The sequence below is a fragment of the Prionailurus bengalensis genome, chromosome C2 (genome assembly GCF_016509475.1).
Source record: "Prionailurus bengalensis isolate Pbe53 chromosome C2, Fcat_Pben_1.1_paternal_pri, whole genome shotgun sequence".
Lineage (NCBI taxonomy): Eukaryota > Metazoa > Chordata > Mammalia > Carnivora > Felidae > Prionailurus > Prionailurus bengalensis.
The window spans coordinates 2,284,012-2,337,658 of record NC_057350.1 but is presented as its reverse complement, the minus strand read 5'-3'; the positions used below and the strand labels follow the sequence as shown (position 1 = coordinate 2,337,658).

At 61.9% G+C, this 53,647-nt stretch overlaps 2 protein-coding genes across 3 annotated transcripts; both read left to right on the top strand.

Annotated features, from left to right (window-relative positions):
• The first annotated feature begins 434 nt into the window (after positions 1 to 434).
• On the top strand, positions 435 to 16,519 carry PWP2 (PWP2 small subunit processome component). 2 transcript variants are annotated; one of them, XM_043593471.1, is made up of 21 exons: positions 435 to 562; positions 2,039 to 2,151; positions 3,186 to 3,280; positions 3,500 to 3,599; positions 4,451 to 4,594; positions 5,454 to 5,589; positions 5,848 to 6,065; positions 6,334 to 6,477; positions 6,656 to 6,726; positions 7,148 to 7,284; positions 7,735 to 7,883; positions 8,036 to 8,183; positions 8,407 to 8,557; positions 9,365 to 9,545; positions 10,515 to 10,662; positions 11,087 to 11,195; positions 12,925 to 12,990; positions 13,735 to 13,953; positions 14,080 to 14,230; positions 14,428 to 14,502; positions 15,948 to 16,519. In XM_043593471.1, exons 1-21 carry the CDS (start codon positions 545 to 547, stop codon positions 16,120 to 16,122), a joined length of 2,748 nt encoding a protein of 915 aa, XP_043449406.1. In that variant the 5' UTR covers positions 435 to 544; the 3' UTR covers positions 16,123 to 16,519. The 2 variants fall into 2 exon arrangements, with proteins under 2 accessions (XP_043449406.1, XP_043449405.1); XM_043593470.1 differs by lacking the exon at positions 435 to 562 and adding an exon at positions 590 to 1,249.
• A 2,482-nt stretch (positions 16,520 to 19,001) lies between these two features.
• GATD3 (glutamine amidotransferase class 1 domain containing 3) lies at positions 19,002 to 29,380 on the top strand. Its single transcript, XM_043593469.1, has 7 exons — positions 19,002 to 19,214; positions 19,644 to 19,696; positions 21,382 to 21,495; positions 22,416 to 22,535; positions 25,225 to 25,317; positions 27,184 to 27,340; positions 28,560 to 29,380. The coding sequence occupies exons 1-7, from the start codon at positions 19,086 to 19,088 to the stop codon at positions 28,686 to 28,688; spliced, it is 795 nt and encodes a 264-aa protein (XP_043449404.1). The 5' UTR covers positions 19,002 to 19,085; the 3' UTR covers positions 28,689 to 29,380.
• The last annotated feature ends 24,267 nt before the right edge of the window (positions 29,381 to 53,647 follow it).

Here is a 53,647-nt window from a genome sequence, read left to right as displayed (position 1 = left end):
AGGCGGGACCTGCGGGATAGGACTCTGTCTGGGGGTAGGGGCGTGGTTCGAGAGCTCCGGCTCCGCCTTGTGGAGGAGAGGGGGCGGGCCTGCGGGCTGAGGCTCCGCCTCAGGAAGGAAGCGGGGCGGGCCTGCGGGCGGGGACTCCGCCACGGGAAAGGGGCATGGGCGGGGCTCAGCCTCTGGACGGAGCGGGGGCGGGGCCTGCGGGATAGGACTCCGCCTGGGGTGGGGACGTGGCTCGCGGGCTCCGCCTCGGGGAGGAGCGGGGGCGGGCCTGAGAGCTAGGTCTCCGCCTCGGGGAGGAGTCGGAGGCTGAGACTCCACCTCGGGGAGGAGTGGGGGCGGGACCCGCGGGCCGGGACACTGCCTCAGGGAGAAGGGGGCGTGGCCTGTGGGCAGGGCTAAGTCTCGGGCTGCACCGTCCCTCCGGGTCGCCTGGGGGCGCCGTGGTGCGGCGCCGCGGCCACTCCCGGAAGCGCTCTCTTGGGGTTGGCAGTCCTGGAGGCAGAGGCTGCCCGACAGCACACGTGCGGCAGCCGCGATGAAGTTCGCCTACCGGGTGAGCGAGGCCGCGGGGCTGGGTCCGGGGTGGGGGGCGGTGGGGCCGCACCGTCTCTCAGCCTGTAACCTGCGCGGCCGGCCCCAGGGCCATGGGCGGACATCCCGGACCCGGACGGAGAGGCGGGCCCCGGCCCCCAAGCGGCAGGTGTGGGTGGGAGAGAACGGAGCCCTAGCGGGATGAGCATTGACAGGCCAGCCCTGGACTGAAGGCCTGATTCCCGGCTGCACGCGGGCAGAGGAGCCGCGGAGCCGAGCCCCGGAACGTCGCCTTCATCTTCCTTCGCTGTCAGGGTCACGTGGCTGCCCGATGGTGGGGACACTGGAGGTTTACCCCGTCCACACCTTGTGGGTCCCAATTCTTGAGGGTAGTTCTGCCCCCGGCCTCCTGCCTGGTCGCGTGCCTCTCTCCCTGGTTCGTGCCAGGTCCTTAGCGCCTTGGCCTGGCTCTGGCCACAGCGCAGGCCTTCTTCAGCGCTACCCCGCACTTGCTGGCGCTTGCCCATCAGTGCTCTCTTCCCCTGCCACCCAAACCAGGAGGGGCTGGGTGGCGGCTCTCTTCCCGCCCATAGCCAGCTCCTCTCTGGCGGCTGCACTTCACCCGCTGTCTCCATTCCTTGGGGCCACCTTCCTGGTCGGGACAGCATCACCGAACCGCCTCCCTGCTCTCCCTGTTGTTCCCGCTGTGGTGAGCATGGCCTTAAAAAAAAAAAAGGGTGGGGGGGATTTGAATCACAGCTGGCCTCTGCTTAAAATGTTCTCGGCTGGCCAGGCTTCTCCCTCTGAGCTCCCTGAGGTTATGAGGGTCATCACTTCCAGACGCTGGCCCTGCTGGCTCCTTCTCTCTAGGTTCTGGTTCTGACGGCCCCTCCAGGGGTCCTTCCCTGACCAGTCTCGGAACTACCTCTCTCTTCCAATCGCTACACACGCTCTGTAGTTCCTTCTTCAGTGCCCCGCCCCCTGGACATAGACTATGAGGGCATCAGGGCACAGACCCCAGCGTCCAGCCTCATGTCCAGGGAACACATGAGTTTGGCGACGAATGAATGAATCAGCTAATAAATTGGAGCCCAGCAGGTTACTTTGTTCAAGAAACCTTGAGCCCCAGATGCCCTTGGAGTGCCCTTTTCTCCTCCTGAAACGTGGGTCCTGTTCTCTTCTGCACTTGGCAAACGCCTCTGTCCTTGTACGCGTCCCACATACTCCCAGTGCCCCTCTCCCACCTCAGCAGGAGCTTAGGGCCCCTGGGGGTTGGGCTCACTTTGCTTTCTTCCGTCTCGCTCAAGGCTGGGCTGCACAGGTGGCCAGCAAGTGTCCCAGGGGATGCGTGGAGGGACCCCAGGAATGACCAGGGACCTGGGGGGGAGCAGGGAGTCTGTGCTGTCTCCGTGACCAGAGAGAGGCCTCCTTTAGCCCTTTCCCGAAATTGAGACTTTTGTACTTTTGTTGTGTTAAGATGGCTTTATTTTCTTTCCAGTTTTCGAATTTGCTGGGGACAGTCTATCGGTGTGGAAACTTAAATTTTACATGCGATGGAAATTCAGTTATTAGTCCTGTGGGAAACAGAGTGACGGTGTTTGACCTTAAGAAGTAAGTGCGTTACCAAGATGTTAACGACGGTGACCGCTATGGCGTGTGGGCAAAAGCTGACCGCGCCTTCCTCTCACTAGTGCCCCCGTTAAATGCCGCAGCCCGAAAGCCTGTTCCAGGGTGTACAGAGTGTCAGCGGGTCAGGAGTGCGCCTGGTCCCTCAGCGGAAGCCCAGTATCTAGGTTGTTGGCCTCACCTCCAGGGCAGAGCTTCCGCTGCTGGGCTGCGTTGTCGCCGGCTCACTGCGGCTCAGTTCTGCCTGCTGGGTGTGCTGTCCTCCCGGACGAGCATGTGGCTCTGTCCTTCTCAAGGGGAAGGACTCCTGGGCGGTTGTCACTGCTTCCCACAGTCGCGTGGCCGGGGTGAGACCCTCCTGTCGCCTGGGTTTCTGTCCTGCTCTGCGGGCCTCAGCCTGTCTGTACGGTGGGACGATGGTCCACGTCTTTGCCGAGGGGGACTTCTGAAGCTCCTGAGAGCAGTGCTTGTGGGGGAACTCAGGGCCAAGTGCAGGCCTGACTGTCACGGCTGCCGGGGCGTTTAAATGACATCTGCTGGGGCTTGCTGGAGCAAGGAGCACGCGCTCGTTGGAGGAAAACTAGAAAGTAGGACAGCAGGGAACCAAGTTAGACTCTAAGCAGCGGTTACCCGTCTTTAACGGTTTTTTTTTGCGTTTTTGCACACTCTCCCAGCTCTGTAAGAACAGTTCTGCCTACGTGTGCCGACCTTGTGGTTAATCCTTTCTGTTAACGTGTAGCTTGTTTCCAGTTTTCCGACTTTGTAACGTCTGTAAAATTCTCCCCAGATGTGGTTCTACAAACAAAATTGGCAAACCGAAGCCCAGTTTTAAGGTTTTTAATCTGCTTTACCAGATACTCTCCGAGGACCTGTTTTTCTTTCTGCTCTCCCAACCGGGAGCTCTGGCCCCAGAGCCAGGAAGGGACAGGAAGGGTGGGGAGGGGAAGGGTCTCAGGCCACCCCTGCCCCCCTCGTCTGACAACTGAGACCAAGGACACGGCTCTGGTTTTGTCTCCTAGCAACAAATCCAGCACTTTGCCCTTGGCCACTCGGTACAACGTTAAGTGTGTCGGGCTGTCCCCAGACGGCCGCCTGGCCATCATCGTCGATGAAGGTAAGTGCCCTTGGCCGGGAAACAGCGGCTCAGGTGGTTGGGGCACACGAGGCCGTCACCCTGTCCCGCTGGGGGTGTAGGCAGGCCTCCGCGGTCCTGCCTGCGGCCCGGGCGGGCTTTGGGATGAGGGTTTGGGGGCGGGGGGGGGGGGGGGGACGCAGATGCGCCTGGGTGTCCCGTCTGGGGCGACCGCACATCCGCCACTTTCCCTTCCTGCAGGGGGGGATGCGCTGCTGGTCAGCCTGGTCTGCAGGTCCGTGCTCCATCACTTCCACTTTAAGGGCTCCGTGCACAGCGTGTCCTTCTCCCCTGACGGCAGGTGAGGGCTTGGCGCGGCCTCCGTGACCTGCGCGGCGGGGCTCGGGGGGGGGCTCTTTCGACGGGAGGTGGTAGCGCGGGAGCCTGTGCTCAGGCCTCATCTTCATGTGTGTCTGGGCTCCCGCAGGACTGCACGGCCACAGGCCCCGCTCCCCCTCCTTGAGGGCTGGGGTTCCCACCCTGAGCGGGAGATTCCGAAGGTCCTTGTCCAGGACCACCTCCAGAACAGCCACTGTCCTCAGGAGGACATTGTGGCCTCCAGACAGCAGAGCCACAGAGGGGCCCCTGTCCCTGAGTGTCACTGACCCCCAGCCTCGACGTGCACAGTGAGAATGTTGTGTGCAGACAGGGCCCTGGCTGGACCCAGCCTTGCTCTGGGTTCAAGGGCCACAGGAGAGAGGGCCGGTTCCCAGCATGCTCACACCCAGGCTGACCCGGATGTGCCCTGGAGGGGGCAGCCCTGGATTTCGGCCGCGAGCCCCCGTTCCACGTCCACACTCAGAAACTGCTTAGAACGGCCTCCAAGGCAGTGGCCACTCCCCAGCGCCCGGCGTGCAGAGCCCTGTTGTCCTTCCGGCTCCCGGGGCGTCTGTCCCAGGCTGGCGGGCGGCCAGAGGTGTGGCAGCATTCAGGGTGCCTGCAGGGTCGGTCTGTCTCTCTGACTGTCCACCTGTCCTTCTTTGGCCTCAGTCCCTGTGGGAGGAGAGGGGACCTGGGGGCCATGGAGAGGCAGGCCCCTATGTTTTGCCTCTCGTAGGAAATCGCCTCGTAGCACGTGCACTGTCCTCAGAGGCTGAGCTGGTCTCGGGACTCCATGGGTCTTATGGATCAATGGCCCCTTTTCTGTGGCAGGAAGTTCGTTGTCACAAAAGGCAACATCGCTCAGATGTACCACGCTCCTGGGAGGAAGCGGGAATTCAACGCGTTCGTCCTGGACAAAACCTACTTTGGGCCATACGATGAGACCACGTGCATCGACTGGACGGACGACTCCCGGTGAGGCCTGCGGGCGGGGCCTGAGGGGGACGCCTAGTAGCTGGCCTCTTGTTGGGGGGGGGGGCGGGGGGGAGCCTGGTGACTCTTGTCGAAGACCAGAGTTTCGGTCTGGAGTGGCCTCCGTCCAGCCTCACGAGGTGCTGGAGGCAGGATGGGCTCCTGGTTCTGAGTGGGGCCCGCGCTGCCTGGGGCATCCGCCCCTGGACACCGGAGCGCGGGATGGCAGCCTTGCTGGGGATGCTGTATCCGGTGTGACACGGCCCAGTCGGTGCCACCAGATGGGCGGAGCAGCTGTGTCCACGGCAGAGCCGGGAGCTGCTCCCAACATGGGGGCCGGCCCCGTCCCCTCACGGCCGCATCCCTAACCGCCCTGAAAGGCACCTCAGCCGCTTGCTCGCTCCCAGCTGCCCTGTACTCTGTGCACGGGGACAGTGGAGGCTGGGGGTCAGTGCCGCTTTGCACACCGGCCACCGCCGGGTGAGAGGTGGGGCTCAGTCGCGGGCGGTTCCCAGTGCGTCTGCGGGAGATGGCCTCGTGCTCCTAGTGCGTGGCTCCTCTATGGGCGGGCAGGGGCGGCGCCCTGTAGCCATGCCTTCCCGCCTCTTCCGCGAGGCGATGTCTATTCCCGCGTCTGCCTGTGTTCATGCCCTAAGCAGGGCCCCCCACGCGGCACCCCGTGGGCATGGTGGTCCATTCTCAGGGCTCCCTTGGGCTGCCCTGTGGGGAGGGCAGTGACCCGTCCACCAAGACACGCAGATCGGTGCAGTGCAGGCCCGGCTGCTCTCCCTGGGTCTCTCCCCCGCGCTTGTGTGGAGCTCCACCACAAACCCCGAGGACGAGCTGAGTCTCTTTTGTCCAGGTGCTTTGCGGTCGGGAGCAAAGACATGTCCACGTGGGTTTTCGGAGCTGAGCGCTGGGACAACCTCCTCTACTATGCGCTGGGAGGACACAAGGACGCGATCGTGGCTTGCTTCTTTGAATCCGGCAGCCTAGATGTATGTTTCACTTGCCCGATGGCGTCCCAGATCTCAGCTACGCGCCAGCTGCCCCCCCCCCGCCCCCGTAGACACAGGTGCCCCCCGGGTTACCTGGGGGTGTTCAGGAGCCAGCGGCACCTGTTGGCTGCCCGTTGGCCATCGTCTCTGCCAGTGCTCAGGGGCAGGCTGCAGACGGATGTAGCTACGTGGGATTTTGTCCACCACGTGGCTGGCGCGGGCTGACCCGTGCCCACTCCCACACGCTTCCTTTTCCAGCTGTACACGATCAGCCAGGACGGGGCCCTGTGTGTGTGGCAGTGTGACACCTCCCCCGAAGGCCTGAGGCCGAAAGCCCCCACGGGCTGGAAGGCAGATCTGCTGCAGGGGGAAGAGGAGGAGGAGGAGGAGCGGGAGGAGGAGACCACAGTCCGGGGGAAAACCGCACCGGCCCCGGAGGAGCAGCAGGGAAAAGTGAAATACTCTCGGCTGGCCAAGTAGGTGTCCTCACAGAGGCTGGCGGGGGCCTCGCGCCCTCCAAGGCTGAGATGTGACAAGGAGGCACAGAGGGCCTGGGAACCAGCCGGGAGGCCTCCTGGTGTCCCAGGTGCAGGGTCAGGGAGGGGAGAGCCTCGGGCAGACACGGGCTGCAGCAGGGCCCGTGTCCTGCATGGAGCCGGGGCGCCTGGCCTGGGGCACAGGCATGAGATGGGCCTGGCGCCCCGGCTCTCCATCCACGGCTCTTCTGACCCCCCGTCCATTTAGGTACTTTTTCAATAAGGAGGGAGATTTCAACAACCTGACTGCTGCGGCCTTTCACAAAAAGACCCACCTCTTGGTCACCGGCTTTGCTTCTGGAATCTTCCACCTTCACGAGCTCCCCGAGTTCAACCTCATCCACTCCCTGAGGTGAGGGCCGGGGGGAATGGCGGGTTGCACGCGTGCTCGCCGGCCCCACCGGACGACGGCGGGGAGTAGTGCGGGGCCGTGCGAGGTGAGGCTGTGGGACGGCCAGGCGGGCGGGGAGCAGAGTGGGCTCGTGGAGCCGCCTGCCCGCCCTTTTCAGATGCCCCGCCTTCCTGCCCAGTGTCTCCGATCAGAGGGTCGCTTCCATCGCTGTCAACGGCTCCGGAGACTGGATCGCCTTTGGCTGCGCAGGTTCGTCTTTGTGCGGGGTCCGGCCAGAACAAGAACGGAGCTCCTGTCCCAGGACGACCGCCTGTGGCCCCCTCGCCTCCGGGGCCCGGTGCCAGCGAGCACGGCTGGTCGGCCAGCGGCCCTCGTCAGGAGCAGCGGTGCAAGTCCACGAGCGATGCCTCGCTTGCTGAGCCCCTGTCTCCATCAGCCGGGCCCATGGCCGTGGGCCTCGGGTGGGCTGCGTTAGGTGACGGGGCTGCCGCGAGGCAGTGACACGGGGTGGCAGCGTCCCTGCCGGGTTCCCTCACTCAGGTGGAGGGTGACAGAGGCACTGGCCTCGGTGGGTCGGGCGGTCTGGTGCCGGCACAAGGCAGGACCCGATGGGGCGTGGGGCACAGTATGGTGGGCAGGTCCCCAGCCCCTCCCCACGTGTGCTCCGTAGGCCTGGGCCAGCTGCTGGTGTGGGAGTGGCAGAGTGAGTCCTACGTGCTCAAGCAGCAGGGCCATTTCAACAGCATGGTGTCTCTGGCCTACTCCCCCGACGGGCAGTACATCGTCACCGGCGGGGATGACGGCAAGGTGGGGCTGGTCAGGTGACCAGGGCCGTGGCCTGGGGTGGGAAGGACGTGGGGCCTTGTCTGCTGGCTGGGGCACTGGGGGCTGGCCCAGCCGGGGAGACCCAGACTCCAGCTCCGGGGTTCAGCCCGGAACTCACGGGCTCACCCCGCTCCATCTGGGCTCGCGGGGAGGGGTTCACAAATGACCCGGGGCCGGCTGGCTGTTTCTCTGTCTCTGACTCGGATTCCCGCACACGTGTGCCCACTTGTCCGTGGTGGCAGCCGTGGCATGTGGGTGCGGGTACGCCCCAGGGCGACACAGGCCCCACAGACCTCTACCCTCCCTCACGTGGAGGCGGCAGAGAGGCAAGGGGCAGATGGCGTCTCTAGGCTCGGTGGGCACACGGTGGAGTGTGCACATGTGTGCGTGTGCGTGGTCCTGAGCTGGTGCCGGCCTCCCTCCGCGCTGCAGGTCAAGGTGTGGAACACCCTCAGTGGCTTCTGCTTCGTCACTTTCACGGAGCACTCGAGTGGGGTCACCGGCGTGACCTTCACTGCCACTGGCTATGTCATCGTGACCTCTTCCATGGATGGGACCGTGCGTGCCTTTGACCTCCACAGGTGACCTTTCTAACAGTCTTTCTCTGGGGCGGGCCGTGATCGCGAGGCAAGGGTCGCGGGCGTACACACGAGGGTTCAGGGAGGGCCCAGGAACCTGAGCGGGGGTGTCCGGGACTCTGAGCGTTGCCAGCTGGACTCGTGTCTCGGGGCAGGTACCGGAACTTCCGCACCTTCACGTCTCCACGGCCCACCCAGTTCTCCTGCGTGGCCGTGGACTGCAGCGGGGAGGTCGTTTCGGCCGGGGCGCAGGACTCCTTCGAGGTCTTCATCTGGTCCATGCAGACGGGCAGGCTCCTGGACGTAAGAGCCGCACGGCTGGGGGCCGGGGTCGGGGGCGCAGCCACACGCAGGAGGGGCGCCTCTGCAGACCCGCGGGGAGCAAGCAGCTCCGGCTTCCGGCCGGGGCTCCTCCCGTCCTGCGGGGATACAGCCAGCCCGTCCTGCGTCCTCGGGGCAGCGGGACCTCGTGCGTAGCACCCTCGGGGCGGGTGGCCTCTTCATACCTTCTCTTCGGTCGCCACAGGTTCTGTCCGGCCACGAGGGCCCCATCAGCAGTCTGTGCTTTAGCCCCGTGAAGTCCGTCCTGGCCAGCGCCTCCTGGGACAGGACGGTGCGCCTGTGGGACATGGCTGACAGCTGGAGGACCACGGAGACGCTGGGCCTGACCTCGGATGGTGGGTGCACGGGCCAGGGGAGGGGGGCTGGCGGGCGGGAGTTCTGACACAGGGAGGAAGGTTGCGTTAGACGGGGCGCTGCCCGTCCATCTTGGTTGTGGGTTCAGATGTAACTCCAGGATCCCCCGCCGCCCCGGGCATGGTGTCCCTCGGTGTCGGGGGCCTCGCGCGCTCGCTTGCTCAGCCGCTGGCCCCGAGAAGCAGCCAGCGCTGTCAGGCGGAGCCTCGGGGAGGACTCTGGGGTGATGGTAGGCTGGGAGGCCCCGCCACCCGGGCTCCGGCCGTCTGCGCATGCGGGCGAAGCTTTCCTGCCCCGCACACGTGACGTTCGCGTCGTGGGCCCCTGGGACTCGCGGCCTGTGCGGTGTCTCTGCTTCCCGACACCCCGCTCGGCTCTGGTTTGTGCTCTTCGCGGCCGGCCGGCGGCCTGTGTCTGCAGGGCCTCCAGGTCGTCAGTGTCCAGTCTGTCCCGCGGTTCTGTCAATCACCTGTGTCCTGCTCTCCGTGTGCGGCACCCCCGCCGGGCCTGGCCCCTCACCCCCCGGCCCCTCCCAGCAGGCTGGCCTCCTGCCTGTCTCGTGACCCCACCTGGACCCTCTCGCCCCCTGAGGCAGTTGGAGCCCTGCCCTTCGCTAGCACGGCCCCCTGGGGCCTCCCTCGCAGGGTGGGGCTTGTCTGGGGGAGCTTCGTGTGCCTCCACTGGTGCCCGCCTGGCTCTCCTGCATTGACACCGGCTGAGGACGGAGGGTGTGGCCTCCTGCCGGCGCTGGGCTCCTTCTCTGGCCCTGATCACGCGTCTCTTTTCAGCCCTGGCTGTGACCTTCCGTCCCGACGGGGCAGAGTTGGCCGTCGCCACACTGAACTCACAGATCACCTTCTGGGACCCCGAGAACGCCGTGCAGACGGGCTCCATTGAGGGCAGGCACGACCTCAAGACGGGCAGGAAGGAGCTGGACAAGGTCACCGCCAAGCACTCGGCCAAGGGGAAGTGAGTTCCTCAGTGAGCGGGCGCAGAGCCCGGGTTGGGATTGCGGTTGGCGGGTGTCCGTGTCTTTCCCCCCCTCGGCCTTGTGGACCGTCGGGGACTGGTGTTTGCACACCTGCCTCTGCTCCTTTTGGGTGTGGCTCTTGGGGTGGGGTCACCAGGTAACCCAGGTTCACTTTTTCGAGGAACTGCTGGAGTGTTTTGCAAAGTGACGGCACCATCTGATATCCCCGCCGGCAGCGGGAAGGGTCCCGGTTTCCCCACGTCCCCGTCCCCGTCGCCGTCCCTGCCCATTACTGCCAGTTTTTCTAAATCACAGCCGTGTGGGACGGGGCGTGAGGTGATGTCTCGATGTGGCGCTGACTTGTCTTTTTCTTAAGGACTGATGCTGTCAAACACGTTTTCGCGGGCCGAGCGGCCGTCTGGACGTCGTGTCTGGAGAAGCGTCTGTCCAGGGCATTTGCTTGTTTTAATTGTGTGTTTCTCGAGCTGTGTATGTATTCGAGACAGGAGCTCCTCGACAGACCTGTCCCTTGGAAATCTCTTTTCTGCTCTGTGGGTTCTCTTCGCTTTCTCTGGTGTGTTTTCAAGCGTGAACGTGTTTATTTTCTCTTCTGTCGGTCGTGCCCTTTGGTATGTGGGACAGTCGTCTCCCGTGGCCAGGCCCGTAGGCACCTGGTTTCCGGGGATGCAGGGCCGAGGAGGCCCCCCTGCCCGTGGTTGCCTTGCGGGTGACAGGCACGGTGGCCTCCTTTTCCTTCTGACTTCAGCAAGGAAACATCGTGACTGGAGCCATGCGGTCCTTTCGTGAAAGGGCCATGTCCGTTGGGAGGTCCCTTCTTGGGGGGCCTGCTGCCTCGGAGCCTTGTGAGCCCCAGGCCAGAGCCCCGTGGACGATGCCCGCTGGGCTTTGAGGGAGCGCCACACGCTAGGGGTCCCTGGGGTGAGCGTGTGTGTGTCCCCTCTGCTCAGGGCCTTCACTGCTCTGTGCTACTCTGCGGACGGCCAGAGCGTCCTCGCGGGAGGGATGTCCAAGTTCGTGTGCATCTATCACGTCAAGGAGCAGATCCTCAGGAAGAAGTTCGAGATCTCCCGCAACCTCTCCCTGGACGCCATGGAGGTGAGCGGGTGCCCGGGCCTGGGCTGCCCTCCCCACGTCCTGGCGCCACGGGGACCGGGAGGAGGCTCCAGGCGTGTATGCGCCTGCCTGGGTCCCCGCCCCCTCCCGAGGGATTCTGGGCGCGGGCGTCCCCGTTTCCCTGAGGACGGCAGGCTGAGGGGGCAGACGCCCCACGTGTGCCGGCCTCGTGGAGGCTGACGGGAGCCCTCGGTGCAGCGCGTTAGGGAATCTGACCGCCGTGGTGGTGGCAGCGGGGCCCCTGCGCGTCCGCAGCAGCTCTGAGGGCGGGTTCTGCTGCGCAGCGGGTAGGGACGCGTGTCCCACGTGCATCCCACACGGGGCCGGGTCTCCGTCAGTATTTGTGGCATGTGAGGAAGGCAGGGGACAGGGGACAAGTGAGACATCTGGAGCTTTGCCCTTCTAGGAATTTCTGAACCGGAGGAAGATGACAGAGTTTGGCAACCTGGCGCTAATCGATCAGGACGCCGGGGCAGAGGACGGAGTCGCGATCCCACTGCCGGGTGTGAAGAAAGGTGAGCGGAGGGCCCCGCGTGTCTCCAGAGGCCCCGGCCACAGCAGGCTGCGCTGCCCACCTCCTTTACCCGCGTGACAGCAGCCTGGCTCAGCGGCTGGCACCCGGCCCTGTGCCTCGCGCTCACCCACACGTGGGCCACGGGGAGGGCTCCGGGGTCAGGGAGCTGGCGGTCCAGGAGGCCCACAGGGTGCGTGCCCCTCACGGGGACGGGGCAGGAGAGCCGGGGGCCTGGTAGACCGTCAGGAGGGGACACCGCCAGCTAGAGAGCCTGTGTGCCAGCCCTGGGCAAGCAGCTGCTGTGCAGCTCCCCGCCCCCCCTTCCCTGTGCTGGCCTGGGTCGGCTCATTCCAGCCCTGGCTTGTGCCCCACCACGTGCCTGCGGGCCCATACTGCACGCTGGGGAGTGGGAGCTCCTCAGCGACTGGCTGGGTGACGGACCCAGGACCGCACGATCGCCGTGGGCCCTGGAGCAGCCCTGCCTGCACCGAGCCCCTTCTCAGGAACCTCTTAACGAGAGGGGGGTCTGTGAGCCCTCAGTGATGGGCAAGGGTGCTTCTCAGCCTGTCTGGAGACCTTTTTGTTTTTCTTTTTAAATTTCTTAATGTTTGTTTCTGAGACAGAGAGAGACAGAACATGAGTGTGGGAGGGGCAGAGAGAGAGGGAGACACAGGATCTGAAGCAGGCTCCAGGCTCCGAGCCATCAGCACAGAGCCCGACGCGGGGCTCAAACCCACAAACCATGAGATCATGACCTGAGCCGAAGTCGGTCGCTCAACCGACTGAGCCACCCAGGCGCCCCGTGTCTGGAGACCTTTGATTGTCACAACTCGAGCAGAACAGGCACTGTTGGTGGTGAGTGTGGGGGACTGAGGGGTCTGCTGGACCCGTGAGAACCCAGCCCCATGTGTTGGTCCCCCTGAGGTCAAGAGCCCCCAGAGAGAATTTGTGGGGAGATACACACGAAGTGTTGCTGAGCTGGCTTCCAGGTGGCTGGGGGCCGGGCAGAGAGGAGCCTTTTCTCAGGTGATGTACGTGTCGTTGAGCTTGGAACATAGCACCCCTCACACCGCAGATTTGAAAACAAATTTCAGGAGCGCCTTGGGGGTGCTCAGTTGGCTGAGCCTCCTACTCTTGAATTCGGCTCCGGTCACGATCTCGTGGTTCATGGGTTCAAGCCCTGCGTCAGGCTCTGTGCTGACGGTGTGGAGCCTGCCTAGGAGGCTCTCTCTCCCTCTCTCCCTGCCCCTCCCCCACGCCTGCTCTCTTTCTCTCTTTCTCTTTGTCATAAGAAATAAACTTCAAAAAGTTAAACTAAAACAGGTTTCCAGAGGAGATGCACGAGGCGATGACCAGTGAGGACGAGCCCCCACCCCACAGAGCTGCCCTGTGAGGCCGTGCGTCTCGTGCACTGCACAGAGTGCTTGGCAGAGTGGCCGGTGGGGACTGGAGCCACCCTGCCCTCAGCCTTTGGGTTGTGCCAAGGGCTTTTCGCAGAACAGGGCAGGTGTCTGTCGGCCAGGCTGAACGCCCACAGGAGCGTGTGCTCCAGGGGCTCGTCTGTGGAGGCCAGCGGCGCCCGTGAAACAGCATCTGGGGCCCTGGCACAAGTCTCCCCGCGGGGCCCAGGGGCCAGAGCCGCCGCTCCCGCTGGGCCTGGAGCAGCAGGGCAGCCCTCCTTTCGCGGAGGGGGAGGGCTGCCCTGTAACCGCGAGGCCCCTGTGTTCCAGGTGACATGAGCTCTCGGCACTTGAAGCCTGAAATCCGGGTGACTTCGCTTCGCTTCTCTCCCACCGGTGAGCCCCGGCCAGTGGGTCGTGGGTGCCGGGAAGCGTGGGGGTTGGTCCCGATGGGCTTCCGGGCCCACGGTGCACGTGGTGGGCCTGGCACCTCTGTTCCAGTGACGAGGTTGGTCACAGCATCTGGCTGGCTCTGGGCCTTGCTGTCCTCCATGCATGACGTGTGGTCTTTGTTCGCTCCCGACACGCTGGGCTTTGAGGCAGAGGCAGGCGGCTGCGCCGAGCATCCTCACGTGTGCCAGTCTGCGGTGCGGCAGGGGAGGGTCTGTGCCCGCAGGGCCTGGGACCGTTAGGTAAATGCGGTCCCGCAGGGCGGACAGGAGGGGGGTTGCCGTGGGCTCGTCTGGGGGGTGACGGCCGACACTCCCCAGCATCGACGGGAAGGCAGAGGCAGCAGGGCACAGAACGGCACGTGGCCGAGTACGGCCGTGCGAGTCGGGGTGCAGACCGTGGCCCAGTCTCGCCGGCTCCACAGTGGGGACGCCACATTGCCACAGAGCCGGAAGCCCACGGGCTCACGGAGGACTTGACCGGGCCTGGTGCTCACGGGACGCGAGCGGAGGCACACGGGCCCTGCCCTGAAGCGGCTGGTGGCTGGGGTGGGAGCGGGGGGCGGGCGTCCCCGTGCCCCTTTCTTGCTGATACTCTTGGGACCGCGGGGACTTACTCGGTGCCTTTTAAGTAAAAGCGGGGAAGGTGAAAGTGGGTGTTCAGGAAACCCCCCGACTGCCTAATTCCCAGGGCGCTGCTGGGCGGCCACCACCACCGAGGGGCTCCTCGTCTACTCCCTGGACGCCCAGATGCTGTTTGACCCGTTTGAGCTGGACACCGACATCACCCCCGCACGCATCCGGGCGGCCGTGCGCCAGCAGGACTTGACCAGGGCCATCCTCATGGCCTTCCGGCTCAACGAGCGGACGCTGCTACAGGAGGTCCTGGAGTCGGTGCCCTGGGACGAGGGTGAGCGCCGGGCGGGCCCGGCAGCTTCTCGGCCCCTGCGCGCGCGGGGTGGGGTCTAGGCCGCGCTCGCCTTCTCTCCCGCGGGACAGTTCTTTGCAGAGTGAGTACAGTTTCCTCCCCCCGCAGTCGAGGTCGTCAGCTCCTCGCTTCCTGAGCCGTACGTGGAGAAAGTGCTGGAGTTCTTGGCTTCCTCCTTCGAAGTGTCTCGCCACCTGGAATTCTACCTCATGTGGACCCAGAAATTGCTCCTGGTGCACGGGCAGAAGCTGAAGTCTAGGTGAGGGGTGCGTCAGCTGTGACGCCCGTCTCCCGTCGCTCAGCTGTGCTTTGCTGCAGGTCAGAGGGGGAGCTTTGTGCGCGCGCGCGCGCGCGCGCACACACACACACACACACACACACACACACACACACACACGAGAGGGCACGGCTAGCGCCTCGGTGAGTGCTGTGCGCTGAGACAAGTCTCCTTTCCAGAGCAGGGAAGGTGCTGCCGGCCGTTCAGTTCCTTCAGAAGAGCATCCAGCGGCACTTGGACAGTGTCTCCAAACTGTACGTGTGGCTGGTGGGGTCAGTGGGTGGGGCGGGGTGGCCCATCACCGGCCGGTTCCACGCTGGGGGCTGCCCCCTGAGTCGTCTGTTTTGGGGACAAAACACTGGGAGGTGTTCCCTCCTTCCCTGGTGAACGGAGCGCACGGGCCACCCGCGGCGGGACTCGGGGCTGGCGGGCTGCGGGTGTGGCCGGGAGTTTCGAGCGATCCCCCAACGAAACGAGTTGTCTGTCCTATCGCCGGACGGTTCGTTCGTGGTTCGTGCACCTTCTGCCCCCCGCCCTGAGGCTCAGCAGAGTCACAGCGGCCGTGATCACCACCGCTTGGCCTTTCCTGGGCCCGTTGACTGGGCACGTAGGGGGCCTGCGGTCTTCGGGTCAGTGTTGAGGTGTCCCAGCCCTGTTTCCGGAGTGTGTTCTCTGCCCTTGCTGGTGACTGCCGGTGTCTAGAGGCAGGGCCTGTGCCAGTCCTTGACTGCCTCCTCAGTCTTCAGCCCACAACAAGCCCTTCCTTCTAGTGTCCTGGCCGCCCGCTGGAACACGCCAGGGGGCGAAAGGGGTCTGTGTTAAAGTCTGCCGCATGCTCAGAAGAGCCTTCTCTCTGTTGAGGCTTCCGTGACTCGACAGAGCTCAGTCCCAGAGACCAAGTGCCTCTCGTTAGACGGATTCTTCCGTCACGTTCACGTAGATGCGTGATAAATGCTTCGTTCCTTGGACGTCCATGCTGCTGATGTGTAGGGTGCTGTTGGCTTTTGTGTATTGATTGGGGAAGCAACACTTCAGTTACATTGCCAAACCTAGATTGGGGGGGGGGGTCAGTTTGGTTTTTTTTAAAGTTCATTTATTTTGAGAGAGCGAGCAAGCACATGCACACGTAAGCAGAGGGAGGAGGAGAGAGTGTCCCAAGCAGGCTCTGGACGCAGGGCTCGGTCCCACGACCTATGACCTGAGCTGAGATCAAGAGCCGTGACTGAGCCACCAGGGCATTCCACCTCGATAGTCCCTTACCTTTAACTCGTTCTCACTGGGTGGCTTCCTACATGGAGACAAGGGTGTGATTTTTTTCCCTTTATTTTGTTAACGTGGGGACTGACCTGATTGGGAGTGTCCCTCTCTGCTCTCTAAAAGGCCTTCAAGCTCTGCACCCGCCCCTTCCTCCGTGTCTGGTGGGGCTGGGGAAGCTATCGGGATGGGGTCCGGGCAGGGGCAGGGGCGGTGAGGGCAGACCAGAAGAGGTGGGTCTTACCGCTGGGTCCTTGAAGGCCGCCACTCCTGCAGGGCTGGGTGGCTCAGAAACCGAGTTAGGAGGGGCAGGTAGGGGGCTCCTGTAGTCCCTGGCTGGTTTTTCTCAGGGTCACAGGGAAGGCGGGTGCCGGGTGAGCCAGAGTCTTGATAGAAGAGAAAATCTGCTGCCCTTCCTGACGTGACTCCTGTGCGCTTTTTACAGCTGTGACTGGAACCGCTATAACATCCAGTACGCTCTGGCAGTTTCCAAGCAGCGGGGCATAAAGCGCCCCTCAGAGCCGCTGGGAAGCGAGGAGGAAGCGGACGCGTCTGACGACGATGACACTCTGCACCCGCTCGGGGAAGGACAGGAAGACGGGGACAGACAGCTGGTGTAGAGCCGGCCGCGTTCGCCACCCACATTCCACGTGTTTTGGTTAAGACTCCCGGAGAGATGGAACCACGCGGCCTGGGCCCGGAAGCGAGTGGGAGGGCCGTCTGAGGGCTGCGTAGGTCCCCACGCCGGGACTCCTGTTCCCACGAGAACCAGACGTGACAGCAGCGGCAGCGAGAGCGCAGGCTTGTCACACAGGCCCGGGGCCCGCGGTGTAACAGCGAACGTTGCTCATCTCCTGTTGAAAACGCCTTTTACAGAAGCGAAAGGGTTCATTTTTATAGGCTCAAATTTTGTAGGACTATTATTTATATTTTTAATACACTCTTAAGGACAGATTTAGAGATAAAAAAGATGAGGTTTTGTACATAAAAGTGGATTAAATCTGAACTCTGAATTGAGAATGTTTATAACATATCCTGGGTCGTGCAGGGGGATAGGGTCCCCTGTCTGTTGGCCTCCTTGTGCAGGGGGCGTGGAGGAGCAAGGCAGCGGGGTCACCCTCGTGGCCCCCAGGCTGGGCTGCCTGCCTTGGGGGTCAGTGCACTCTGACCTTGGAGGGGTGCTAGCAGCCCCAGAGCTGAGACCGGACAGCTCCCTTGGGGAGCTCGCGCAGGCGCAGGGGGTGACACGAGCTGCTCTTCCGTGGAAGGCCCCTGAAAGCCTCACCGAGCAGGGCACAGAACCAGCTTCTCCCCAGCTGGGGGCCTGTCCCAGGGGCTCAGTAGCGAGGGCCACGAGGGTCAGGAAACTGGGCCGACCTGGGTGCAGCCCTTCCCTGAGGCTGCCTGGAGGCCTACAGGGTCAGGTGCGGGTGGGGCAAGCGCCTGGGGGCCCTGTGACCCTTGGGGGCCCATGTGCAGGTGTCACCGGGTGTTTGTGTCCCCAGTTCTCCCCATGCTCGCGGAGGCTGGAAAACCAGCCAGTCTTTCCAACTCACCTCTGCTTTCTTGCTGAGTTTCACATGTGCACGTTGAAGTTACGAACATTGAGAGCGGGAACTGGTTTAGAGTGCGGTTGGAAGGCCAGCAGCGGAGGCTCTCAGCCCCATGGCTACTGGTCCACTGCAGACCCCAACCAGGAGAGACTTTCCTCCCGCCCCGGCAACGGCCCAGCCAATGGGAATCCGCTACACTTCCAACTCCCAGTTTACTCCAATGGACTGTTTACAACGCGCCCCCCCCCCAGCCCCAACTTTATAAATGAGCCTTCACTGGACCGCCCCGTGGTTTGACTGTAGTTTCAGCTTGGTGGTAGGGCTCCTGTCTCCAACAAACCCATTTTTGCCTGTAAAATAACCCGCAGCGTTATGTTTGACAAAGTGTAGGCGAGCAGACCCTGGAGAGGACAGAGGAGTGGGAGGCGGGGGCCCTGCAGGGCCTGGAGATGTGGCCGGCCTCCTACACGCTCAGCAGGGAGGCGGCTCTCAGCTCCCAGCCCTACTGAATCAGAATCTGCATCGTAGCCCTCCCTTCCCCAAAATGGAGACATAGTGCATGTTAGCATCATCCCCGTGACCCCGTCGCTCTTATCAGCTCATGTTCTGGAGGTGACACTGAGGGGACAAATGAACGCACCCACCCGCTGGTCCCCCAGGAGCCATGTAGAAGCCAGAATCCCCATGGGAGAGTTCCCAGCTGCAGGGAAAGGATTGAGAATGGCTCCCTTGGGACCAGAAGAAATTGGGTCCATCTGTAGAAATGGAGGGGTCACGGCTGAAGGTTCAGGAATAAAGACAGTGATTGTTCCAAGCTCATCTTTGGTCCTTTTAGAATATCCTGAATTTGTTATTGTAGTTTCCCAGGAAGATCTCTCTGCAGAGATTTACCCTAAGTCTTAAAAAATGGAAAAATTTAAACATCAATGACAGTGGCAGCTTTGGGTTGAAATGCACAATATGTCTGCAGTGTTCCAGTGGCTTCCAAAAGTGACCACTTAAATTATCTTGGGGGCACCTGGGTGGCTCAGTGGATTAAGTCCAACTTCACCTCAGGTCATGATCTCTCTGTTCGTGGGTTCGAGCCCCGCGTCAGGCTCTGTGCTGGCGACTCTAAGCCTGGAGTCTGCTTCGGATTCTGTCTCTGTCTCTCTTGCTCTCTCTGCCCCTCCCCCACTCACGCGTTGTCTCTCAAAAATGAACAAACGTTTTATACATATGTATATAATATATATATTACATATAAACTCTTGGACACCTGTTAGTTTGCAAAATAATAGATTAAGGGAAAGTATAATAAAGAACTCATCCAGGCGGCTCACGTGACCTGAATCCAGGATAACAACTAGGTATTTTTAACGGGAGAATTCCAGCTAGTACCTGAAAGAGTCCTGCTATCCCCACTCAGCAAGGATTTAATGCATGCAGACACTCTGTGCATCCGAGGCAGCGCGCGCCTGCAGCAGAAAACAGACATCCCCGTGGCTGTCCTCGCCCCAAACCGACCCGGGGAGCCTTTCCAACCAAGCTCAACTTGCAGGAAATGCGGAAGGCGGAGCCTCGAGGGGGCTCCCATCCGGATCCCGAGTCAAACACCACGAAAAGACGACTTGAAATGTGAACGTGGGTTATTCGCCATCAAGGAGCTGCTCCCAAGAGTGCTGACAATAACGAAGTCTGGAGTCTGACTCTCTATCGGCCTCGAGCCGCGCCCGCCCCGGGTGCCACAGCCCGCCCCAGCTGGGTAGGGGGTGCTTTCCGCCCCGGGGTCCGGGATCCCGAGCCCAGGGCAGCAGCAGCTCCCCGGGCGGCGGGACACGCTACTGCGTCGACTCACGCAGACAACAACCAGCGCACTCGCGGGAGAGGGGCCGGGGCGGGCGGACGGTGCGCAGGCGCGGCCCCGCCCACCGGCGCGCTCACGGGAGTCTGGGCCGGGGCGGGCGCATTGTGCGCAGGCGCGAAGCACGCTCGTTCAGCCCAGGCCTCCGCGGTCGTTGGCCCCTGCGACCCACTGTCCCCGCGCAGTCATGGCGGCGGTCAGGGCTCTGGTGGCACCCAGGCTGGCGGCGGCCTCCGCGTTCGCGCCGCTCCATGCACCCGCCCCGCGCGCGGCCCTACACAGCTCCGCGCCGCGGCCCCGGGCCAGGGTCGCGCTGGTAAGCGGACTTCGGCGGGCGGGCATGGGGCGGGGCTGCCGCCAGAGGTCACGGCCGCTTCCCATCCAGTTCCGCCCGAGGTCGGGCCCTCCTCACCCCCCACCCCCGAGGTCGGGCCCTCCTCACCCGCCCCCCCCCGAGGCCCGCCCCCCCCCGAGGCCCGCCCCCCTTAGCCCCTCCCCTCCCCCTCCCAAGGTCGGGCCCTCCTCACCCCCACCCACTCCCACCACCCCCACCCCCCGTGCCGTCCCCCAGCCCTCCTTCACCTCTGCCCGCGGCGGTTCTTATGGTCCTCACCGCCACCCCACCGAGGCCCGCCCCCTACCTCTCTCCATGCAAGTCCCTTCTTCACGCCCCTCCCCCTGGCCGGCTGCCTCCAGGTGGAGTCCCCCTTGACACCCCCCACCCCCCACCCGCGCTGTCCCGCAGGTGCTGTCTGGATGCGGAGTCTACGACGGGACTGAGCTCCACGAGGCCTCAGCGTAAGCCCTGGAGGACCCTTTGCCTTTTCCTGAGCCATTTGGAGAAATGTTTGATTAGAAAGGCAGAGGAAACGAGCCACCAGGCACGGGGAGGCACACGGCGGGAGCCAGAGATAAGTTCTCTAAGTGCCACCTGTAGCGTTGTCACTCAGAGACAACCATGGAATACATCTCGTGTTTAACACCCGTGGTTAACTTTTATTTTTATTAAAAAAAAAAAAATTTTTTTTTAACGTTTATTTATTTTTGAGACAGAGAGAGACAGAGTATGAATGGGGGAGGGTCAGAGAGAGAGACACACACACAGAATCTGAAACAGGCTCCAGGCTCTGAGCTGTCAGCACAGAGCCTGATGCGGGGCTCGAACTCAGAGACTGCGAGATCATGACCTGAGCCAAAGTCGGACACATAGCCGACTGAGCCACCCAGGCGCCCCACCCATGGTTAACTTTGAGGTCAGATTGCGTCATCATGACTCTAGGGCGATGAACGCCTGGGTGGCTCAGTCGGTTAAGCCTCCGACTTCAGCTCAGGTTATGTCCTCGCGGTTCGTAGGTTCGAGCCCTGCGTCTGGCTCTGTGCTGACATCTCGGAGCCTGGAGCCTGCCTCCGATTCTGTGTCGCCCTCTCTCTCTCTGCCCCTCCCCCACTCACGGTTTGTGTTTATCTCAAGAAATAAACATTAAAAAGTTTTTAAAAGAAGGCTGTGAGGCACGAGGCACCTTCAGCTGTGGACGGTGTTTTTGATGTAACCTTTCAGATGTTAGTAGCGTGTGGCTTTTTATTAAAGGCTTCTGTGAGCAGGACTGGTAGATGTCAGATCTGGAGTCGGTGGGCAGGGAGAGTTAGGTCATGGTTGGGGAACCTCTGCCTCCCAAGTGCAGGGCCCGAGCGTACCCAGAGGAGCCTGAGGCCCCTCCCCGTCCTGCACCTGCCTGCGTGTGCGGGTGTGGGCACTGGACATGGAGTGGTCTTTGGAGTGGGCAGAGCTGGCAGGCGGCAGAGGGCCAGGAGAGCTTCCAGAGCAGGGCTCGGAGCAGGGGCATGAGAAAGCAGGCGGGCTACGTGAAACCTCCGGGGTGTGGGCAGGGAGCCCTGTGTGGAGAGCCCTGCAGGTTACAAGGACGAGAGCCTGAGTCCCAGGGTGGTTCTACCGGGTCACCCACCTCATGTCTCCTCCTCTGAAAGGGGGACAGTGAGAGCCCCGTGTCTGGGACAGATTTGGACTTGTGCCTGGCACACAGCAGCCCTCAGGGAGACCTGCATAGCTCTCTCCCAGCCCTGTGACTATCATGGGAGAGGCGGGAGAGAGTGAGTGTCGTGATCGGAAGCCCCCCTCAAACCCTTGAGGGCTGCGTTGATTGGCCTGTGGGAGGAAGACCGCCCTGAAGCAGCCTGGGGTCCAGGCTGGGACACCAGTCGAATCACCCGTCCCTGCACCCCGGTTTGTAAAGGGAGCTTGGGCACTAGCTGGGCTCTGCAGGCTAGTTCGGGGACAGCGAATCTGGATTGTGGCCGTTTGGGTCATCGGCAGGCCAGCTGTAACTTTTTGTAAAGCAGCAGGATATTAACGTGCACGAGAGACTTCTGCAGGGCGGCCTGCAAAAACCCTGCTTGTAGAAACACGCTAAGAGGTAAAGCTGGGTTGGGCATGTTTCAGTTCTGTGTGATTTTCTTCCATGCAGGGTACTGGTTCACTTGAGTCGTGGCGGGGCTGAGGTCCAGATCTTTGCTCCTGACGTCCCTCAGATGCACGTGATTGACCACACCAAGGGGCAGCCTTCTGAGAGCGAGACCAGGTGTGATCCTGCTCCTCCGTCCTGGAATGTGGGCACGGGCCTGGTACAAACTCCCTGAGAGCCGGCATGCTGGGTGGCTTTGTCCTGGCGGGGACTCTGCCTGTGCTCTGAGTTCTGAACGCAGTCATTCAGAGCCCCCGTACTCAGGCTGTCCTGTGGTCGTGCTGTTGTTATCTTTTAATGCCTACCAAAACACGAAAGGATAGAAAAGTCCGGCTAAGTTCCTCCTATCTTTGTTTTAACGCACTGCTACTTTTTTTTTTTTTTTTGTACTGTTTATACCCTAGGTGGGGCTTGAATTCACGACTCTGAGATCAAGAGTCATCGCCCCACCTTTGTTTTGGTCAAGGCTGTGCCTCCCAGCTGGGTCTCGTGCCGCGTTCACCTGTTTGGGCCCCAGATCTCTGAGCTGGCTCGAAACGGTGTTCTGGCGCTGAGGCCTGTGCGGTCTTTGTGCTCTCAGAGCCTTCCTTCTCCAGTCTTGCTCCAGGGCAGGGACGGCCACACTTGCCCGCTGGCTTCGCACAGGGGGCGCTCTTTCTCCTGGGAGCTGGTGTCGGCCGCCCCCCCTTCCTTTTCTGCCTGGGACACTGGTCCTGGCTGCAAGGCCTGGGGGAACACCGCACGGCGCCTACTGTGGCTGACCCTGGTTTCCTTCGCTTACCTGTGCGGCACCTTGGCCTTCCCCTGCTCTGTCCTGTCTTTCATCCGTCCCCAGTTCTGAGCACTCCAGATGCTCCAAATGGCCGTGTCACCTTCTCTAGGTCCTGACCTTGAGTGCAAGTGCTGGTGCACTTCCCTGGCCCGAGTACAAGTTTTCTTGTCCTGTGGTAGTGTCCCCCCCCTCCCCCCCCCCCCCCCCCCGTTTTGTAGTCTGCAGGCCAAAGTTTGCTTCAGGCCTCTTTTGTGTTCTTTCCCAGGAACGTTCTGACAGAGTCTGCAAGGATCGCCCGCGGCAAGATCACCGACCTGGCCCGGCTCAGCGCTGCGGATCACGACGCTGCCATCTTCCCTGGAGGCTTCGGAGCCGCCAAAAACCTGTGCGTGTGGGGTCTCTGGGGTGTTCGCTTTTCACCTGTAGCGAAGCCGGGGACGGAGACGGGGTGGGGACGCGAGCAGCCGTTGGGGATCTCAGGTTCCAAAGGGCTGCACGGAGCTGGTCTGTGACAGGGAACCGGCGTGGCTTGGGGCTTAGGTCAGCAGTTAGCCTGACGTGCTTTTTCTGTCACTTCTCCCAGAATGCTCCTGGGCTGCTGCTGCGGGGGTGGGGGTGGGGGGGGTAGGGGCTTTCTCTGATCTCACCCTGTGCCCTGCCGGTCTCCGTGTCCGTGTGAAGCTGCTGTTCCGGTGGGCCGTTCAGATGCTGGTCCCAAGTGGAAAGGTTTTGCTCTCTGGTTGTCACCCTGGTAACTAGATCTGCAGCCGGGAGGGCTCGCTCTGGCCTGACGTCCTGTGGGTTTTAGATCCTCTTTCTGTGCGCATCCCGGAAGCTCTCTGCGCACTGGCCTCGCCATCCAGCACATCCATTCCAAGGCGGCTTTGGCACAGCCGTCGTGGGTGGGAAGCCGGGGGGGGGGGGGGGGGGGCGGGGCGGGGGGGCAGCTGCCTTGGGTCCTCGGGCTCACTGCCGCCCTTGCCCTGTTGGCTTGGCTGGCCAGTGCCACCACCCGCCCCCCCCCCCCCCCCGCGGCGGTGCAGCAGCTCCCTGGCTGGCTCTGTGGGTGCCCCGCAGCCAGACGTCAGGTTCCCTGATGTGTACGCTGACCCCTGGCGGCTCCCCTCTGCCTGCAGACATCTGAACAGCTTTCGTCCACGTCCACATCCCAGCCCTGCGTTCCCAGCCCCTCGTGGCGGTGCCTCCCGCTCCTGTCCACTTTGTCTTCCAAAAACCAGCCTTTCAGGCGACTGCCACCTCCACGCACCTCTCGGCAGTAGATGGCAGAGGACGGCCTGAGGTGCTGGCTGGACTTCCTCTTCTGCCAGACCGAGGTTTTTTCGTCGGGAGGACGAGCCTTATCTGTGACCCTTAGCTCCTCCCTGAGGATGAGGGCACTTTGGGGGTCTCTCGGGGTTGTGTCCCCGGCACAATTGACCACCCACGCTTGGTTAACTACAGACACGAGGCGCGCTGGGTTGTCGGTGGGTCCGTGTCTGTGCGCTCAAGGAAGCAGCGGCCTTGGGTCAGTGCTGTTGTCTGAACCCACTTCCTGGGGGAAGCTGTGGCTTATGGTCGCTTGCCCTGTTTTTCCCAACCTTTCTAGAAGTCAGGCAGGCTCCCGTGTCCTTGGTCTCCGAGGCTGCGGCTGCTGTGGTTGTCGGTTGTGCAGGGTGCACGTGGAAGGCTAGTTCGCTGGGGATGCGAGTTCACAGCGGGAACCGGGTTCCTCTCGTGTGGGGCCTCAGGCTCCTGCCCGGCCGTGTTTCCTCCGCCAGAGGTTCATACGCGTGGTCGTGTTAAACTAATGAGGTGGAGGTGTCTTAAGCTCAGTGATGTGTACTTTGTGTTTTCCGCCAACGGGGTGGCTTGTCGGTGGCCCTCTAACCACCTCACAGATCCCGTTGGGTAGACGACCCAGCTCTGACGGACACCGTGTTTCCAGTTCCCCTTTTGTCTCGAGAGCTGTTTGGAGGTACAGTTGACACGTGTTTAAAGAGTAAAGTTGAGGGGCGTCTGGGTGGCTCAGTCGGTTGAGCGTCCGACTTCGGCTCAGCTCGTGGTCTCGCAGTTCATGAGTTCGAGCCCCGCGTCGGGGTCTGTGCTGATAGTTCAGACCCTGGAGCCTGCTTCCGATTCTGTATCTCTCTCTCTCCCCTTCCCCTGCTCATGCTCCGCTTGTCTCTCAAAAATAAACAAATGTTAAAAAAAAATTAAAAAAAAAAAAAGTGGGGTCCCTGGGTGGCTCAGTCGGTTGGGCGTCCAGCTTCAGCTCAGGTCACGATCTCGCAGTCCGTGAGTTCGAGCCCCGCGTCGGGCTCTGGGCTGACGGCTCAGAGCCTGGAGCCTGCTTCCGATTCTGTGTCTCCCTCTCTCTCTGCCCCTCCCCTGCTCACGCTCTGTCTCTCTCTGTCTCAAAAATAAATAAAAACATTAAAAAAAAAAAAAAAAGTAAAGTTGGCTGCGTTTGGACTTGCACGCACCCCGAGGATGCAGCAGCCCCTCAGGGTGGCACACCTCCCTCGCGCCCACCGTTGTCCGGTCCCGGGGCTGTGACGCTGCCGTGGGCCTCCCAGGACGGAGGAGCCGCGTGTGCAGAGCAGACAGCCCAGAGATGGGGCTCGTGGCAGGGAGCGTGTACTTTGGGATTCGGTGGGTGTGACCAGTTGCCTCCCAGAGCAGTGCGGGTGCACGCCCGCCGGCTGTAGGAGGGGGGCCACGCCGGACGCCTCCGCGGTCATCGCTGCAGTGACAGAAGCCGTGTGTCGTCTCACCTGCGCCTCCCGCCCGGTCAGTGGGGGGCCTGTTGGCTTTAGGTCCACGGCCTGCGACCCTGTCACCTTCGGTTCGCTGTGGCATCTGCTGCCCTCCCCCGCTGCTGTTTTTGCTTCTTTCTGACGTAAAGTTAGAAAAAAACACGTACGTGTAACTGTACAAAACACACGACACACACGTGAACTGCTTGTCACGGGTGCTGGGGAGGGAGCAGAGCCACACACGACGTCTGCGGGGTAGGGTTGGAGGCGCCCCGGGCCGGTGGACACCAAACTGTGAGAGGCCTCTTCTCGTGCTAGGAGCACCTTCGCCGTGGACGGGAAAGACTGCAGAGTCCACAGAGACGTGGAGCGCGTCCTGAAGGAGTTCCACGGGGCCGGCAAGCCTATCGGGTACGTAGGGGTGGGGAGTGCAGGGCTGCACCGTCCTGAAAGCCTGTTTTCGCGGAGGGGTTCACAGGGCGTCCTAGGCACCTTCCAGCTCGGGAAATTCACTTGGTGACTTAACAGGAAAGAGAGCTCTGGGAGGTTCCCCAGTCAGTCCTTCCCTGACCGCCAGCCTTTTCCAGGGCTCATTCTCCTCTGCTGACCTCTGCCTTCTGTCCTCGCTCCGGGCAGGCTGGAGCCAGTCACACACGAGCACCGTTCCCCAGCACCTCCCTCTGGGCCTGCACGTTCATTGCGTGCTTGGGCCTTTCACACTTGTCTGCACACCCAAACTCACTGGACCTTGCTCTTGTCGAGGTCCGAGGTCCTGGGTCCTGGCAGGTGGGGAGGCCGGCCAGCCCTGCCACCAGGAGCATGATGGTGCCCCTGTTGCCAGATCTGAGCCCCTGAGACTCGGCTTCCACGGACGCCTGGCCCCTGCTCTGACGAAGGTCGGTGTTTGTCCGTGTCAGTGCGCCGGAGCGTGCAGAGTGCATGGCTTCGGGTCTGCTGGTTGGAGAGACTCCCTCGGGAGCTCTGCGGTGAGAGATGCAGTGAAGACGGCTCATTGTGGTATAGACGGGAGCACCCCAGATCCCCTCTGACATCTGTGTGAACAGGGCTGTGTTAGAACCCTCCCACCTGGATGGGATGTAGCGCCTGGCAAGGACAGTCCCCGCCCAGTCACTCTGCGGGGAGCCCCCTCCTCACGAACGGGGCCGGCCTCGGGTCTGCGGTCGGGAGCATGTCTGCTCGCACGGTGCCTTCTCAGTCCCGGGCCTGCTCGGGAGAGACAGGCAGCAGGTGACGGCCATGCTCCACGCCTCTCTCTCCCAGAATGCTGTCACTGGAGCGGCACCCACTTCTGTGGGCTGAGCGCTAACGGGGACCCTAGCGCCCTGCTCGTCATGAACACAGGTGGAAGCAAGGGGTCCCGGTGGCTCGGCCACCTCTGTGTATGTCCTCTGACCTCCGTGCAGGAACGGTCCCAGCAGGGGCCTCTGTCCGGAGCACATGGCTTTGGCTTGCTTCGGTGTCCACAGCCCAAGACCAGCACGGCCGGCCACACAGACAGCCCCACTTGAGGGCCGATGCCGCCAGGTGTCTGTGCAGGCTCACGACACAAGACACTCTGGAGACCCTAGGTCCGGGGACTGTGTCAACTTGGTGGCTGGGGGAAATTTCTGTCCGGGGTTTCTAAGTAGGCGGGTTAGCTGTGGGGCTTGAAGCACTGTGTAAGTTTGTTTTGACGATACTTTTTCGTGGCTTGTTATGATAGCTCCTACGCAGGGCCTTTAAAGGCCGCGCAGGAGAACCAGCTGGGCGCTGTGGAAGATGAGCCAGAGGAGAGGCCTGTGTGGGAACACGGTGGCCCAGAGAGGTCTGGGCGGCGGCTGGAAGGGTTGTGGACCCCGGGTGAGGGGAGGGCGGTCCCCGACAGCCACACGCTGGGGCGGCCCGGCCCGTAGCCGCTATGGTGGATGGCCCGTGTGCCCCCTGAGCGCGCGCTGACGCGGGCAGGGTGCCGGTGTGATGTCTGGTGCCCAGAGGTCTGGTGTGGCTGAACCACCATGCTCGGAGCGACTGGTCGGGAGTGCCTCCCGACTGCGGCCCGCAGGGGAGTTGAGCGGAAGCTCGCGTCACCTGCGACACCCCTCGCCCCGTTGGCCACGGCCGCCCCGGGCGGCCCGGCTTCCACCTCTCAGCTGCCAGGCCCTCTGGCTAGTGTTGGCACTCATCCTCAAGGTCAGGGAGGTTTGCGTGCCTTGCTGCGCCCCCTGGCCTGGCGTCCACTCGTGTGGTCCCGAGCTGACCCTGTCCTTCACTCTTCAGCCTGTGCTGCATCGCTCCCGTTCTCGCAGCCAAAGTGCTCCGCGGCGTCGAGGTCACCGTGGGCCACGAGCAGGAGGAAGGCGGCAAGTGGCCCTACGCGGGGACCGCAGAGGCCATCAAGGCCCTGGGCGCCAAGCACTGTGTGAAGGGAGTGACCATATCCTTTCTGGCAGCCAGGGTGGCGGTGGCGGTGGCTCCGGGGACCCCTCCTCTGGCTCTCGAACCGGGAGCTGCACTGCCGGGGGCACCTGGGAGCACATGCATGACACGTGTAGGGTCCGATGCCGGCACGTGGCCCTCCCTGGCCGTGTCTCCAGGTCGGCCTGGTGGATGCGGGCTGGGTTCGGCACACCCCAGGCACACAGGGCCACCTGGTCAGGCGAGCGGTCGGCCTCAGGCTCGACGGGGACGGCTTTCTGGGTGGGAGGCTGGGAGCTGCCTGCCAGTGAGGGGAGTGAGCTTGCGCCCCAGGGTGGGGTGGAGGCTGCCCGTGGATGGGAGCAGTACCGGGGGGTTTCCTGGCTTTGGTGGAAGTTCCCCTGGTGGTGTGGACGGGAGCCAGCCCAGTGGCCTCATTGGCCCCTGATCCTCCTGCAGGTGCCCGAGCACTGTGCACACAGAGCCTCAGGCCAGGGCTGACCACAACCCAGGTCCACACCTGGACCCAGACCCAAGGAACAGAGCAGCACGGTGTCCCGGAAGGTGCTGGAGACAACACCGTGACCCTGGGTGTCTGTCTCGAAGGTGCTTTTCTCTCCTTGGAGGGCCGTTTGGCTTACAGACAGTTTTGGTTAAGTGCCCACCTCCCTCCTGTGCAGAGTGGCCGGCCCGCCCAGCAGCTGTGTGGGTGGAGCTGGCCCGGGGTCTTTGGAGTGGGTCCAGGAGGGCACCTTATAGGGAGGGGGCAGGGCCAGTCCCATCAGCGCTTGGCGTCTGCCCGACCAGGGCGAGAGCTCGGCTTGTGTCGGGGGAGGGTCCCGGGTCGGATTGGCCTCTTGTGGCCGACACTCGGAGCGGCTCTCTGTTCCGGTTTCTCAGACGAGGTTGCTGTGGGGCCGGCGCTCCTGTGTGTGCAGCCCAGGTCTGCGGGCGGGCCTGGGTCCCGTGGGGGCCTGCCACCGTGAGGGGTCTGAGGAAACCAGCGCTGGGCTCACTGAAGTCAGGACGCGTGTGCTCTGGTTATGGGGTGTGAGTGGCATGGGACGTGGACCCTGGCCGCGGGGACTGCGGCAGGAAGGATCCCCCATTTGGAGCTCCATTGAGAAGGGCGGCGGAGCACACTCTGGGGGTGGGCGGGGGCGGGGGTCAGGGTGGCACTTCACGCCCGCCACCCGTGTGTCCTTGCCGGGTGACTGTTTTCCGTAACTTCAGTGCACGAAGCTCACGTGGACCAGAAGAACAAGGTGGTCACGACCCCGGCCTTCATGTGCGAGACGGCGCTCCACCACATCCACGACGGGATCGGGGCCATGGTGAAGAAGGTGCTAGAACTCTGTGGGAAGTGACAGCGCCGTGAGCCCCGCCTCCTCCACCAGGTGGAGCTAGTGGCCTGGCTTCCCGTGCTGCCTGCCGTGCGGCAGGAATTCGATTCTCTGCTTGCATCTATAGGTGCTTTTTGTCTGAAGAGCAATCCTTGGCTGGGGTCGGCGGAGGCAGGCAGGGCCCGCACTGAGCCTGCGGCTGGTGCCTGCTTGGTGCCTGCGGGCGCAGGGGCGGCTGACATCCTCCTGTGACAGAGATTAAAATGGGACCTGCTCTTTCAGGAGAAGAATTGGGGCACAACATCCCACACTCTTAGGTTTGGCCGGCTGTAGGGTCCTTGGTATCTGGAGGGGAAGAATTTTTAAGTTTGTGGGTCTGGTAATTAGGAAACCACGTCACTGAACTTCTTGGTGATTGAGAACTCTGTAACTTGGAGTAATGCGTTCAGAAATGACATGGGGGCTTCATTTGAGGCCGGGGGAGTTTGCTTTCCCAAATGGACGCCGAGACAGCCGCGTGTCGGGCCTCCTGAAGCTGGCACGCGGAGCACAAACCAGGGCTCTAGCTTTCCAGAAGGGGGGGGAGGGTGTGGCAGCCGGTCTGTGTGGTCGGCCTGCTGGGCGGAGACCGTCGGGTTGGTCCCAGGCCACGAGCAACAAACAGCCGGTGTCGGATGTACAGAGCAGGGGCAATAAAGCATCTTGTAGCCGCACCAGCCGGTGTCTGTCGTGCGTGTGCTTCTGTTTTGGGGAGAAACGTCGACGGCGGCACCTGAGTGCAGGGCAGGCTTCACCCCCTGTGGCACATCCCTCCTTCTGTCCGCCTCCCGTGACCCCCGGGAGGATGTGCCCGCACGCAGCTGCCATTGCGTCCGTCTGTGCCTCGTTTGGTTTTGAGAAAGCTGCGGGGGTCGGCATAGCGGGCCGCTGAGTGTGGTGCAGCTGACGCTGAACTGTGTGGGTGCTGGCCTGGGAACGGGGCACCGAGGCACAGGCCCCCCACGCCACCCTTCAGCACTCTGCTGCCGTGAGAGGTAAGTGACAATGAGCCTTGTGGTTTTCCGGGCTTGGAGGGGAGCACGGAGAGCAGGGCCTGTGGACAGGGCAGTAATGCCTGAAAGCGTGCCCCCCGGCCCCCACGCTCGCCTGGTATCTGTGCCAGCCGGCCCCGACGTTTCGGCCCTTCCTCCGTGGGCACTCCGTTCTCTGCGTCCTGACCTTCCCCCGCTGAAGCAGGAGCCCCCTCGGCACACCCACCGGCACCGGCCTCACTGGCCGGGATGGTCCTTGCCCTGTGCGCTGTCCCGGGGCCCGTCAGAGGTCAGGTCACGGACGACCACCTCTCTCTTAAGAAACTTGTCTGTGGAAACACTTGTTCCGTGTGTACACCCGTGCACGTGGGGGCAGGGGGGCTGGATCACCAGCGTGTGGCTCACGGAGTTATCACAAGGCGAACACAGCTGTGGAACCAGAGGACCCGTCCCTGCCACCACCCCCCCCCCCGCCCGCCACCACCACCACCAGGGATGGTGCACGTCTTGGCTCTGTGTACAGGCTTTTCCCTGTGGAAATGTTCCCAAATGGGCTTCTCCACGGGCTTTCCCATGTCGCCCGAGCGCTGCCTTCACAAATGTCCTTGTCGGTGTTTTGGCGCATGTCGCGGCCCCGGCTGTTGCCACGTCCGGGGGCGAGGCCGCCGGGTTGCAGGGATGTTTCGAGCTTGGCTTTAGTGGGGAGGGTCCATGTGGCGCTGGGGCCTGGCCGGCCTCCTCTGTGTCCTCCCCGCCACCCGGTGGGCATGGATGGCGTGGCCCTTGGTTTTTTTCTGCTGTCTCCTTGACGTCCGCTGAGGCCCATCGCCTTTTGTCTATTTCTCGGCCTTCTGACGATCTGGTTTGGTGAAGCACGTGTTTAGGCTTCTCATTGGAGCTACTCGTGCGTTCTGGTTGCACGTCCTCCGTGGGTACGTGGGCTGCACGTGTCTACTCCCTTTTCTTCCTCAAGGGGCCGTGACGAGCAGCCCCTCCCAGTGCTTGTGCAGGCCTGTCCCCCGCCCTCCCTGGTGTGTGGGGTTGTCTTGAACTTCGCTCCCCAGGTCAGGAAGGCGTCTTCCCGCTCCCTGTTGTCTCTCTCCACCTGTATGTCAGTAGTCTGTCTGGAGGCCGCGTTTACGAATTCACCTGCTCTGCGGGCCGTGCACGGTGGCCCGGGAGCAGTCCCCCCGTGGCCACGGCGCCCCCGGGAGCTGGGCCCTGCGCAGGGGTCGCCGCTGGCACCGCCTGGAGCCCCCTCCCGCCTCTGCCCGCCCGGGGGTCTCCCCACGGGGCTCGGGTGACGTCAGGTGGTGCGGGACCCAGAGCCCGTGCTCAGGAAGTGGCAGGCTGGCTGGCTGTCACCTCCTCTCGCTGTGCTTCCCCGGAGGGGCCCTAGAGGGGGCGGGGAGAACGTGAGGGACGGTCCCCACGGAAGTGCTTGTGTGATGGCGTAGTGTTCGCACAGCTCTGCGTGCTGGCCGTCGCCGTCCATCCTGTCCCTTTTCAAAGGGATGAAGTATCTGCTCTCCCAGTTCAGAAGGACACGCGCGCCTTTCCTCCCAAAATCCCGCCGCCGCGATGCGTGTGGTGACCGCCAGCGTGTGTGGCTTCCGCGTGCCACAGCCCGGCGGCACTCGCACCCGCTCAATCCTTGCGGCAGCCGTGGGAGGGGGCCCGGATTGCCCCACGCTGAAAGGTCAGGCGGAAGGACCCGCGTTGGAGCCCGTGCTCTGGAAGTAAACCCCAAGCGTCGGGAAAGCCCGGAGAGTGGCCCAGCGGACCGGAACCAAGGGGGTGCGGCCGTCTCTTCATTGACGATGAACGAGTGCCTCCTGCGTGGCAGGCACTGTCCCAGGGGTGGGGGGACAGGTGAATGCGAGGTGGCCGGCCGTGTGTGAACAACGTTCCAGATGGAACCCCGGAACCTACGGCCAGAGAGTTAATTCAAGGGCGGCACCGGCGTGGGGCCGCAGAGGGTACGGGTGACGTGGCTGGTGTGCGCGACAGGGCGGTTCCGGTGCCCAGAAGCCCCTTGACACAGAGGACAGGCTGAGGAGGATGCCCGTGGCTTGGGCCCTGCCCCCGCGGGGCATCTCTTCACCTGTCCTGTCCCCTCCACCCAGAAAGCCCAGAGCCCCTGGCCCCTCGGCTCCTTGCTTTAACATCAGCCCCCAGCAGGCGTCCCACACCCCCTGGCCCGCTGTTGTGAGCTCGTGGTCTGTATCTACGCGTTACTGGTTTCTCATCTGCCCTCTGCATGGGCCAGGGGTTCCAGGAAGGAAGACACCAGCCTCACACGTGTGCCGGGAGCCCCGCGGATGGTAGGCTCGGCCCGAATGCACCGGTGGATGCCGGGAGCCCTGAGGCTTGCTGCTGGAGCGTGCGGTTCGTGCAGAGCTCCGTCCGGGAGCCCGCCCTCAGCCCAGCTCCAGGGCCCCCTTCCTCACCCCTCCCCACCTCTGAGCGACGCCTGCTTTTCCTGCATTTCTTCTGCAAGGCTTCCCTTGGTAGCACTGTTTGCTCCGTACTGACTGTTTTCTAGAGCAGTTTTAGGTTCACAGCAAAATTGACAGGGCTCCCTTACACCTGCTGCTCTCGGATATGCATAGACCCCCCCCCCCCCGCCATTATCACTGTCTCCCACTGGGTGGTGCCTCTTACGCGAACCTGCACTGACACGTCATCGTCGCCCACGGTTTACGTCAGACCCACTCGCGGTGGTGCGCATTCCGTGGGTTGGACAAATGTGTAATGTCACGCAGCTCCCGCTACGGTGTCTTACAGGGTGGTTGGCGCTAACGGTTTTCTGTGCTCTATTTATCCCTCCCTCCCTTCTCAGCCCCTGGCAACCCCTGACCTTGCTGTTGCCTCCATGGTCCCGCCTTTTCCGGGACGTCGCCCAGATAGAATCGTACAGGGTGCAGCCTTTTCAGATTGGCTGCTGTCACTTAGTGAGATGCACCCGCGGACCCTCCGTGTCTTCGTGGCGTGACGGCCCGCTCCTTCTTAGCGCCGAATACCATCCCGTCGTCTGGACGCACCCGTGTGTTTGCCCATCACCTCCCGAAGGGCACCTTGGTGGCTTCCAAGGTCTGGCAGTTATGAATAAAGCTGCCGGAAACATCCGCCTGCGGGTTGTCGTGTGGGCGTGAACGTTCACCTCCTCTGGGTAGACCTCAAGGAGCACGACCGCTGGGTCGTATGGTCAGAGCGTGTTCGGTTTTGTAAGAAACCGGCAAACCTTCCTCCGCGGCGGCTGCCCCTCTCTGCTTTCCCGCCAGCAGTGAGGGAGCGTTCCTTCTGCTCCGCGTCCCCGCCAGCGATCCGTGCTGTCGGTGTTCCGGGTTGTGGCCGTTCTCACGGGTGCACGGTGACGTCGTCGTCGTTTTCATTTTCGTTTCCCTGATGACTTGTGACGTCTGTATGTCTTCTCTGGTGAGGTGTCTCTTCAGGTCTTTTGGCCATTTTAATATCTGTTGTTCATTTTGTTGAATTTAAAAAGTCCTGTGGAGGCGGGCGCCTGGGTGGCTCAGTCAGTTAAGCGTCTGACTTCAGCTCAGGTCACGATCTCACTGTTCCTGAGTTCGAGCCCCGTGTCAGGCTCTGTGCCGACGGCTCAGAGCCCGGAGCCTGCTTCGGATTCTGTGTCTCCCTCTCTCTCTGCCCCGCCCCTGCTCATGCTCTGTCTGTCTAGCACTCAAAAATAAATTAAAAAAACATTAAAAAAAAAAAAGGTCCTGTGGATATTAGCGCTTTGTCAAAGTCTCCTCAGTTGGTGGCTTGTGTTCTCACACTTGGCGGCTCTTTGGCAGTGTGCTTGTTTTTACTGTGGATGAATTTTAGTTTATCAGTTGTGTCCTTCACGGATTGTACCTTCAGTGTTGACCTAAGAAGGCTTCACCGTCTGGGCCGACCACGCTCTCTCTGATGTCATGTTCTAGGAGTTTTATAGTTCGGCCTTGCACATTTATGCCTGTGACCCATTTTGAGTTCATTTTTGTGAAGATTTGGTTTTTTGCATGTGAATCGTCAGTTGTTCGTGCACCCTCTGTAGAATAGACAGTTCTCCCAGTCTATTGTTTTTGCGCCTTTGTCCGAGTTCGATTGTTTTTGCGTGGATCTATTTCTGGGCTCTCTGTTCTGTTCCGTTGGTCTGTTTAGCTGTGCTGGTGCCCGTCCACATTGTCTTGATGATGGTGGCTTTATAGGAATTTTTGGAGTCGGGTAGTACCAGTGTTTTAACTTTCTTCTTCTTTTTTTTAAATACTTTAGTTTTGAGAGAGAGAGTGCGCGCGAGGAGGGGAGGGGCAGAGAGGGAGGGAGACACAGAATCCGAAGCAGGCTCCGGGCTCTGAGCTGTCGGCACAGATACCCACGCGGGGCTCGAACCCCCAAACTGCGAGATCATGGACCTGAGCCGAAGTCAGACACTTAACCGACTGAGCCCCGAGGCACCCTGCCGTTTCATTGATTTCTGCTCTAATTTGTATGACATCTTTGTTTTGGATTTACAATATGCTTTTCCTTTTCAGGTTTTCTAAGGTGGAAGTTCTGATTGTTCATCTCAGATCTTTTCTTATTTTCTGGCATATGCATCCGATGCTATAAATTTCCTTCTGAGCTCTGCTTTTTGGTGCATCCCACATATTTTGATAAGTTCAGATTGTCATTTAGTTTGAAGTATTTTTAACTTTCTCCTGAGACTTGTTTGATCCCTGTGTTATTTACAAGTGTGTTGTCCAATCTCCAAGTATTTAGGAATTTCAGTTATCTTTCAGTTACTGATTTCTGGTTGAATTCCACTTGTGGTCTGAGAGCAGACATTGTATGGTTTCCATTCTTTTAAATTTGTTGAGATGTATTTATGGCCCAGAATGTGGTCTGTCTTGGTGAGTGCTCCGGTGAGCCTGAGAGGAAAGTGTTTCCTGCTGCCGTTGGATGAAGCAGTCACAGATGTGCCCAATGTCCAGTTGATGGAGGGTGGCGTTGAGTTCGACTGTGTCCTTACGGATTTCCTGCCTGCTGGATCTGCCCTTTTCTGAGACAGGGCTGTTGAAGCCTCCAGCTGTAATAGTGGGTTCATAATTTCCCCTTGCCATCTATCTGTTTTTGCCACGTGTAGTTTGACACCCTGTTATCAGGCACATTTATGTTAAGGATCGTTAACGTCCTCTTGGAGGATTGACTGTGTTGTCATGATGTAATACCCTGCTTTATTCCTGCTAATTCCCTTGGTTCTAAAATGCTGTGTCTGAAATTAATAAAGCTGCTTCCACTTTTGGTTAGCATTTACATGGTACGTCTTTCTTCATTTACTTTTAACCTAAATGTGTTTCTGTATTTAAAGTCGGTTTCTTCTAGACTACCGATGGTTGGGCTGTGTCTTTTGATCCGCTCTGACAACCTCTGTCTTTCTGTTGGTGCACTTGGGCCCCCGACATTCCAAGAGATAACTGGCGTAGTTGGGCCACTGTCTACCGTCGTTGTTACTCTGTTGCCCTTGGTCTCTGTCTTGTTTTTGCCTTCCACTCTGTTTCTGCCTTTCCTGGTTTTAACTGAGCATTTGACATGGTTCCATTTTCTCTCCTTTCTTAGCATCTCAGGTCATTTCTCTTTTGCCTTTTTCGGTGGTCGCCCTGCAGCTTGCGATACATTTACAGCTAATCCCGACCCCCTTTCGGATAGCGCTGCGGGCTCCCAGGTCCAGGGGCCCCTTATGGTAACACGACCATCCTGCTCCTCCCTCCCTCCCTCCCGAGCCCCGCACATGCCGTCGTTCATTTCACATACCCCTCAGTCAGCACGACTACCCTCCTTGCTGTTACTTTGAACCAACTGCTGTTAGATCAAGTAAGGAAAAGAGAAGTACAACTTGTAACTTTTCCTTCAGTGACTTATGTTCCTTTAAGGAGATTTTCATGTTTCTTGCAAGGCAGGTCTACTGGCAACAGATCCCCTCAGTTTTTGTCTGAGAAAGATGATTTCCCAGGGTGTAGACATCTAGGCTGGTGGGCTTTATCTCTCAACCCTTTTAAATATTCACTGCACCGTCTTCCCGTCACATGGTATCTGGGGAGACACGGGAGGTCGTTCTTTGCTCCTTGGTCGGTAAGGTGTTTTTTTTCTTCTCTGGCTTCTTTTCAAGACTTTCTTGATCTCCTGCAGTCTGAATATGACAGGCCTAGTTGGAGATTTGTGGCCTGCCGCCTTTAACATGCTCTACGCTGAGGGCAAGGCTGAGCCCCTAGGCACTGCTCCCAGCAGCACAGACTGTTCTGGAAAGGCGGCCCTGGCTCTGGCCCAGCAGATGCTGCAGTGTCTCCTCTCTGATGCACAGAAGCAGGAAGGTTGTGTGGCTTTGGACGTTCTCACTGGCTCTTGTTGGATCTGGAAGTGCTCCCCCCCCCCCCCCCCCCCCCCCCCCCCCCCCCCCCCCCCCCCCCCCCCCCCCCCCCCCCCCCCCCCCCCCCCCCCCCCCCCCCCCCCCCCCCCGCCGTGTGAGAAAGGAGTGGGCGTGTGCGGCGGGAGGGCGGTGCCACAGCTGGGCCGGCCTGGGCGGGTGGGAGGCGCTGGCCGCACAGAGTCCAAGGCCGAGTGCTCCCTAGGGGCGGGGAGCGGGAGCCCCAGAGGCCCTGCTCCGGGTGGCGAGCTGGGGTGCCCGAGTCTGGCAGCTGCACTGGTGAGCAAATGCCCGCAGACACACTTGCAGTCTGGGGCCGACCAGCCCAGATTGTGGACTCGCACAACCACGAACAGATAAAATGATGTTTTAAGTAAGTCACGAGGCTTCAGGGTAGTTTGTTACTCAGAAGAGGCGACTGATAGGCCCCGGCCCAGGCTGGGCTGGGGACCTGTTCCATCCCCCGATCCAGGGGTCTGTGCGTCTGGCTGAGCCCCAGGGGGTGGACGGGGCTATTCTTGTTCATACGGGGGCAGAGTCCCCCGCATAGGGCCTGGTGTGAGGCGTGCCCTGAATCGGTACCTGTGGGCTCGACAGGTAAATTCTGTACCCCAGGGCTTGCATGACTGCTCAGGTGAGCATTCCCTCGCCGGCCCGACCGGACAGCAGGGGTTGGGGTCTGGAGAGTCAGCAGATCTCCCAGACACCGCATCCGGGCAGGCGGTTGAAAGAAGGAAGTGGGTGGATGGCCGGGTCACAGCCCGCCCGTGGCTGGGGTGCAGGGGAGGCCCATGCCTTGGCAGTCCACGGTGGGACTGGCCGTCTGTAACTTGAGACCTTCCGTCCTACCTGCCCTGGGCCTGGCCCCCTGCTGTGCCATGTGCTGCTCCCTCACCCCCGCCACCCCCACCCCCACCCCCACCCCACCCCCACAGGCTTGGGCTCTGAGGATCAGGAGGAGGGAGAACAGGGGAACTGCCAGGCGCAGAGTGCCGCGGGGTGAGTCCTCGGCTGGCGGGCGTCAGGGCGCCATGGCACTGGAGTCACCCTGCCACGGTTCCTGGCCAGGCTGCTGTCTTGTCAGGCTTTCCTTTGTTTTTAACCGTTGTTGTTCTTTTTTTCTTCTTGTGATAAAATGCACATAACGTAACGTTTAGCATCTCAGCCATTCTAAAACTTCAGTGGCGTTAAGTTTGTGGTGTGCACCCGTCGTCATCCCCGTCTGTGGCCAGAACCCATCTCCGTCTTCCCGAGCGGGGACTCTGTCCCCATAGAGCACTAACTCCTCTCCCCTCCCCAGCCCCCAGCCTACTATGGGTCTGAATTCGCTCCGGCACCTCCCCCTTTAGGCTTCGTGCGTGATGGTCCCGTGAGCACGGCTATATGGGCACCAAGTGCCTGACTTCAGCTCTTTTCGGGAGATGCCAGAGGTGGCATCTGTGTTTATGTTTTGAGGAACCTCGTGCTGTTGCGTGCAGCGGCTGCCCCGTTTTGCGTTGCCGCCGGCTGTGAACGGTTCTCCTCTGCACACCCTTGCCCACACTTGTCCCTTCCAGGTAACTGCCATCCTAGTGGGTGTGAGGCGGTCGTGGGGGTTTCTTGCCGGGCCTTGTCTACAGTGCTCCCCAGGGAGCCGCTCTTGGCCTCGTAGGTCATTTCTCAGTGGTTCTGCTGCCCCCGCCCACGAGCTGTGCTGGACACACAAGTGACCCAGAGCCCCGACTGTGACCCTGCGTGTCCCTCATTCACTTCTGTGCCGAGTGGCTGCCATATGTGGGCCCTGAGCTAGATCCTGGGTGGACAGTAGGGGTCAGGAGAGAGGTCCTTAGGAGCGGCGGTGCCATGGAGACCTCTGGGCCGGCAGAGACACCTTCAGGAAGCCTGGCCGGACTCACCTCTGAGCCTCCCCTGGTGCGTCCGCCCCTGGTGCCAGGGCTGCGGGGGCTGTGGTGGGGCTTGGCGAGCTGTTTGCGAGGGACTTCAGGGGTCCCGGGTGTTGTGAAAATCGGAAACCGTTGTCCAGGAGAGAAACAGAGCTTTTAGTGTGTGTGGGGGGGGGGGCACCCTAGGTGTTTGTGTGCTCGGGGTTTGCCCATGTGTGAACAGGGGCTTTCTATAACAGACATCCCCAAAGAGACAGGCCCAGCTCCCCCAGGTGGCTGTGGGCTTCCAGTCGGGTCCTGAACCTGTGCTCCTTAAGTGCACATGTGACCTCAGATCCTGAACCCCTGCTCCCTGAGTACCCGCGTGACCTCTGGGGCTGAATTCGTGCTCCCCAAGTGCACGTGTGACCTCAGGTCCTGAACCCGTGCTCTCCGAGTGTACGTACGACCTCTGGGGAGCTGCTTCAGGAGCCACAGGGGTGTTGCTTTGGATGTCTGAGAGGCCGACAGGGCCCCATCTCTGATGACGGAGTAGACTTGGCAAAGGCTGGAGCTCTGGAGGAATTCAGACGCGCTCCATCATCCACTGGTGCCACCGGTCCGTGCTGGTCTGTGCTGAGAGCACATGCCCCTTGACCACCACCAGCACTGCCCAGGGCCCAGGGCGTCTCCTGTGCCGGGGGCGGCGTTTGGCCAGGAGGGCCTGGATCCTGGTTCCTGCTCAAGCAGATCCCAAGACTGTCGTGACCATAGAGGGGCAGTGAGAATACCTGCCCACGGGGCTCACGGGACCTTGGGGTGAGTGTGGCTGTATGTATACGGTGGTGTGTGTGCACCTGTGTGTATATGCAGGTATGTGCAGTTGTGTGTATATGTTGCTGTGTGTGCACGTGGGCTGGTATGTGTGCCCAGAGGCATACGTATAGGTATGTGTGATCGCACGTACATGTTGGTACGTATGCATGTGTAGGTATGTGTGCTCATAGGTGCCTACGTAGGTATGTGTAATCGTGTGTAGGTATGTGCATGAGTGTAGGTATGTGCACATGTGTAGGTGTGTGCAGGAGTGTAGTTATGTACGCATGTGTTTGTATGCATGTGTAGGCGTGTACGTGTGTGCAGGTGTGTACACGTGTGTAGGTGTGTGCGTTAGTGTAGGTGTGTGCGTGCATGTGGGTATGTGCGTGCGTGTAGGTGTGTATATGTGTGTAGGTATGTGGACGTGTGTAGATATGTACACACGTGTAGGTGTGTGCGCGAGTGTAGTTACGTACGCTTGTGTATGTATGTGTGTGTCGGTGTGTGCACACATAGGTATGTGTGTGGGTGTGTGCGTGTGCTCACGTGTAGGTGTATGTGCGTTTGTAGGTGTGTGCGCACAAGTAGGTGTGTGTGTGTAGGTGTGTGTGCACGTTTAGGTGTGTGTGCACTCGTAGGTGTGTGCGCGTGTGGGTATTTGCGTGTGTAGGCGTGTGCGCACGTGTAGGTGTGTGCACATGTAGGTACGTGTGCTTGCACATACGGAGGTGTGTGTGGTAGCGTGTAGCGTATGTTGGCACATACACGTGTGTGGGCACACGGGTGTGTTACATACGCGTGCAGGCCTGCGGGATGCGCACGTGAACGTGAGCCTCTGGGATGGCATCAGGGAGGTGCCAGCCTGCAGGCGCTGCGTAAGCGGTGGCTGTGTTTATCGCGTGAATTGCAGTGTGAGTTTCCTGTTCGGAAACCACCTCAGCCACAGAAGAACGACCCCCGAGCGGTCGGGTGGGGCCGTGGGCCAGTGGCCCGGCGCTGTGGGCCGTGTGGGGAGCAGCAAGGGAGAGGAACGGGGTGGGTGGGTGCCGCTTCTGGCCGCGGGCCGCCGCAGGGTGCGCCGCCTGCTGCTCCGGCGACAGGGGGCCGGGTCTCCTGCCCCACCTCTGCCTTGCTGGGAAAAGCTTTGGGCGGCTCCGGGGACCCCCACCTCTCCAGCCGGAGGGGCGGAACCCAGGGGACCGGATGTGCCCAGCAGGAAGCTGGAAGGGTCCCAACTGCCCCGACCCCAAGGGGCTTGGGTGCTGCTCTGGAGCGTCTGTGATTTGTGGGGTGCAGGGGTCAGTGGCGCCCGGGGGTGGCCTGCCCGCCCTGTCCACAGGCCGCAGCAGAAGTGTCCTTGGGAGCTGCCGGCACCCTTCCCTCGGGCCGTTCTGAGGGCCAAGTGAGGTCACACTTGTGTGAGACTCCGCAGACGAGACTGGCACATTCGCACCAAAACCCTGTCCAGGGAGGCTTTGGGGTTTGCCATGCGGGACTGCAGAGGGTCTCCTCTCGGCCCTCGGGCCCAGCAGGCACACCCCTGGTTTCTACTCAGTGGTCAGCCTCAGGGCTCTGCTCACATTTGCCCCCCATTCCTTAGGCTTCCCAGAACCTTCTAGATTTGGGGCCCCATCGCTTAGGTCACCATGGGTCTCCAGGGCGTGGCCCCACAGTCCAGGTACCATCCATATTTTATCTCACCTGTCCCTGTGGACCCGGAACATCGGCGTGGTGCCACCACCGACCACGCAGCAGACTCCCATAGTCGAGGCCACGAGTCCAAGGTCACGGTTCTGGAGGCTGGCTTCCTCCTGAGGCCGCGAGGGAGAGTGTCCCGCGTGCTGTCCTAGCTGCTGGCGTTTGCTGACGGCTCGGCGGTTGCTCGGCCTGTAGAGGCCTCCGTCCATCGCTGCCCGAATCTTCAACGAGACGTGCTCCCCTGTGCCTGTGTGCACACCGCCGTGTTGTAGAGAGATGCCAGTCCGTGGAGCAGGCCCAGCCTAGTGACCTTGGTTCAACATGCTCACATCTGCAAAGACCCTGATGCCAAATAGGGTCACATCCCCAGGTACTGGAGGTTAGAATATGCCAGCGTGAGTCTGGGGAGGACACGTTCAGTCCTTTACAGTAGGCGCTAGGATCTCGTTTGTAAGCGAGGAACTGAGGTGCAAAGCGAGGGTCCCTCCAGAGGCCCCGCAGCCCCAAGGAGGGCCACTGGGGGGACCCCAGATGCTCTCTCTGCACCTCCCCCCCGACCATGGCTTCCAGGCCCTCCTGCATCTTGGTGGTCGGGGCCTGTGGTAAGTCTGCCCTCAGGTTCCCTGTGATCTGACTGAAGGTCACGCTGGCTGGGCTGCCCGAGAGGACGTCTGCCTCTCAACCTCATGGGTCTTGTCTCTGTGCAGAGTCTCCCAGGACCCCCTGAAGCTCCTCGAAGGCACAGGCCCAGCCCCACGGCTCTGCCGCTGAGAATGTGGGGCCGAGGGGCCGTCACAGTGCCCCTGACTGCTCTGATCTCTCTCTGTAACTTCCCCTCTGGAGGCCGCCCCCCGACCTAGCCGTCGGCCCCTGGCCTCCCTCCTGGTCTGCGCGTGCGCCCCTGAATGTGGTCTTAGCTCTTGAGTCCAAAAGAAAAGGGCGTTCTGCAGGGAGTACGGCGAGAAAAATTCCTGGAATCGTCTTTACAGAACACGAACGTCAATGTGTTTTCTGGATGTTCTCTTCAGCGTCTTCTGCCTCCTTTCCACGCTTCCCTGAACTTCCTGGTTTTGGCTGAGGTCAGATAGCAGAAGTACTGAAATATTTCTCCTTAAGTGTCTCATGGTACTTCTGGGCTGGCCCAAAACAGGAAGTTCTGTGGGACGTGTCTCCAGAAGTCTCTGTGTCCACCAAGGACTCCGTGCACATGACCTGGGGTCCCACAGGAGCACTCAGACTCTCCACCAGGGAGGGACCCGTTCCTCCTGGCTCGGGAGGACACCATTAGCTTACTGGGGAGAAGACACGTTTTGGGGGAAACTAGGAACCTGTGTTCGTGTCCTCGGGCTTCTGAGCAGACACTTCTCCCAGCCCTGGACGCCTCTCTCTGGTAGAGGCTGTCCTGTCCTGTGTCCTCACCCGGCCGTGCCTCCGTGCGTGTCTGTGTCATGTCCCCTCCTCACACGGGCACAGTCATGTGGGTTCGGGGCCACCCCAGTGACCTCACTTTAACTCGATCCCCTCTGTAAAGGCCTCATCTCTACAGTCGTATTCGGCATGGATCTTAGGGGGACAAAATTCAGCCCATAAAACCATCTTTGTTGTTTTCTAAGTCAACGCGAGGTGGAAGGTGAGCTTGCTCTGGGGGCCACGGGAGGCGGCCGTCCGGGCCCCTCTGACAGCCTCCAGGGGCCTCGCCCTAGCCACCGCGGCACGGCCCAGGACGCAGGGCTCGGAAGGCGCTGGCGCTCCCCAGGCCAGACACCGTGTCCCCGGGGCCCCCAGCTGGCTGTCTGAAACTCCTTCTCCAGAAACAACCTGACCCGGGTGTCCAGGGATTCTCAGAGGAGGGACGTGCAGGTGGGGGTGGGTTAGCCTCAGGATTGCCCCCGCCTCGTCCGTCAGTCCTGGCACACACGCTCCCTTTTGCCTCCCAACCCAGACAAGAGCCGAAGCGCTGGCCACGGGAGCCTGAGTGCCCAGAGTGCCCCTCAGTGGGGTGGGGGTGGTGAGGGCCGAGGCCAGAAGGGCCGGAGGGGATGTGGAAGGGCTTCTGTGGGGATGCAGTCCCTCCAGCAGCCTGGGGGGAGGGGCGGCGCCCAGACTGGCTTCCCCACCTGCCCAGCTGCTCCCACAGGGCAGGGTGGCGCTCGGGGCCTCGGCCAGAGCGGAGAGGGGCAGGTGGTGCGGGCGTCACAGCCCTCAGCTGCCTCTGGTGGAGGAAGTTGGTCTCCGGAGCCCCGTAGGGGATTTTGAGGGGGATTTCCAGCCAGGGGCCAGTTTTTATTGAAAGTGCTTAATGGGCCTGAAAGGTCTGTCCTTTATCAAATGAGTCACCTTGGAGGGGAGACAGCGGCCACAGCATCTTGGGGTCCCGAGCTGTGCCCTGGCTCGGTGGCCGAGCGGGTCCAGGCCAGGCTCTGGAGGGAGGGCCAAGGCAGGCCTCCTTAGCCCGGCCCTCCATCCGTCCCGGCGGGCGGGCGCCGGGTCCGCGGTGGTTACTTCTGTGTGTCACCTGCATTTCTGTGCGTCTGTGAGGGTGTTTCCTGGCGAGCCTGGCATTTGATTCGGTGAGCTCTTGCCCGCTTCCCCCCGCACCCCCGCAAAGCCCGACACCAGGAAACCCAGGCCGACACCAGGACCGTGTGGAGCCTGTGGGACACCCCCCTGCTGGCCAAGTCCCCAGACATCAGATCTCAGCTGCCGTCCTGACGAGGGGCTTGGCCCGCGCTCCACTCCCCCGGGAGGCTCCCGGGGCCACGCTAGCTAGCTGTGAGGGCAGGCGGTGGGGGGCGCCGCCTCCCGCTGAGCTGGGCACCCGCCCCTGGGCGGTGCGGATGCTGCCCACCGTCCCAGCGGACACAGAGGTGGTCCCGCCCGACATGGTTGTCCCCGGCCCCCGCTCACGACGGCGGCGTGGGGAAGGAGAGGGAGGACCGTCCAGAGGGCCGCCTCCGAGAGCTGAGCCGGCCACGCGCCTCATACCCGGCTACGTCCCTGCCGTGGACGTGTCATAGCCAACTTGCCAAAACCGGAGGACGGAAAAACCGGCGTGTCCCCTGCCAGCCTGGAGCAGGCGCAGCCGTGCTTGTGTTTGCGGTGTCTCCGCACACACGCGGCCGGCTCACAGACCTGGTAATCGTGCGCAGTTTAGCACGTTGTAAAAACCCGAGCGTTACTGCCATTCCGTCCTCCCTTCTCTGCCTCCCTGCCTCCCTCCCTGCTTCCCTCCCTACCTCCCTCCCTACCTCCCACCTTCCCAGCCTCCCTCCCTCCCTCCTTTCCTGCCTCCCCGCCTTCCCGCCTTCCCGCCTTCCCATGGTCCTTCCTGCTGGCCCTGGGCATTTCCTCAAGGGGCATTTGCATAAGACTCCTTCCCCACCGCCTTGTCCTAACTGACCTTGGGGATTATTTGCAACTTTTCCTGATTAAAATGAAGTTGGGAAGGATGTTTTGGTCTCTGAGACTTTTTGCTCAGGGCACTTTCTCAGAAGTGGGGTCAGAGAATCGGGGTGTCGGGTTGGGGATGGTTTCCAGCCCCGTGAGCTCTTTTTTCTTGGATGCTTCTGGGCCCCTGCCGTCCTGAGGGCCTGACTCCAGGGCCCTTCCGCTGTGGGGCAGGGGGTGGAGTGGGGGGGTGCAGGAGGGTCCCCAGGGCCTTCCCTGTGGGCTTTTGTGGTGAGATGCCCTTCTCCTGGGAAGCCCCACTGCCAGGCCACTGTGGCCGTGGCCGTGTCTCATTCCCTCTGTGCTCCCTCGGCCCTGGTGAGAGGTACCACGGGGGGCTCTGCTGCCTCTTAGTGGAGGGCTCCCCACTCTTCGTAATAGTCTGAAGGGAGCCGGGCTCTGAACACACTAACTCCACCTTCTCTGGATGGCTGGGTGGCCGGCCAGGTCTCGGAGCCCGGGGCAGGGGGTGCTGGGTCAGGCCTGGGGCTGAGCTGCGCTCCACTTTAGCGGCCCACTCGAGTGCCGCCACCACATCTGTCCAGCTCGTCTTCCCGCTGACCTGAGGCAGGTGGGAGCCCGCACAGCCCCCCGGACGCTCAGCGCTGGGGCTCCCCGGGCCCCTCTGCACACGTAGGTGGCTGGCCCTCAGTGTCCCTTCTCCCCTGAGTTCATCCTCCTGGAAACCAGCAAACCCAGGTGCCCACCAACGGCAGGAAGAGTCAGCTCCTCCCACCCGACCTGTGTGCCCCTCTCTCTCCCACGCGCCCCTGCCCTGCACACACCCAGACCCCTCTGCTCGCCCTTTCTGGCAGGGACGGGCCGCACGCGTTCCTTCCTCCTCACATTGTGGCCTGCTGAGGGGCCAGACAAAGGTCCTCTGGCCAGATCTCAGCCAGGCTCCATGCTGGGCTCAGCCTGGGGCTTCCGGGTCTGCCCCTGCTGAGTCCCTCACCCCCGGTAGCCAAGCTGACCGTGTCCCCTGTGCCCCTGCTCGGGGGTCTCTTCGGTGTCTCCAGCACCTCCGCCCCCAACCCAGGCCCTGCACAAGTGCACCCCATTTGCTCTCAGCAGGAGTCTGCCGTGGGGGCGATCACCCTGCACTCATCTGGGCCCCCCCCCCATCCACTGCCTCCCCAAGGTGGAGGAGGAGCCCCACGGCGAGGTCCCAGCAGTTCCTTACCGGTGACCTTCACGCCAAGCCTCCCATCTGTCCCCGGGGCGTTGATCTCGGACCACACGCTGTCCTTGTCTGCAGGGAAGCAAGGACCTTCCCTGCAGCCTGAACGTGTGCCCAGAAACCCTCCCACGTTCAACCCACTGGGAGTCGGACTCATAAAGGGGGCTCTCTGGGGGCCACGCTCCCTCCTTGACCTGCGACCTGCAGCACATCCCCCAGTATGGGGTTCCAGAATCTGGCATTCTAGCCTGAAGTCACCACCACGGAGGGGACGCTTGCTGTCCAGACAGAACGCTCTGAACCCCAGCCCGTCCCTTCCTGGTGCTGGAGCCTCTGACCCTACTTGGCCCGGCTTTGCTGGGGGGGCCGCCAGGCTCCAGTTTCTTTGCGCCCCACAGTGATGTGAGGAGCACCCAGAGGGAAGCCTCTGTGAGGGGCAGGTGCAGGTCTGAGGGGTTTCAGACCCAGGGCCACACCAGGGCCACCTTTGCGATATGATCGAGGAAGGACAGGCACGACTCACTGGGAGGCACCTTGGGGCTGCCCCTCCCAGGAACCCTGCTCCCCCCCCCGCCGCTCCTGGCTGGGCCGCCTGGCTCGGCGGGGCCTCCAAACTTGTGGACAATGGGACAGACCTACCCGTCCCCGGGTCTGCCTCTTGTAGCAACCCCCCTGCCCCCACCCCACATCCCACACCCCCCACCCCCCACCCCGGTGGCGGCTGTGTGTTCCCGCCAGGTCGTCCTGGAGCCGTGCCCCCCACCGGTCTGGCCCCACGGACTCCCACGGGTCCGGGTCTGGGACAGGCTGTGAGGGATGGGGCACAGGCCACAGGGGGACCGGGAGGCTGCCCTGGAGAGAAGTAGAAACAAGCCCCGCGAACGCCCCGGAACCGGGGTGGCTGACTGCGTGTCCCGGGCCAGGGCCGGCCCCTCTCAGACCCGAAAGTCCGAGGCCACGGTCTCAGGAAACGTTCAGGAAGTGCTCGGGGCTGGTGGGCGGCAGGGCCTGAATTTCAGGATGACTGAGCCGGCAGCACTCGGAGCGGAAGTCCACCCCCCCCCCAGCCCCAGCAGTTCCCCTTTCACCTGACCCCCCCCCCCAGAGGCGCCTTCATGTGGTCACACAGCAGGGGTGACGGGCCCGGGTTTCTGGACCCTGAGTGCTAGGAGCTGTGGTTCAGAACACTGAAAGCTTTCTCTGTTTTGTTCTGAAGACGGTCTCTTGAACCGATACTTACTGCCGCCTTAAAATTGTGGTAAACTGCGCAAAAAGTAAAATTGATCATTTTGACCACCTTACGTGCACCGATCGGTGGCAGTCAGTCCTCTCACACTGTGCGACACACTGGCCCCCGCCCTCCCTCCCCTCTGCCCTCCCTCCCCCGCGCCCTCCGTCCACCTTGTCCCTAGGGCCGGACGCCCGCGGGGACCTCATGCGTGTGCAGTGCACGGCCTTTGGCCTTTGGTGACCGGCTCGTGTCACTCGCTGTTGCGGCAGGTGTCAGGACTTCTTCCTTTTTAAGGCTGATATGTCATCACGTGGACGGCCACGGGCTGCCCCTGCCTCCTAGCTGCCATGACGCCACTGAGCACGCGGGTGCACAGCCATCTGGGAGATCCTGCTTTCGCTTCTTTTGGATAAATACCCGGCGGTGGGCATTTTCGACCCAGTAGTGGAATTTCTGGGTGACGCGGCAGTTCTGTTTTCAACGTTTTGAGGAACCGCCGTCCTGTCCCCCCAGCGGCTGCACCAGCTTGCGTTCCCACCGGCCACGTCCAGGCTTCCGAGGTCTCCACGTCCTCGCCAACCCCTGTAGTGTTGTGGGTTTGTGGGCGTGGGCGGTGAGAACCGTGAAGCACACAGAGGACCGGGGGAGCACCCCCCCCGCCCGCCCCCGGGGGCCCCGTGAGCATCTTCCCTCGGCCTGTCTCCCTGTTGACCTACACGTTGTTTTTGATGTTGTTTTGAAAGCCGCAGACATTTGAGGCTAACTACCGGCAGACTCCTCCTGGGATGAGGAGAACGTCCTCACGGTCTCCCTGCCCTGTAGTTCCCATGGGGCTGTCTCTGCTGCCCCCCCAAATGCCTCCCCGCTCCATGCTGGCTCCCACCAGCCTCTCTCAGCCTAGACTCAGTTCCTGATGACATTTCACTTTGCTGTGGACAGTGGCCCGCACTCTGGGTCGAACTGCCCCTCTGGGGTCTCTGACTTGCCTGCCGTCCCCTCCCCGGCTTCCTGTCACCTGGAGGGTGGGTCTAGAGCGGCCCTTCTTAGCTCTGACTCTGCCCTCAGGAGGTACTTGCGGCACCCAGAGATGGCTTGCGGCCTCACGTTGGAGCAGGGCACTGCCCAGCACTTCGGGGCACAAGGCACCCGCGGCACTGCGGACAAGAACCCTGGTGTAGAGGCTCGCTGAGCTCCGGGCCGCACGTCTCTGGCCGGGCCCTGTGGCTGCTGCAGGTGCTTGCTCACCAGCAGGCCGCCGTCTGGTGTCCGGCCCCCGACTTTGGCCTCCTGGCCAAGAGGGCCGTGACCACCCCTTGGCAACTGCTCAGTCCCACGGGGCGCCCGCCACAGCCCCGATAGATGCCCTGGTCACCAGAGACCCTTCCTGGAGGCCTCCACCGCCACCGCAGTCCCAGGAGAAGTCGGCGATCACGTCGGGGGCTGCAGAGGACAACGTCCTAATTCCACGGTGTTCCTGGGTAAGGAAAAGCCTGCCTTCATTTCCCCTTCTGCCCGGCCTCTTTTGCTTTTTCCTTTCTGGTTTAGTTTCAGTTTTAGATTTAATAAAATATGTCTCTGGACCCAAGGATTCTTGTTCATTCCGGGTGTCACGGGGACACCGCAACCATCCTTGTGCTGGAAGTTCAGACTGTCCCCGGCCGTCCCACTCATCAAGCGCCCTTTCCTCCGGGCCTCACCCGGGGCCCCGTTGCAGACGCGGGGTCAGCCACTTCCCCGCTTCCTTTCCGGAGGGGCTGAGATTTCCAAACCAGGAGCCAGGCCACATCAGACGCGACCAGCGTGTGCTTTCTAGGTTATTCGTGGGACCAGCCGGGGACAGACGCAGAATGCAGAGCGGACACGTAGGAAACTCTGAAAGCACAGTTGACGTTTCCATTTTAAGTGCGGCGTCGTGAGGGCTGTTAACCTCGGCTCTTGTCACCTTTTTCTTATTTTGAAACTCTCGGTTTCTAAGAACTTCGCTGTATTACTCAGTCTCTGGGTCTCCGGGAGTGCCTGGTTTCACAACCGCAGCCCCGAGGGCCTGGGCGCCGCTGAGGGCTCAGGTTTCCTGGGGCTCCGGGCCTCGGCCTCGCTGGGCACCAGCCCTGCCCGGGAGGAGGGACCAGAAACCCACGCGCACACTCGTCCCGCCGCAAATTCACTTGTCTGAACGGGCACGTCACCGGTTTAGAGACTATTTGAAATCGAACACTGTTTCTTCAAAATACCAAAAGTAATACTTGTCACGTGGACTTTCTTCTTCCAAATCTTGAAAATATACTCGACCCGTGTCAGTGTCTTCGGAGGCCCCACCTCACCCCGCCCTGGGGTGGGGACTCCGCCTCGTGTCCATGGCCCAGCACATGCCGCCTGCCCGTCACCTCCTCCCCGCCCTCGCGGGATGCTCCGACGGGACAGTGGGGCGGCGTGGCACTGTGTCTCCGCCGGCTCCCAGACCGGTGGCCTCCCCCGGATGCCTGCGGCCTGGCCCCAGCCCACCTGAGTGTTCGCTGGCTGCCTTGGGTCCAGACGGGGCCCTGGACTCCCTCCTGCCCTGCCCTGCTGCCTGCCTCGGGCTGGGGTTTCACAGCAGTGCGTGTCCACCATCTCCCGGCTACCCACCCCCCCTCCCACCCCAGCACCGTCCGCCTGCGCCTGGGGCATCCCGCCCCCTTGTTCTGTGTCAGCAGGAGCACGTGGGTGGCTCCGGCTTTCTTCTCCCCAGCTGCCCGCTTCCTCGGGGGGGGGGGGGGGGAAGGGGGGCGTTTCCTGCTGGGTAGGCCTGGGGCAAGCTGTCCACCTCTCTGGGCCTCAACTTCCTCACCTGCAAAATGTGGAAACTGAAGGCGCTCCTTCCTCGGGCACTTGGCGGTTGGGGCAGGCTAGGGCAGCGCTCCCGGCAAGGGGCGTGGCGGGCGCCAGGCCTGTGAGGACACGGCTATGTTGTCAGCCCGTAGACTCCATAGAACGAGGCAGGTGTCCGCTCCACTGCCCAGAGAGCCTGCCACCTTCATGCCAAGGGCGTAGCTGCCGGGCAGAGGCAGATGGGACGACAGGGGAGGAGAGCCGTCCTAGGGGCCAGGGCACAGGAGGGTGGTGGGGATCTTGAACGGGGGTCTGGGGTTGACCCCTGGCCGGTGTCTCTGGAGAACTACCCAGGAGCCAGAGCAGGGAGCGTCACCCGGCGGCCGTGGCTGGAGGCCGAGCTGAGGGCTGGGAAGAGAGGGCCAGTTGTGGCCGGCGGGCCGCGAATGCCAGCTGGCAGAAATTAGGGGCTTTGGGCGTGCCGGTTCTCGGGGTGGTGGGAGTTTGGCTCTCACCAAGGTGTACCTGAGATAGCTCGGGCTGGGACGCTGACTTGGAGGGTGTCTCCTGGGAGGGGATCAGGGTGAGAGCTGTCGCTGTCGGTGGGGCGGGGGGGGGGGGGGGGGGGGTTACAGACCCTGGAGGCACGGGGGCCGGTGGTCAGGGAGGACCCTGTGTCCCAGACCCAAAAGAAGACGATGCCGAGGTTGGGGTGGCCACTCCCTGAGTGGACTCCGGTCAGTGGGGTCACTTGGGGAGAAACCAGTGTATTCTGTGTGGGCCCTACGTACCTGAGGAGCCCTGATCACAGGCGCAGGGACCAGAGTGGGAGGGGTGTCAGTCTGCCCCAGGACGATGAAGGAGCTGGGGAGGCCCCACCTGGAAGGAGGAGGCACCCGGGAGGTCAGGCACCATCCAGAGGGCAGACGGGGCCAGTGAGCAGCTCAGGGGACACACTGGGGGACAGTGACCAGCCAGTGGGGCAGCCTGTGGGGTGGGGACAAGGGCCCCTCTGCCCCCGGCCCTTGAAGGGTGGCAGTGAGGCGCGTCTGCCCCGCCCCCACTCACTTGGCACCTCCCTCCCCCGCCCGCAGGTGGTGGTTGGCTGGTGACCTTGAGCTCCAGACCCCCATGGGCACCACGCCCTGCTCTGCACCTGCCTGCCTCCCTGGCCGGTCCTCTTGCCTTCTGAGTTGGGGTCACTTTCTAGATGGCAACCCAGCTGTCAGGGCCCCAACACCCTTGTTTTGTCCCCTGCCAGTGCTGGCCACAGCAAGTCTGCTCTCCCCTGGCCCCGTGGGCCTTGCCCACGTCCCTGGATGTCGCTGCACGACAGAGGGCTGGGTAGCACACAGGCAGGAGGCGAGCACTGTCCCTGCAAGAGAGGCCCCTGGTGGTGCGGGGTTCGGGGGCAGGGGACACCCCACCCCCTGCTCCGGGAGCAGCTGGAGCCCCTGCGGGCCTCCTCAGTCAAGGCCTGGCCCAAGGCCAACTTTTCCTCGTTGACTGTGGTCTGGGAATTTCCTGGTCAGGCTCCTTGCCACAGAGTCGGCTCCCGGGGAAATCCCGTGTGAAAGTGGAATCACCCAGGTCAGCGGGTGGGGCGGTGGAGAGAGTGCTGGCTAAACCAGGGCCCTAAGGGGAGACCTGCCCTCTGGGCGACTAAGGGCAGCACCTCCTCACACTCAGGGTGGAGTGAGGTCACGCCTGGAGATGAGCCCAGCCGGTCTGCTGTGTCCATGCGCCTCTGCCCCAGGGCCTTTGCACAGGCCGTTCCCGTACCTGCTCACTAAGGGCCTTTGCAGGGAGGGACCTGGCACCGTGTGGATACGCATCACGGGCTCATTGGATGAAAGCGCACAGCAGCACGGAGTTCTTGGACGTGAAGAGAGCGTAGATCAAAGGAAAGGGTGCTGGGGCCACAGGAGAGGGATGCGGGCAGTCGAGGGTCTAGGAGGGCTGGAGTCAGGGGCTGGGACGAGGCGGCCTTACAAGGCTCCAGGAGGTGAGGGCTAGAGGCACGGCCGTGAGGCCAGGCGTGTGAGGGAAGAGGGGCCAAGCGTGTCTGAGTCCTCCAGGTAACTGTCCCCCCAGCAGGGTCCTTGGGGACCCACCACACTGGCTGGGGCCCAAGACACCCATCACCTTCTTCTGACCCCAAGCATACCTGCTTCCAGTCCCCTTTCTATGGCAGCCTCTGGTTCCTGGAAGGTGCCTGCAGATTTCTGATATGCAAACCCTGTTACCCCAAGAAAGATCTAGAAGGCACGAGTCAGACTGGTCGGGACAGCGCTTCGTGCTGGGGTTAGCACCCCCCGGTCGGGGGCGGGGTGACGGGTCCTGGCCTGGCTGGGGCACCCCTCGCCTCTTCTCGGGCAGCCCGTCGGCGAGGGCGCCCTCTCCCCGGAGGGTGATGGCCACCGGGGCCGCGTTAGGGGATGTGATAGGCACAGTATGCCTGCGAGACAGGCTTTCAGGAGAGAGAAATCCCCTTTCCCACTTGGGCTAAAATAAGCCTCATGAAAATGTCGGGAGGGAGCGGGACTTTGCCGGGACTTTCCTGGGAAGTGGCAGGGGGACTCGCCCTGAGTTTTCGTTTCTCCCGTGTGGGAACCTGACCCTGAGACAGGCCAGGCTGGGAGGAAGTGAGCTCTTGCAGAACCTTCTGGCTGGCACCGAGCAGGGGGTAGAGGGCCACGTCCTGCCAAGTGAAACATTCCAGAACAGATAAGGGCCGTAAACAGGTGTGGGGACGCCACACCCTGCTGGCCAGGAGCGGCACGTGCTGAGTGTGGCTTCCGGGCTGGCTTGGGGGCACGCCCCCTGAACCTAGTCCCTGGGGGACTAGGTTGGTGAGCTGGGAAGGCGGGTCGTCGCTGGCCTGAAGTGCCCTGGACCTGGCCCGGCGGCCTGCGCCTCCCCACTCCTGGCCTGGGCACGGGCTGGCTCCCCCACCGGCCCGGCCTCAGTTTCCTCAGCAGCACCCGGGCCTCTGCTTGCTGTGACAAGAACAGGTTCGGGTGCACAGTGGACCTCGGGGGCTCCATCCACACCGACCACCGTGACTCCTGCCCCCAGGCCCCCCGGGCTTTTCCCCGCCGCGGAGTGGCCTGCTGCTGTCCTACCCACCCCAGCAGCAGTGCACGTGGCGTCCTGGCACTGGGACAAGGTGGAAGGTAGATCGGCAGGCGGGTCAGGTGCTCTGGCCCCCTGGGAGAGCGGGTGTCGAGCCCCTGGCAGACGACAGCCAGCCAGTGCCGTGTGGGCCTCAGGGCTCCGGTGAGGAAGGCACCCCAAATCCCAGTGGGGAGTAGAGCACGACACCTTCCTGGGGCCAGCCAGTCTCCTCCCGGGGCAGCCTTCCCAGGGCCAGGAAAGGGGCATGTCGTTGTTGGGGCCACTTCTGTGTGACTCCCAGGAAACAACCAAATGACCGACACGGAGAAGAACGCCGATGACATTCCTTCAGACGTGCACGTGGGGCCTCGTGTGCCCCAAGCATGGCTCAGACGGGCCTGCTCGGGCTCAGGTTCCCACCTGCCGGGTCCTGCCCCTGACCACGTACGTCCGGGGACACCTCTGCACACGGCTTTTTGTTCGTTTGCACGTACCCGCGTGAGCACAGCCTTACTGAGAGAGCCGCGTGTTTATTCCCGCATCTTCCACCGGGAGCTAAGGGCAGGAGGCTGGTGGGAGTGTGCGCTCTGGGTGGTTCGGCAGGGCGCTCCTCCCAGACCGGGTCTGGTCCTCACCATGCGTCTCGCTGCCCTGGAGCAGGTGCCGAGGGTCCGGGCTGGGCGCGACATTCACGGGCTTGCCCCTCTCAGCACGAAGACCCCCCTTTCCGCAGCAGCCGTCACCCTCCTCACCTGGAGATGGAACCCCCACCTTGTCACGCCCAGCCAGGTAACAACTCTGAAGTGTGTGTTTGCATTTGGGGCTCTGACACAAAGTCAAATATCATCTACGTTTTGGGGTAGGTTTGGTTCCCAAATCAAACACACGCTGCTCCCTTTTAAAGCAAAGATTTAAGGGGCACCTGGGTGGCTCAGTCGGTTAAGCATCTGACTTCGGCTCAGGTCATGATCTTGTGGTTCGTGAGTTCGAGCTCCACCTCGGGCTCTGTGCTGACAGCTCAGAGCCTGGAGCTCCTTCAGATTCTGTGTGTGTCTCTCTGCCCCTCCCTCACTCCCGCTCTGCCTCTCTCTCCTTCCAAAATAAATAAACATCAAAAAAATATTTAAAGAAAATAAAGTGGCAGTTTAAGGACTGGCGTCTGTGTTAACAGCAGTGGGAAGGCGTGTGACAGAGCCGCACGCGTCTGTACGTGGGATCTGATCACGGACACCCCGGATCCTGCCTTACACATACATCTTCTTACACAAGTGAAATACACAGTACGTGTCATTTGATGAGTGGAGGGTTTTCTTATATTTCTTATTTTTTTATGTTTCGCGTAAATGTCCCTTTTTATGTCAGTATAAATGTTAAATCTGTAATAAGA

Excerpts from the sequence above, each read along its gene's own strand:
- PWP2 (XM_043593470.1), top strand. The coding sequence starts at position 872 with ATGGTGGGGACACTGGAGGTTTACCCCGTCCACACCTTGTGGGTCCCA. Across the intron at positions 2,152-3,185 it reads ACGGTGTTTGACCTTAAGAA|CAACAAATCCAGCACTTTGC; the intron begins GTAAGTGCGTTA and ends TTTGTCTCCTAG. Across the intron at positions 6,478-6,655 it reads AACCTCATCCACTCCCTGAG|TGTCTCCGATCAGAGGGTCG; the intron begins GTGAGGGCCGGG and ends CTTCCTGCCCAG.
- GATD3 (XM_043593469.1), top strand. The coding sequence starts at position 19,086 with ATGGCGGCGGTCAGGGCTCTGGTGGCACCCAGGCTGGCGGCGGCCTCC. Across the intron at positions 21,496-22,415 it reads CCTTCTGAGAGCGAGACCAG|GAACGTTCTGACAGAGTCTG; the intron begins GTGTGATCCTGC and ends GTTCTTTCCCAG. Across the intron at positions 25,318-27,183 it reads GGGGCCGGCAAGCCTATCGG|CCTGTGCTGCATCGCTCCCG; the intron begins GTACGTAGGGGT and ends TTCACTCTTCAG.